Genomic DNA, 72089 nt, shown 5'->3' on the forward strand with positions numbered 1-72089 from the left:
GATTTGGGGAACCATGTCACGTGCTGGTATTGGTCCACTGTGCTTCATTAAGCCCAGGGTCAACACGGCCATCTACCAGGAGATTTTCGAGCACTTCATGCTCCCTTCCGCAGATGAACTTTAGGGGATGCCGACTTCATTTCCCAGCAGGACTTGGTACCTGCCCACACTGCCAAACCTGGTTCAATGACCGTGGGATTACTGTGCTTGATTGGCCAGCAAACTTGCCTGACCTGAACTGCATAGAGAATCTATGGGGCATTGCCAAGAGAAAGATGACAGACATGAGACCAAACAATGCAGAAGAGCTGAAGGCCGCTATTGAAGCATCCTGGTCTTCCATAACACCTCAGCAGTGCCACAGGCTGATAGCTTCCATGTCACGCCGCATTGAGGCAGTAATTGCTGCAAAAGGGGCCCAAACCAAGTATATATACATATGCATGCTTATACTTTTCAGAGGTCCAATATTGTTCTATGTACAATCCTTGTTTTATTGACTGCATGTAGTATTCTAATTTTCTGAGATTGTGGATTTGGGGTTTTCATGAGCTGTAAACCACAATCATCTCGATTATGACAAATCATGGATTGAACTATCTTGCTTTGAATGTAAGTCTATCTTATATATTAGTTTCACCTTTTAAGTTGCATTACTGAAATAAATGAACTTTTGCACGATATTCTAATGTTTTGAGTTTCACCTGTACATGGCATTAAATTACTATTTAATTAATTTTCATTAATTACTATTTAGAATTAATACCATTTAAGAGTTCCAAAATATATACAGCCAACTATGGCCCTCACTTTTGTTAACATTTTCTTGTATTTTTTAAATTTGTAAAACATGTTTTCTCATATGTTTTATTATTTAATATTTTTATGTTTACCAATAGGAGTATTTCAAAGCTACACTGTTGTCAGTTTGTAAGAACAAGTGAATGAAGGATCGCACAAATATGTATTGGGAACAAATGTATCATATTTTATATTTTTATTATAAAATTTCTAATAAACCAGGAACAAAAAGAAAATACAATTTTAGTTATGCAACCAATAAGACAATATTGACAATACAAATACTTTCAAGCTTTACATAACTAACCTTCCTTGCTCAGTGTGGGCTCTGAGGCTAGGGTTAGGGTACTCCTCTTAATTCAAATGAGATTTCGGATTTTTTTGGGGGAAAAAAATACTTGTTTACTCTCTTGGTTCAATGTTTCTTAACTGTGACAAATTCCAAATCATAATATGTAAAAGTTAGAATGGATCTTGGACATCAGCTACTTGTTCTCAATCTTGGCAATCTCCAGAGGTGTACATTTCAAATTCTGGATTTCTCCATAATAGCCATCTGGCTAGGGAATTCTGGGAGTTGAAGTTTACACATCTGAAAGCTGCCATGATTGATAAACAATGCTCTGGTCTAGACTCCACCTATATGCCTGATCTGTTCTTCACTTGAAGACCATTTGTTAGAGTGCAGTCATATATGTAGCTGTTAATGTCCTGTCAAGTGGCTTTCTTCCATATATAGAATATTCCTTTTTATGTGTTATGATTCTTATACTTTCCAACTTTCAAAATTCTTTCTCTCATTTAAAAAATACTCTGAGTTAAGTTTCCCTGCCTTTTTTCTCAATCCAAGGCAACAATACTGTACAAATCAACATACTGAGATTAAAGACAGCAATAATGTTGCTTTGCATCTATCTCTGTGATAATGATCAGACTATACACCTTGCCTTTCTTTTATTCAGATTTGCTTAGGAACATACAAAGCCAGATAAGTCAGCAAAGTATCATAATTACATGTATTCAAAACATCAGATTTACCAAGAATACAGAAAGAGAATGCATTGATTAATTTGAACTCTGCAAAAACAACTAGCATGTAGCTATTTGTTTACAAATAGCTACCTTGAAGTTTAAAATTCTGTTATCCAAACAAAGAACCATTGATTGCATATCATTTTTCCAATAATGTTCTTCTTCTAAGCATAAAGGAAGATTTGACTGTAAAATGCATGTTTGCACTAGTCTCCATTTATCTAAACAGAGGCAACATATTGCTGGTAGAGTGGAAAAGTTGTGGATGGCATTTTATACACAAAAAGTATTTTTTCTACTATGAAATATGTGCTAGCATGACGTTAACTCCATGGGAGTTGTTATGCTCACTAATATACCCAGCAGCCTAAGATATACAGGAAAAGCTACAGCCCATTTATCCCAATCTTACCTTATTATCCAGTACAGTTTTTAACATATAATTAAGAAAAAGTGACATTTTCTCCAAGACATTCATTGTACAGTGTGAAAATGACTGAATCTTTCCCTGTTTCATATTAAACCCTTGCTGTGCTCTAGACATGAATACTGAGTTAAGAGACTTCCACCACTTGCCACAGCTCTTCAAACAACGGAGCCAGCTCTTTTTCCAGACTTACAATCAGACCTACGTAAAGATAGGCAAATAAGATGAGATATAACAATTAACTGTTGTCCCTCAGGTAGGAATGAAAAAAAAGTAAAGGAAGATTTAAATTCCACCTTAACCTATTGTTTTAGAAGGGCAATCTCACAACTTACACTATGCTGGCTCAGGAATTCTGGGAGTTGAAGTCCACAGGTTGTAAAGGTTGCCCTTTCCATAGTTGCCAACCCCTGCCCAAGATTTTTTATAGAGGCACTACTGAATCCATAACTGGCACAAGTAGGAGTTACTTCATTTTCATAGTATTAGGAAGAACTTATTACTTGGTTGAGGACCAGTATCACTGCTACCACTACATAGATTTCCCTTTCTTTGGAGGAAAACTGAAATGTTTGGTTCTGCCACTGTTGTTGACCAAGGATAATCTGTGAAAACTTTGGTATAAGGCTTTCCTTGGGTCTAGCTTTTAGTCCTTATGACAGGAATGACTAATTTCAAATTATTTGCAAAAATTGAACATAGCTTAAAAATGTGCACAGACCATATCCTTTAAGTATTGAAATGCTAAAAACACAGAGGACTTTTCAATTTTGAAAATGTACCTGTATTGGCGTTGCTGCTGGCAATAAAACTCACTACCAAAGGAAGTTTATTGAACTGAACCACCTACCAGAAAAGAAATACAAGTTCAACATTCAGTGTCAGTGTTTTGTTATGGTCAGTTTACCTGTTTGGGTTGTATATACTGCTAGCTGGCAGATTAGCAATTAGCAATTCTCTATTCCTACCCTTAAAGTGCTAATAGTATCTTTTGCATATATTTTTAGGTACATACACACAGGTCACACTGAAATCTAAAAACAGGTAGTCCTCGACTTACAACAGTTCACTTAGTGACCATTTGAAGTTACAACGGTACTGGAAAAAAATAGCTTATGACAATTTTTCATACTTATGGCCGTTGCAGCAGTCCCATGGTTACATGTACATTCAGATGCTTGATAACCAACGTTTATAACAGCTGCAATGTCCTGGGGTCATGTGATCACCTTTTGCAACCTTTTGACAAGTGAAGTCAATGGGAAACCAGATTCACTTAACAACCGTGTTATTAATTTGATAACTGCAGTGATTCACTTAACAAATGTGGCAAGAAAAGTAAAATGGGGCAAAACTCAGTTAACAAATTTCTCACTTAGTAACATAAATTTTGGGCTCAATTGTGGTTGTTAAGTTGAGGACTACCTGTATATGAAACATCACAATACCCTATTTCAAAAGAACATTGGTTTCTCTTTACATTGCATAAATCTTTTATACTGGCTGGGTTAATACATTGTGATAAGCTGCATACCTGAACATACAGTACTTTGTTAAAGAAACCATTGAATCCAGATTCACCTAGCAAACCAAACTACAAATCGATGTTGATTTAATTCCTTAGTGACCTAGGTTTATGCATCACGCCAATTAAACTCCAAACTGTTTAAATTATAGGTGCTGATAGATTTTGAACAGACTTTTCTATGACTTTTCTGAACTGATCCATAATTTTTACACTTATTTACCTGCTGGTATTCTCACTAATAAACAACCTTTGTTGGTTAATTTCTTACCTGGTAAGTGTTGTAGTAACAGATTATGCTTTTGTTTTTGGAAAGCCCAAGTTTGCTGCCCTGATCCGTCGCAAGTGCAAATGTTGACAAGAAACCTGGTCGAAGAGCATGCTCAGGGGCATTATCATTGGCAACTGGAAAAATAAGTCATTTTGTAATTGTTCACAGAATAAGCAGGAATGCAAAGTATCATCGTCTTGGACAGCATTATAAACTCCTGAGTCCTCAACATCCAGACAAGATCGAACGAGTCTTAAAAGCAGTACTGGCAGTCAGAAAGCAGAGACCAATTTTCTCTAACTTGGGCACCATACAGGTGTGCAGATTCAGCATGACCTTTGAAAATTGATCCATTCATTTGGAGAGCACCCAAGTTTGAGAAACAGGATCAGCTCTTCCATGAATATGGTACACCTGTGACCATAGCAAGGAAGAACAAGGAATACTATGGCTCTTGCTTCAGTATGTTTCAAAAACCAACCTACTGCAGTCCTCTGTGAAATGCTATTAATTAAAACCCTAAATATGCAGTCGACCAGTACATTTTAAACTTAAAAGCAAAAGTAACTTTGAGATCTGACAAACTTCTTCCTCTTTTTAGAAGAGGTTTAGTAGATAAGTTTGATGTACAGCTTAGCTTTAAGTACAAGTTGCTTTCACTCATCCTCTCATAGAACATGAGATAAGCCCACATTGTCACTCAAACTCAAAGCACCCACAAAAAAAGTTGGCATGTGACTGTTTTTGACAGTTTCCATAAGTCGCATTAAGGAAGTGCATCATGGCTGATGAACTGGCATTACGCTTCCTGCTGACCAACAACTATGCTAAAGGCCAACAAAATGGAGTAACCAAATTATGATTAATGCAGAGGCATGCTTGCTAGCTTATAAAGTACTGAAAAATCCAGTTTGGAATCAGGTTGAATCTGCATACTAAAACTTAGATATGTTGAGATATAAGATGAAACAGCTTCCTTTTGTCATCTGTTTGGGTTGGAATGTTGTTCTTCAACAGACAGTTCAATACCAAGCATGCAATCGATTTGCAAAGGGATAATTCAGCAATTTATCCCTCTTTGATTATTCCTTACCCTTAATTACTGGTACACCATCTCGGTCTGATACCACAATAGCATGAAGTCCTTCAACACTAAAAATATAAAATAAAAGGAGATTGCTTAGTCAGGTGTCTGGAAAGACAGTAAACCATTTGAGTTTGCTGTCTCTTGCTTTTATTTTTAATTAGTTAATAAACATAGCAATTTAAAACTTGTTAATATGCTTATAAAATAATTTGATTATCCTCCCCTCCATAATTCCCCATTTTATCATCACAAAAATTAACCTGGAGGTAGATTAGACTGAGTGTGTGTGACCGGCAAATCTCATCAAATTAGATTTTTGTGTATATGAAAACTTGAATCTTATTTTCCTGGTCGCAGTACATTATCTGAATCTCTTGAGATGAGCTCACATCAAATACCTTCTGACAATCACAGTTTTCTCAACAGTAACAATTATTTTTTAAACGTTATTTGAGGATTTTTATTCCTAAAAAATGGTTCAAAGGTGCTTGTTTATTATAGGTGTAACTCTGAAGATAAACAGATTTTAGGTCTTTGAGATAGGCTGGGAAAGCCACAAATTCTAACCAGAATGCAAGGGAAGAAAATATGATTGAAATACACTTATCTTCATTCTGTTTACATTATCCACACTTCTGAGGCCATGTAACATTTGCAAGTTATGTTTACTAAACAGTTGCTGGCAACCAAAGAATTCCATACAGGAAGTTCTTGACTTGCAACCACAATTGGGAGCAGAATTTCCATTGCTAAGCAATGTGGTTATTAAGTGGGTCGCATCTATTTTACAATCTTTTTTTTTTTTGCACCAGTTGTTAAGTGAATTTGGCTCCCCCCACTGAATTTGCTTTTTGGAAACTGGCTGGGAAGGTTGCAAATGGTGACCCATTAAGCCTGGGATGCTGCAACCTTCATAAATACAGGCCAGTTGCCAAGTGCCCAAACTTTGATCATGTGACTCTGGAGACATTGTACATGTGAGGAACAGTCGTAAATCATTTTTGTTCAACACTGTGGTCACTTTGAAAGGTCACTAAATGAATGGCTGTATGTCAAGGACTAGCTATTCTGTGTTTTGTGACCACAGAAAGTTGTCCTTATACTGCAGTGCATTGGTTGACCTTGCCATTCACTGTCAAGGCTGACTTCCAGTTTCAGCTTAGAGGTTTTTCTAGCCCTACATAGAAAAACAAGAATGGAATCTGACAATGTTTACAAGCAGAGCATGTGTTCTTTCACAAATTACAGCTCTTAACAAGCAGGAAAAAGAAAGCTCCACTAGGAAATGGATGATCTATAATTCTGCTTTTATCCACCTTCTAATCTATACTATGAATTCTGGTACTACATCAGCCAGGGCTGTAATAGAAAAGGATGGGTTGGAAAAAAACCCCACACCCTCCTTCCTATATATTGAGCCCATCAGATTGCAGTTTGTAATTTGGGGCTGTCAAAAAAGAAATCTTAGCTTTAAAAGTAACCATTACGATTCTTCCCTCTGCAGCACAAACACCCATAATTTGCCATTCAACAAGTAATTCAAAATCCTCTGACAGATGGATACTTCTTATGCTATTTATTTCAGCTGGGGGTAACCCAAGTCTCTGGTTTTATAATCAGGGATTGCACAGAAGCAGTTACATATTTGACCAAAGGATTAGAAGAAACAGCCAGATGGACCTGCATCTGCATACTTCATATAGTAACTTGAGGACTCTTTGGTAAAACTAATGTCATCCTGCAATAACATTCAAGTGAACCAACTAGTGGCATCAGAAAAGAATGGGAAGAATTGCAAGATCATTTCAAGAGGTTTTTGAAATTACTCAGAGCATTTTTACACTGATAAGTTTACATGCCTAGATGGTATAAAAATAAGTATTTTACCTTGGTAGTTTTTTATACAGGAACCTTTTCAAATCCTAGAGTGAAACAAAGCAAGCAGTTTTTTTAGTCATTTATATTACTTATAAGAGATCATACTCCTAAATGTTTGAATTAAACTAGATTTTGGAGAAACAATGCTTTGTCATTAGAAAGGATATTTGTTTAGGAATTGGCAGTAATTCCTAAATACTGCCAGGATCATAAGCTTAATAATCATAGGCAAACAAGTAAACCTTCATGACCTTCTCATCCCAAGCTTCTTGGCAACATTTTTGAGTGCATTTGAACTCTTAAGCTGCCATTGTTCCTCCTATTGAACCAATTACTCATGAATTACTAATTCAATATAGGTTATAGACTACTAGAATAAGCAAAATAAATATACCATAAACATCAGTAGAAATTGTTCAGTATGTAACTTGTTACAAAAAAGTTTCCAATCATTAAAAGGATATTTGTACTTACATCTGCCATGATACTCAAAAAATTATGACTTGCCAGCTCACTGAAAAGCCAAAATGATATACGTTTAGAAAAGATAATATGTTCATCTTTAAAGTGATATCAGACTCTTTGCTGTTTGTATTGCAAACAAAACATAGCTGCACTGGGGCTGCACAATGATCTGGATTCAAAGGTTAAAAAATGATTTGGGTTTGGGAGATTAGATGGCCCATTGAGATGCTTTTTTTATTGTTTTGCCTGTTGATCCTTGTCAGCCTTGTAAACAATTATCCTGTTATTTTTTTCATTCTTTAAAATATGCTATTAGTCATGTTAACTTATAAAAATGTGTGGGTATGCATGTTATAATTGTTAACACTACCTTAATTCAAACACATCTTTTTCTGGGAGCCATTGTCCAAGCTCATGTGGAGGGATAATAAAATTAAATACACATACCCATATATTTAAATATGATTCTTTATGAAGCTAATAGACAGGACTGTATTTGTATACTTAGTGCCTATACTTGACCCCAGGCTAGAGACAGTTAAAATAAACCAGACCATTGTCTTTCTAGGCTGGAGAAACTGAATGATGTAAAGGAGACTACAACATAAACAACATTGTTTATTGTACATGTCAATATCAGGAAAGATATTACAAGTGTGCAATTTAATAGGGGAGTCAATTTAATGGCTCATTAATCTATTCCAGAAGAAAGATTGCAGTGTAATTGTATTTGTTCTGTTATCTTTCTGTTTCAAATATATTTGATAAATGTATAATTTATAAATGTAGAAGTGTTGCCCGTGGGACCCTCTCTCCCTCTGTCTGCACAATCTATTTCCAAATTCCAGTTCCATCCTATCTCCCTGTAAGCACATTTTATTTTCAAATGCTTTGGTTTCTAATCTGAATGGGTGATCATTTTCACAACATTGAGGAAAATATGAATTGCCAACAGATGCAAAGTACAAGCGCTCACACAGTCCAATTTATTCCTCCCCCCCAACATTGAATTTGGAGTTCTATACAGCCCTGACATCTGTCCCTCTAGTCTAGAAAATGCTGAGGAAAGCTGCACTGAGTCAATCTGTGCTTTTCAAGTTTGGTATCAATTATCTTAACCAGGGTCACTGGTACCTTTTACCTCTTAGGTGGAAAGCTTTGCTTTCTTAGGCTTCAAAATAAGATAAACGAAAGGAATGCTAGAAAAGAAATAATCCCTACAGATAATGGCAAACATCAACCCCATTATGAAGCACAGAGAAACTTCAGTGACCATGTCCACAGGGATCACTTCCATGATCATGCAAAAGGAATAACTTTTTGAATTCTGGATTTGGAAAAGTCAAACATTTTGTGAATTCAAATACTGAATTCAATTAATATTGAAATAAATAAAGAATGACCGCATGGGTGGTTTTCCCTTGGCCAATTTTCTCTGGGCTCTCCATTGGATTGTTGGAAGGAATTTCCTGGTTCGATTCCCAGCTGGGAAACCATTGACAAGAAAAGAATTTTGTGATGAAGCAAGGTGCGGGAGAGCAGGAATTTGGGGGTGGGGGTGGATCTGGTTTCTTGATTCTGTGAGATTTTGCTTTATGGAAAACTTGCCCTTAATGTCCTGGCACTGTTCTTCTTGAGGTATATAGAATATAATAGGAATAGGATAGAATTCTTTTATTGGCCAAGTGTGATTGGACACACAAGGTGCAAATACTCTCAGTGTACATAAAAGAAAAGATACATTCATCAAGAGTCAAGAATCATAAGGTACAACACTTAAGAGTCATAGGGTACAATAAGCAATCAAATCAAATCAAACAAATAAATTGTAAGGATACAAGAGGCAAAGTTACAGTCATACAGTCACAAATGGGAGGGGATGGGTGATAAGGAGTGATGAGAAAATTAATAGTAATAGTAGCACAGACTTTGTAAATAGTTGGACAGTGTTGTGGGAATTATTTGTTTAGCAGAGTGATGGCGTTTGGGGAAAAAAATGTCCTTGTGTCTAGTTGTTTTGGTGTGCAGTGGTCATTTTGAGGGTAGGATTTAAACAGTTTAAAAACATTATTTTCACAGCCGTCTTTTTACCTTGTGCAGTATACAAGTCCCCAATGGAAGGCAGGTTGGTTGTAACTGTTTTCAAAATTCGTTTTTCAAACAATTCAAAAATTGTTTTGTGTGTGTGTGTGTGTGTGTATAGGGAAGTAAAAAAGCAACCCAAATAAGGCGGATGTACAGAATGAGAAATATCTTAGGGAGGAGCAACGAGATTTTCGGGGCGATGAAGCGGCCGGGCATTTCCCGAGTCCCATCGGACTATTCTTGTCCTCCCAGGAAAGTGGGCATAAGGAGGTTCTCATCGCCCTAAATATTCAGAGGGTAAGGAGTCCTAATAAGGAAATTAAACCACGTGGGGACGACACGACACGCCGCCTCCCTCGGGGCATTCGGAATACGGCAACCGCTCTTCCCCCATACGAACCTCCACTACCTTCCAGCATTGAACGGTCTTCTCCCCCGACCTTATACTGCGCCCGCGTCGTTTTCCGGGTTTCCCGTCGTCATGTGACTCTCGACGACGCCCATCCCTCACGTGACTCGTCACATCCGGTCAGGCGCCCCCCTTAGCCCGGAGATGACTAGAGATACTTAAAAAAGGGGTGGGGTCTTTCCATCTCTCACGTGACTTGGACGTTGGGGTCACGTGACTTGGACCAGGATTCTTCAACCGTGGCAACTTTAAGACTGGTGGACTTCAACTCCCAGAATTCCTCAGCCAGCTTGGCGTAGGCGACGTTGCTAGAGAGACTAAAAAGGGCGGGAGCGTTAGAGGAGTGCCGAGAGGAGTTGTGGAGATGAGGGAAATAACCGAAAAAGATGAACGCGTAGTCAACGTAGCTGGGTAGCGTACAGCAGTTTCGCTTAACCTGCCTCATGTTAAGATGTGTGGACTTCCACTCCCGGCACAAAGGATAATACTGTCTAACAAGTCCCAAAGGTGGTTTTTCAGAAGGCAACTGGACTTTGTGTTTTTCTTCGAAGATGTTTCACTTGTCATCCAAGAACCTTAATCATCTCTGACTGGCTGGTGGGGAATGGGAAGGATTTATATTCCTGGCAGATAGCTGGTCATTTGCATCATTTTAGAGGGTTGTTGAAGCGCCTGGAGGTTTATCTGTGTCCTCACTGTCACCTGAGTAGTGCTCCTGGATCCTGTAATCTGCATTTTTTCCCCTAGAAATTCATTCCTACTCCCACACCAATTGCAGACTACAGGAAGCAAGACCACCACTCAGGTGACCCTGAGGACACAGGTAAACCTCTAAGTGCTTCAGCTACCCACTAAAAGGATGCAAATGACCAGCTGTCTGCAAGGAATATAAATCCTTCCATTCCCCATTTTCCTCTCAGCTGAAGAAGCTTCTTGGATGACAAGTGAAACATCTTCAAAAGAAAAAAAAAAGTCCAGTTACCTCCTGAAAAAAGCACCTTCGATACAACCGTGACCCGAATGATCGAGAAAATAATCAACAGACTTTTAGTGTCTTAACAAGGGGAATTTTAGACAAAATGATCAAACCTTTTCAGTGGGTGATCGATCTTCCTGGCTCCCAACTTAGTTTTCATTCCATTCTAAGTAGCTCCAGTACAGGTAGTCCTCGACTTACAAGAGTTTGTTTAGTGACCATTCAAAGTGACAACAGCACTGAAAAAGTGACTTAGGACCAGTTTTCATACTTATGACCATTGCAGACCCCTGGGGGGGCCACATGATCCCCTTTTGTGACCTGTCAAGCAAAGTAAATGGGAAAGCCATATTCATTTAACCAACCCTCTCAGTAATTTAACAATTGCAGTGATTCACTTAACAAATGCAGCAAGAAAAGTCGTAAAATGGGGCAAAACTCATAGCAAATTTCTCACTTCGCAACATAAATTCTGGGCTCAATTGTCCTAAACCTTCCATTTTAAGGCAGAATGGTGGGCAGAAATGCTACTGGTGGCTCAAAGTTTGGAGGAATATTTTTCCTGATCGGTTTCTTTTTCCTCCACACTTGGACCTAAGTAATTTTTTTAACTTGGAACCCTGTTTTGTTGTGAGAAACAGGGCTTTCTCCACTATAACGAATTGCGTAGGTATTCAATAAAGATTTCAAAAGTAAAAATTTGCAAAAGCCATCTGAAATTGAGGGCGGGGGGGGAGGGAAGCCAGTGTTCTGTAGTTTGAGATGCATCGGAAAAGACTAGGATGCCAAAGGCCCCTAAATAGGACAGGCTGCTTAAAAGCATTTTGCTGTGAAAATAATCCTATCTCCACATAATTATACTGAATATAAATGAAAACTGGAACATAAAGAATTACATGTATATCGTCTGATTTTTCACTCATTGTGCATTTGTACAATAGGTTCCAGGTTCAGTTCCACATTTTTTATTTGCATAGTAACAGGAATGATCCTACTGCAGGTGAGGATTTGGATATGCTACTTCTTATTGGCTCAAGGTTCTATTTTCTATTGGCTCTTTTTATTCACTCCTTACTAGGCCTAGAAAAAGCCAAAGCCAATATTTGTTTTTTTTTTTAAATTGCCATTAAGACTATAGGCAACTGAATGGGTTCCTTCCTGAAAACCTTTTCAACCTGTAAACTATCTGTTCAATCTGGTTTGTTCAACACACTCTAGAACCTTTTTTGGCCCACTTTAATGTTAATGTTGTATGGGATTTTTTATAAAATTTAATGAATTCCATAGACCAGAATGAACCTGAGACCTTAGTCCATTATTTCTTCATGCCTCTTCTTTAAGAGCTTACTTGTTGGTATACCTTTACTACCTCCTATTAGCGACCAAGCTTTCAATGAAGAAGTGGTTTGTTATCTTCGTTCAGGCTAGAAACCTGCTATGAATAGAGTTACCAAGTTCTTAACAGCAACTATTGCTATGAGAAGTAATCCTGTCATGCAAAAAGTCATTTTATTTTTTTATCCAAATTTTGTTATATTTTATTCTTTGTCCTCTGTGCAGATAAGTAAGGCTGCAGAAACGTATTCACACTGAACATGTAATCATTTTTCTCTTCTTCCTTTTAAATTTCTTAAGGTTGGGAGAATCTTTGGAATATAGCATGGAAATCAAGACTAATGGCTACACAGGAGAAAAGCACAATAGATATTCTGTTGATCAAATTTTCTTCTGTAAATGTAATAAATTGTTTTTATAGCATAGCAGGACTAACTCAAAGATAAACTGAGAATACTTTTAAAATATCTGATTTTTTTAATCCCATTGAATAAAAGGAATCTGATTAGCATAAGACTTGTTTGCCCAACAGATTAAACTGTATTTGACAAACACGCTTATATTGACATAGTATGCCAAAACAAACCACATTAACTTGATGGCTTAATTTGACTTACAGTTTTTGTTTAAACATTACGAATTGTAAATTCTGATTTAGGATTTAAGAGAATTTTACAGTCTCTGTGCTGTTGCTTCCATGTACTGTGCTAGTATCTGAATGTGTTTGGGCAAATAATTAGATACAGTCTATTCACACTGAAAATAGTTTTATTTTGATATAAGTCTGATATTAGGTACATTACAAATTAAAATTTTATTTTTTTATTCCTAACCATAAATGTACAGATAAATAAAATAAGATTTCTTTTGTAAGATGCCATTCTAAATTTTAAAGGATTTTTGTTACTGGGCATCTTTGACAGATTTTTAAAGCTTGATTTGAAAACATTATCAGGTCTTCCAAGAATTAACACTGAAGTCCATTTATATTTTTAAAGCAGACAAAACAGATCAAACAAATTCTAAATGTATTTACTTGAAAATAAATTTATTTATACCCAGGGAGCACCCCTTTTAACTAAAACCTGCATATTTAATCAAGTTTTATAAAACCTCATGAACAAACTACAGATTGTCAGATTGTTATGTGAAAGGTTAGCAAATAGTTAAGAAATGTCTGTTGGTAAGACATCTCTATTATTTCACTTTATTCAAATGGAAAAATAAGTATAGCTTTAGCAAAAAAGCAAATCTACACACGTTTAATTAACACTAGATTCTGTAAGAACTACTAGAGCAGGGGTGTCAAACTCACAGCCCAAGGGCTGGATGAGTCACGTGCTGGCCCTACCCCCCACCCGGTTTAGCGAAGGGGGAAAAAAGTCCTGATATGTCACATGACAATGTGAGTTTGACACCGCTGTTCTAGATGGTGAAATCTGAAGTTTCATGAGCAAATGTTTGCCCATATGACCAAACTGTTTTCTTCCTGTGTTACATGAGTATCTCCTTCAGAAAATTTGTTTAGAGTTTGAGAGAAATTTAGAAGGAAAAGAGAATTGACTTGCTCTTCGTTCTGATTGTTCCTCATCCAGAATGTTCTCCCATATACAAACATACAGACATTTGAACATATCTGAAAAACCTGAACTAGCACTAAAATTGGCTAATGACTTGATATGAAATCACAAATTGAGGTTCTTATTGCAAACTATCATTATGAGCATAGGTAATATTTACTGAAGAATTTGCACACAACCTTTACACTGAGCAATCCACCATTAAGATTCTGTTTTTCTACTTTCTCTTTGCAAGTGATGTATCCTTCCAGCGGGCAAGATTATCAAGAAAAGGAATGACAATTTCCAGGAAATGTTTCTTGTCATGACATCCAAATCCCTACTACTTGTCCTATCCTCTGCACATGTTTAGTCATACAATATTATACAATAACAAGTTGGAGGTATGATACTAGGAAATACATACAGCAATACGCAGATGCATACATATATACCTAGTCATTTATAAGAGCAGCAGTTCCCAAAACAAAAGACTTTGGTGCAGTGAAAAGAAATAAAGAAAATATATAACCTAACAAAATAAATAAATAAATATAAATATGCAACCTTAACATAATCCTTAATGTAAGGCATATTGTTTTTAAATTAAAATTCTAACAAAGCTGGCATATGATCTAGAGATGTGCTGTTATTCAGCAAATCAGAAAAGCTGTTGTAAATCAGAAAAGCTGTTGTAATCTAAATCTTTGAGGCCCTAATTTATTAGGCACTTTTGTAGAGTGGCCTGTATTATTTCCATGGGGCTGATTTGGAAATGCCCATCCAGAAACCTAAGCAGGTGATTTGTGTTCACAAAAAGCAATCATCCATGTTTTAGCACATGCTTAAACGTTCATGTAAGGTTGCTATTAATAGAATTTTTATGCCTGTAAAAGATTCTTGTACTGCAAGATCTGCCTATCATATCAAATGATTGTCCCTCAATTGCTCCATTTATTTTGATGGATTGTTTCTTGATGTATTAGAAGAGAGCTTTTGATATTTGTTTTAAATTATTTTGAAATAAGAATATTTTGTATTTTTTAGTAGCAGAAGTCCAGTTTGGTTTTGCTAAGGATTATAGCTCATTAAATCATAGCCACGTTGTCTGGTGTAGTTATCCCTAATGCTTTGAAAACTGGAAACAGTATTGTATACTGCAGCATTTAAAGCAGTGAAGCAGTAAGCAGAGATTGTAACTGACATTCTAAAGAAAGAAAAAACAGCTTGAAACTGTTCTTTTTTAATATATCAAAGCAACTTAAAAGCAGTCAATAACCCTTCCATTCATGAAACATTTAGGTCAAAGGAATACAAAATGCCCTAACTCTAAACTAAAGTAACCTGTAGAATGGAAAATAGAACTGGACAAATTTGCAAGAGAACTATAAACATATCTTCCAACTTTTTATTCATTCAAAAGAAGTTCAGCTTTGGCTGGAATAGCTGTGATGGTGAAAGACTTTTTAAAATTATTTTTCCTTTGTTCTTTAACTAATATAAACCCCTTTATTTTTTCCAAAACTAAAAAAAAATGATTTGGTAATAAAATGAGTAAATTGAGATTAGGGTGTTCATGGAAATGATTTAACACTTCTGTACCTGGAAAAGTTCCGTCATCAAATTTATAGTCATTGTGACTATTTTCAAGTAAAAATAAAAAGTGTAAGGCAATCAGGTCACAGCCCAATTAAATCAGCACGTTAAAGAATTTTTTTTTTAAAAAAAATGAAGATAAAACTTAGTTATGTCATCATAAATCCTGATTAAAATTATAGTTGAAAGCTATGTTTAAAGTGAAATACTGTCCATGTTTTCAATTATTACTAATGCTATTTAATATGCTTTCCACTTATTAATCCTTCCACTTATTAATCTTATTTACCTCTAGCAAAATAAATGTTCTTGAAAATTGAAGCTTAATTATGTATCCATTTCATATATAGCAAATATTATCCCAATTCTAGAAACATAAAGGAAGGTATGATGCAAATAACCAACATAATTTATTACATCCTTAACCCTGACCAGAGGGATAAATTAATACAATTTGTAAGTATAAGCATTCTAGTATATATCTGCACATAAATAGGGCTAATTAGTCTGTTATAAACTAGTAGTTCACCCTTGGAGATCCAAATCTCATATATTATTTGAGAACAAGTTCCATTAATTTCACCGTTTTATTACAGCACTGTGGGCTTGGATTTTAGAGGCGCAATTTGAACAAGCAGGCTTTCTACTACACTTACTAGCAATTTTCTAAGCACCTGCTTTTAAGAGATTAAGATAAAGTATTATTGTATATTGTGAGCTGCAGCAGGTGAGAAAAATCAATATAAAGAGAGTCACTTTCAAATACAACTTCCTAATGAAAATGCATCTTTAGATCCAAGCCCATAGATTATGGAAATCTTGAAAATCAGCTAACAAATGAAAGTTACTAAGTATTTTTGATGACCACAGAAGTGTCTTATATACATTCAGCTTATTTACTGGCTAAACTGCAGGTTTTCAAAGCTTTCTCTATCAACGCAGAATCTGTTAAATTCCAGTACCATGAATGCATTTAACTTCAGATTACTTGGAAAATTTGTCCAAGTTTGCTTAATGATTTTTGAACATGTTATTGCAAAAATTTATCACACAACATTTAGTTAGGCTCCAATATGCAATTCAAATAAAAATAATCATGTGTGGAAGTTATGAAACTATTTACACTTGCAATCATGAATTTATAGAAAATATTGAATTCACTGTAACTTCTTTACTTGGAATTAAGTGAAGGAGCATTTATGAGACATTAGGTGATCTAAATTGATTTTTGAACCAATTTACAAAATTTTGAACATTCACATTTAAAAAAATTGATTTACCATGTTTTCTATTTCTGTCCTTACCATTTCTTTCTATGAGGAACAGATAGAGACCAGGGTTGGTGTATTCATATGGAACTTAAGGTTATTAGCACAAAATTAAAAACAATTTTTTTGCAACTCTAAAGCCTGAGTGATCTTCGAAATAAGCTGAATTCATTAATGAAATAGATAACTAAAATTACAGGGAATCTGTATTGTTTATTCCTCTATAAAACTGAAGACATAACTAAAATAATTTGACAGAATCTTACATATACTATTTATCCAACAATTTGACTGCAGATGAAGGAAAATAAGATTACAGTAGGCTTGCTTTTTTCAGTGAAGTTCATAACTGAATTTCATTTTTAAACTAATTCAGAACAACAAAGAAACTTGCTATCTAACAAATGTTCTAATGGGAATGTTCCCAGAATGCTTTTTTTTACCCAAAACTCATTTCACATTTCTCTCTTTTTACAAAAATGTTGAAATACTATTAAAATAGCAGTTCTGAAACAATGTGGCTATATATCTGTTTAAAAGAAAAGCCCCTCACATATTGGTTAGGCTTTTGTTCCCTAGCAGTAATGAAACTGTTCATGTGACCTTATGAGTCAGTACTAAGAAATTTAAGCGCCACCTATGAACAATTACAGGTTTTCAAAACTAAATTTTATAGGTAGCAGACCACAATGCAAGTTATTTCACTGAAATAAGTCTGAAGTACTATCTTTTAGTTAAAAATGGCATCCTTATTTTACAGTGATGTGCCAATTCATGTGAAAGCTACTTTCTAGTCTATCCCACATTGGCTGTAAAAAATAAATATTTTTCTGTATTAGTTATATGGTAGCTTATAAACATATAAATTCAGTTCTGAAATTCCATGTCTTATCTTCAGTTCTTTCAAAATCACATTAAATTTAAACTGGCAAAAGTGGTTATATAAGCAGTATGTCATAAATGATCTTTAGAAGATCACTTTTATCATTAGTGTTACCCTTCATATACATATGGCCTGAACTTGCTACATTATGACTTTAACGTCCTTGATGCCTTCTATTAATATTGATGCAACAATTCAGAAATAAGATGAACCAACTAACCACAAAATAAAGGCACAAGGCTGAACTTTAAGAACAACTGTCTTAACTGATTTTTGATAGCAAAATAGAAATTGGAGCTGATTAAAAACACTCCAAAATTATTGGATGATTATTATTTAAATAAAAATGAAATAAAAATCAAACTAAGGAAGAGCCTGAAAAACAGCTTTTGCTTAATTGATTTCTTTTGGAATACCAAAATATTCTGCTATTAGGAACTCAAGTACATTCAATATGCAACATTTCTCTCTTCCAGCACCGATCTTAATTTTGTTAATGAGGAGAAAATAAATGAAAAAAGAAACCTAAAACCTCAATTTTCTTTAGTTCCACCTACCTGACATCTGAATAATAATGTAGTCATATTATTTATTCCACCTATTAAGATTGAAACTTTTAATATTCTAAATGCCTTCAGATGTCCATAACATTTTTATATACATATAAGTAATTGTCTCACATATATTTACATGGCAAGTATTTGAATAAGAGAACCACTACATCTACATTTCTAGTGGAAGTGCTTGTCCAAAATGCTTTCTTTCTTGTGGAAAAGTTCAGAAGTTTTGGGAGTAAAATATTAAGGACAATTCAATGATGTAAACAATCGTTGTCCTATGTTTCAGACTACACAAAGAGGCTATTAAATGATATTGAAACTTCAGGGTAAGGTTTTGGAAATAGCTACAGAGTGAATTTTTTACATCTCTCCTTTTCAGTTGTCATGATGAAATAGTATTTTTCTTAGAAAGCATGTACTTCAAGCAGTATAGGTCAAAAATTTAGCTCATCCTCCTCGATAGATACTGGTTAATCGTTCTAGCTCTTTGCAGTTGTCCATGGAAATAGCTTCTGCTTTCTTTCGTAGGCGATCATCCCGATAAACTTTTGCTGCATAGAGTAAATCGGTTTCTTTAAAAATAAACGAAAAAATATGTCAGAAAATCAAATTTAAACAGCTTCTCCCCCAGTCTAGGTTCTTCCACATATTGCCAAGTAACAAAATGGTCTCTTCTATTTCATAATCTATAATCTATTTACTTTTTAATGTGAAATATTTTTATATCTGTTTTCATTAAAAATAGAAATGGATAAAGGAAATATTATCATTCCATTAAATATAGCTTGTACAGATTTTGACAGAGAAAAAGATGCCCATCCAAATTATGAATAATGGAAATGTTGCTTTGATTTTAATCTTCTACCTGTTGCTTTAAATATGTTTTACTTATTTTTTACTATGATGTAAATTTACAGATAGATTTCTGTATATATATTGTAATCTGTTATTCAACTGAATACAGAAACCACCCATTTGCTTGGACTGAACTTCAGTTTATATCTCCATCAACTCAAGCAGATTAACCATAAAAAGAATTAGGGTTAGGTGCTATATGAAACCTCTGGTTGACCTTACTCAATAATGTTATATAATTACTAAAATATGCATTTTAATATGTAAGATAGAATTCTGCAAACAAAATATAAATAAATGCAGGAAAATTAGTAGAAATTCAACTCTACTTTCTGAAAGAAGCTTAGCAGCTGAACCAATGATTAATATAAAATATAGCTTCAACTGTACAGCATCAGAATATTAACAAAATTATAGCCTCTCAATTTCTTGCCTTGCAAATAACAACTCACATAGCAATTAAACCTATAACTGAAAGGTACCCAGAAAACCAACTTTATTCAACCACGCTTGAAAGTGGCTTATAAACCACTTGGTTAGGAAGTGCATATATACTATCAGTTATTGCTATTATTATTATTACTATTGGAATTGAGTTCAAATGTTTCATTAGGAATTGCTACAGAATCATCTCTCCTAAGCAGCATGTAATTATGCTTTTCTTCATTAGAAACATATGCCTTGTGCATAGTTCATGTCTTTAGCTGGTAAGTATGCAGAGAGAAAATAAGGCTTCACCAAGCATCTTGACTACAATTTCCAGTACAGAAGAAAAATGTCATTCATCAAACTTCTACCAAATGGGATTCTGTACAACTCCTTTTCTTCATCAGCAATCATTATCTTGTTCAAACGGTAACAAATGATAGTAAAAAATAGCATTGAACTTGTACAATGACCAAAATGTTAAAAGCTATGCTGTTTGGAAGAAGTTAATAGATACTGCAAGGATGCAATAGTAGTGAAGAACAATGCTTCTTGGCCACCAATGCTGCTATGTTACAATGCTTCCGAGGTACTTATAGTTTACATGACCTTCTCAAAAGTTTTTACTCCATTACTCCATACTCTAGTGCTTTCAAAGAACTAAATTAATAGAAGGCAGTTCTACACAAATTAGTTTAACAATATACAGAAAAGTTATCAATAGTAGCCATGGTTAAAATGTGGTACTGCAGACTACTTCTGCTGCCTGTTGGCTGCCTGCCATATGGTGGTTTGAATCTCACCAGGCCTTCTATCCTTCTGAGGTTGGTAAAATGAGGATCCAGATTGTTGGGGGCAATAGGCTGACTCTGGAAACCGCTTAGGGAGGGCTGTAAAGCACTGTGAAGTGGTATATAAGTTTAAACACTATTGCTATTTTTATCCTCATATTTGAAAAAAAAAGGGGGAGGAGGCAAAATGAAGAGAATCACGAAGTGATCATGACTGAGGTAAAACAGAACTGGAAATTTTGTAAATGATACATGGAACTTGCGTAACCTCTAGTTTTATATAAAATGCCAAAAAGGTAGTGCTAGAAGAATTCAACTGGTATAATCTCTGTGAATTATGGACAATTTGGAGGGATTTTTTTCTCCAACAATCCAGCCAAGATTGCTCAGGAAATTCCCCACTACCTCTTTATAGTTATATTTGAGAAAATGTTCAATGTCAGCTGTTAAAACTTACTTTGTTGTCTTTCCTTCCAACAGTTATTTCGAATATTTGAGACATAGTCTTCTTCTACACTCTTTTCCACCTTTTGCAAATTTGGACCTTTATATTCATTTTTAAAGTCCTTGTTGACATAATAAACAACACCCAGATTTTCTGTCTGCATCTGGATAGTCTGCCCTGAACTCCTGTAAAGAGATTCGATATCAACTGTCAGCATGGGTGCATACTTCAAAATCCGCACTTAGTAAAGAAAACCAAGAAGACTTTCAAATCTATAATGTACATTATTCATTTACTATTTAATTTCCAAGCAAATAATTACTGCTGCAAATCTAGAAATCCACTAATATTGCATTAGTTATTCACTGCCTCAATAATTATGAGGCCAGAGGCACTATCCTAGCGTGCAATTGGAATTTAGCTTTTAATACAGCAATATTTGCCAATTACTGTTATATACAATTACATTAATCCACATTAGTAACACTATCAGAAATAGCTACAAAAATGTATTGTTTAAAACAATTCAAACTAGCAAGTTGGTTATTTCTCACAAATGCAAACTTTCCTTCATTTCCATCACCCAGAATTCCAGTTCCAAAAATCGAACATTTGATTTTAACACAAGAGTGGCATGCAACCTCGGAGGTGACTGGTGTCTTGAAGTGCTCCTTTACTTTTTAAACTCTGTTTTAATTGTTTTTTTAAATCATGTTTTTTCATATTGTTTTATAGCTTTTACCTATAAACTGCCCAGAGTCATTCAGATAGTAAATTTGATAAACAATAAAACCATAGAATGTCTTTCATATCTTTTCCATTTCTAACTTAAATCCATGCATAGTCACAACATTTAATTAGACAACGTCATCTACCTCCATCATGCTATCGAGGAGACCTGGATTTTTAATTAGTTATATCAGGTTTTTAGATCAATATCTACAGTACAAAAATGTACAAAAGGAAAAGATTGCATTCCTCCTTGTTACAAAATAGGATTGTTACTGATTTGATGCATACAACAGAGAAAAAAATGTTGCTATAAACAAGACCTAAACAATGTAGAACCAACAGAATGAATTTAAAATAGCAATTTTATAGACAAGTTACTCTTTTGTAAAAGGATAAAGAGTCTTATGTACTTTTTAAGTATTTATGAATATATTTTGTGGACTACAATCCATTTCAGGTTCATCAAATATAGTACCAAAAAATAAATATCCTGTATATACCCAGTTGTTATTTTGGGGATAGGACCCAAGAGGGAATGGAAGGAAAGAATGGTAAAAGAAGATGCAAGAAATAAATGAGAATTATTTATAGTTGGTGACTTAACAAAGTAGGAGCGATAAAGATAATTATAAAGTATTGTTACTTACGATCTTGCATATAAGGAATAAGGAGGATTAGATACCATCAACTGGCTAAGTAAAGAAACAAAGATCAGCACAATAATTGGCATCAACTGAATGAACATGGAGAACCCTCCCTGGAAAACAAGACAACAATCAATGAAAAGAATTGCAGGATATTTTATTTTTTAAAAAACTGAAAGGAACCTATCCGGCCCATAAAAGCTAAACAGAAAATGTGTATCTATAGCAGATTCCTATAAATTCATTTCTTAAAACCATCTGAAATCTGTGCATCTTAATAAATCTTTTGATATTAATGATCTATTTTTAAGTTTAATATTGTTTAATTGTAACTTACCAATGTTTAAAATCCATTACCTTGGGTTAAAATAGGCTTCTTCAAAATGTGTTCTAATCTCAACAATCTATGGTTTGCCAAATAGATGTAAAATGTTCTGAGTTCAAACAATTCCAAATTCAAAACACTATTAGATGATTTTGCTGGTCTTCTGAACCTGAAATATTATGTTTCCTTGACATAATTGAATTTTGAAATCAGAACATTCACTATGCCCATAATTAATTTGATCCAGACTGAGAAAACAGTACAGAATAACAATCTACAAAATCAAGTCTTGAAACTGATCCAATATCATGTTCCCATATCACTAAATAGCCACAATCCAGAATTATACAGCTTTTATCAGGCTGCAATATATTAAGGTGATTACATAAAATCTTTTAAGAATTGTTTAAAGGAAGGAGTGTACATTTCAACAGAAATGTCCTTTTCAAATCCCTGTATTAAATGGAACTCCTCCCTCCCTCTCAATGGCCTCTGGTGCTTCGGGGCAACCCACGTAACCTTTATTCCTCAGAAACCACACATATGAATCCATCATGTAGATTAGACTATATTAGGACTATTAGCATTTCAATTTGTATTGTTTACTTGCACACTTATTTAATATGCAGAAAGGCACCCCAGATTAGACTGAGGAAACCGTTATTCAGAAGAAACTTACGTCACCCCTTTCATCTTCTCTTTCGTGTCCACTATGACGATGCTGATTATCGTGACTAAACCCAGACCGTCCATTAGAAAAAGAATGTACGCTTCCTATAAACAAAACCAGAGGGAACTGATGAGAACCTAAATATAAAAATAATGTTTTAGAAACCTTTTATTTGAATCTAGGAATGGTAACCTGCAGAACCTTCTCCAAGCACATCTGTCAAACCAGTTGATGCTATTTAGATGTAGAAGACATAGAAACTTATAGCATAAACCTTAAAATAGATTTAGTGTAGCATAAAGAGAAACAAAAAATCCTTAAGCTATCTTCTGTTCTTTAATTGCAAAAAAACCCCTGCATACACTGCCATCAAACTGTATGACATTTCCTCATCCTGCATGCAATCATGCTCACTGCAATACTCAATCTTGTGAGAAATGTTAATTATCCATTTCTATGGTTGATCAAAAAGTTGCCCATCCTTGCATGAGGCAATTCAAAAGAGTTCTATTTTTGTCCTATAGCAGTTTTATAATTTATAATCTGTCAGCACACATAGTATTTAATTACTTTGCTACAATGCTACAAATGAAAGCTATTTTAGGAAAGAGTTTAAGTCAATTTTACAGATAACAAGAACAACAAAAAGTTTGTTATTTTTGTCAGCTAAACAGACCTGTTGGAAAGGCTCCTCCAAAGAACATGTTGAAGAGGTCCTCTGGGGTGATATCTGCTTCACATCCCCTGTGGAAGTTAAATCTACCATTGCCTGGCTGATTGCAGGGATCTTCGCTGCCTGTGATATCGTACTGTTTGCGTTTTTCTGGATTACTTAACACAGCATATGCATTTCCAATCTCTGAAGGTAGAATGTAAAAGGAAAAAAGAAAAAAATCTGAAATAATACAGATATGACTACTGCTGTCCAGCAAGTCAAAATCAAAATGTTTGGATCAGAAAGCAAAAATTCAATATACACCCAGATAGCATGATTTGCAATATCTTTTTTCACACAACACAACAGCCATGAAAATGCAATGTGTGATTTTGCATACTGTATTTTCCCCTTTTGGGAATTGAGGAAAAAAACCAAAATAAAATTTTGCTGCAATGTGCATCATTCCTGTCATCTGTTTTAAAAATTTGCGCAGCCTGAATTGCTTAGTTTTGTAATGTGTGCAAAAAATCTTGAGATGACGGAAATTCTATTTTGTACCAATTTTGTTTAAACTTATACTTAACTTTTTATTTAAATTGCTTTTATGTTTGTTTTCTGCACACTATCCTGGAAAATGTAGCAAGTTTCATAATATGCTACAAGTAAACAACAGAAAGGAAGGTCAAAAGGTATCACCTTCCAAATAAGGTGTTAGCTTTTCCTGAAATGTGACAAACTAATTTTTGAAAAGCTTTTTTTTCCTTTTTGGAAGAAAGATGATGGATAGATTTTCCTGCCATATTTGATCACATTTTGCTATTTAATTTAAATATTCTATAAATCTAGAATTCCTAAGATATTTTTGCCTTCAAAAAGCATTCTTCCTGAGATGTGGAAAGTTATATTAGATCTTGGTAACCAAAAACAATTAGAAAGGCTGATATAGGTGTAGCTAAATATGGCTTAAAAACCCAAAGTAATGTTTTGAAAGATTTAGTGTTATTTGGTTCCAAAACATGGTTCCTTTTACTTCCCTTCCCTTCAGAGGGAACTCTGGATTTAGTAGGTGATCAGTGAGAAATGCAAAGCTGATTTTCTCTACCTTGTTCATCTTTCTTCTGTTACCATTTGAGCTCTCTCTTCTTTGAATCTAGCAGAATCCATTAAAGAATCTCTCAAACCCTAGACAGCATCCATCATCTTGAAAACAGATTCCTTCCAAATATATTCTAAACGACAAAGTCCATTTTTGTTATGCTACAGCTGCAGTTTTTTTTAAAAGAAGGCTAAAATAGATTTGCTATCAAAACTGACTGTAAATAATGACTTTGTTATTTAGCGCCTGTTCTTTTTCTGTTCTTTTTCTTTTACTATGGCTTTAATTCTTAAACCCGTTTTCAAATGATTTTGTCTTACAACACACCTATTCTTCTGTTTACAACCTAGAGAGGATGTAACTGTAGCTCTTTTTTAGCATTTTCAAAAGAAATAACAACCAATGTAAAAAAAACACAAAACAGAGTGAGCAGCTGCAAAGAATGACGATTTAAAAAACTGCAGTGAATTTCTTTTTAGAGCAGAAGGCTTGAAACCCAAAGCTGTAGCTGAATTGTTATATAGTACATTATTACAGCTTTTTCTGCAACAAAGCTGTAATATTGCCCCATATTTGCATTATGTAATTCAGTACCTATTGATAGAACTGATTTGATATACAGATAGTCCTCAACCTACAACAATTCATTTAGTGACCGTTCAAAGTTACATCACTGAAAAAGTGACATATGACTATTTTTCACACTTACAACCGCTGCAGCATTCCCATGTTCAAGCGATCAAAATTCAGATGCTTGGCAACTGGTTCGTATTTAGGATGGCTGCAGTGTCTCTGAGTCATGTGATCAGCTTTTATGATCTGACAAGCAAAGTCAATGGGAAACCAGATTCACTTAACAACGTTATTAACTTAACAACTGCAATGATTCACTTAACAACTGTTACAAGGAAAGTCATAAAATGGGGCAAAATTCATTTAACAAATGTTTCATTTAACAACAAAAAATTGGACTTGGTTATTGTCGTAAAGTGAGGACTACATGTATTTCATTCATGTATTCAGAACTTACAATGTAATAGCATACAGCTTATAATTAATTTTCTTTCGTCAACTCAAGCTGACTAACTTATTTGCAAAGGTTCAGTATGCTTGATGGAATCAAGTATCCAACAGTAGAATGAAAACCAACAGGTATTTGGCCAATACATCTGTAAGTATGCTGATTGAATTTTCCTCACAGTAGAATGGACAGGTCATTTTGGGCAAACAGAAGACTGAAGTTGGACTGAACGTCTATCCTCACACATATTTTTTTTTAATTGCCATTAGAATAAATTTCTGGATACATCCTGCTTTAAAAAGATGTAATAAGTAACCTAATCAGTAGGTCAGCAGTGATAGCTAGTTCTGGCTTGGAGCATTTTCTTATAAAAGAATAATGAAATATTACTTTTAAAAGCTTCTGTTGCTCCCGGTGCATGATTTTTGTCAGGGTGAAACTTCAGAGCAAGCTTTCTATAAGCTTTCTTCAAGTCTTCTTCACCTGCATCTTTTGACACTCCAAGGACCTCATAGTAATTCTTACATATTTTTATGCTGCAGAATAACAAGAAGTAATTCTTCAGAGACCAAACTTTAATGCACATTAAATCTCAAAACACAACATGAGCAGGTTACTATTTAATTTTCAAGCTTACATAACTTTCCTACTGTTTCTAGAGCTGATATTTTTACCTTAGACTTCACACTTATTTTACCAGGTATGCTGTAGCAGATGTCTACAGCACTAGGATTTCAACCAAATCTTTATAACTGAGATGCAAGTGGCTGTGGTTAACAACAACGAACACTTTTCAGAGGTTAAAGTTTATTTATATAAGACTGATTGGGAAACAATTGCCATTTTTTCCCAAAGTCTTGCAAATATTTAAACCCATACATAAAAGTATGTTTTAATATATTTATTTTCTTGATAGATTAAAGCATCTAGAAAATAGGTGCATCCAGATTCAGTCACCTGACAAAGTTACATGAGTTGTATTTTTAATGTTATTCAATATTAGCAATACTATTAGTATTATCTTCATTATTAAAGTATTATCAGGTCAGTGATGCAACAACTAAGAAAGATGTTTCAAACACTAGAAACTATAAAATAAAGAACACCCAAGGGATAGATAGCACGACTACTATTCCAGAATGGACCAGAGTAAGTCAGTTCAGAAGGAAAGGTTTCATGTCTTCTCTCTCAGAGAAACAGCACTTTATTTTATTGTAATGTAACAAAACTTTGTTTTATTCATAAAAATAATGGATTAGGGAGTTAGTTGAAGTCAAGTGAGCAAAACATTACTAGTTAGTTGTGAAGATGCCTTTTTCTTTATTAGAAAACCAAGTTCATTTTTAGCAGTCTGAAATGAAACTTAGCTCCTATGACATTATCAGATTTCTTTTGCAACAACCAAAAGAGCACCCCTTTGTTCTCTTCTTATTCTTCACGCATAACTGCTTAATACTTATGCAATCAGTAAAGAACTATTGCATCTTTCCCAGCTCCCGCTTGAGTCAAACTGTCACTGAGCAACACTCAGTTGAAGAGCTACAACAATCTGAAAGGGAGCACTGTCTCTTGTGTATAGGACACAGAAGACAGAGAAGAAAACAAGCCTACGTTGGGTGCTTATATTTTGTGCCTACCAATACATTATTAGAAGGGAGAAGAGCAAAATAGGCTAAACTCAGGCACATGGAATTGATTAGCTGTCCTATTTTCTCTTACATTTCTTATTACTACCACTTAGAGACTGAGCAACGTGTTCCACGTATTGTTGAAATACTTCTAAAAATATTTTCTGCTTGAAAACAAGACAAACCAATCTTGGTGTGGCAATAAAGAGTATTAGATTGCAAATGATAAATGTAAGGCAAAATTCTTACTCAGTTACGAAACTCACTGGATCATTCATTCTGTTTACTACCATGTTACTCAGGGTTGCTCTGACATTAAAATCATCATTGTAAAAAACATTATAATTTCCCTAAAATTGTTGAAAAAAGATCAGAACAAACTTGTAGCTAGTGTACAATGAAACAGTTTGAAGCACATTTTTGTGCTAAATCGGGTATTTTTTAATTTACCTATAGACATTTTTTTTAAATTTAATTTTTCCATTAATGAAGTGTTATAGAGCAATCAATACCTTTGTACTCCTTCAATTTGCTCCTTGGTGTAAGTCTTGCCAATTTCACCTGCAGCAGATGCACTGCTGTCCTTCATGCTGTTAGTTTTACTTTTATCATTCTTACTTGCTGGTTTTCGACAGTGAGTACCACTTCCAGCAGCACTCCCATTTTTCATAATTGCCTCTAATAACACTAAAGAGAAAAAAAAAGTGAAAATGAAACATTCAAATATTTCCATCACTTATGCCAGTTCTAAGAGAAGATACAAAAGTCAAGTGTTTGTGTAGAAATGCACATACATACACAGAGTGCAGTGCACTGTACATTATTTATAAATAAATTGAGAAGGGTTTCATGCTCCAATCTTTAATAACGTAGGGATATACATTTTTTAAAAAAAATCTGACTTTTATCTAGTTATAGTACTTGCTTTTGCTAGCACAAGTCTATATTTGTTTACTTAAAAGTAATTATCACTGGGTACAATGACTCTATCCCCTGAGTAAGCATGCATAGATTTGTAGGCTTACTCTTTCTGAAAAGAAACAACAAAGAATATCAGCCTCTTCTCTTACAATAAATGTAGGCACTGCCAATCTTCTAGGACACATTTGTAACATTTAATACCCAAGTGGCTGCACAGTCATTTCATATAATCTAAATCACTGTAAGAGGTATATGATAATTTATTAATGAATTTTTTTAAAAAAATGACATAGTAAATATAAACAATTTATGTAAAAGCAGCCCATATTCATCAAGCTAGAAATTCTGAGGGCATGTTGGAGAAATTTTTCACATATAAGTAAGTGTATAGTTAAACCATTTAAAGTAATTGTCATGTAGCTACAAGTTAAAATTAGGATAGTAATAAAAGAAAACCAAGGCTAACTATAAAAATCTGTGTAACAATTGAGTTTAATTATAATGTATTAATTTAACATTAACAGACCTGTGTAAAAGTATGATTACATGAACAATGCACATATGAATGAAATTTGAGATAACGAAGTTATTTAATTTAATCACATATCTGTGGAGTAGCCAATACAGTTATAGAATTTTTAAATTTAATGAACTAAATGAAACATTCTCATTTCATTGCTTGCTATCAAGGTGTTAACATGATGTAACTTTGAAAATGAATTACTATCTATATAAGGATCTGAGCTAATGAAATATTTGGCAATTGTAGTGTGAGTTTTAAGATTCCTAATTTAAAATGTTAACTGTAAATTGTCATGTTGTAGTAAAAAGATTAAGATACAATCTACTGCTGTACCCTGAATGTCATACAATTAACAGCTTATCAAATACATTTAGCACCATGGTGAATTTCTCTTTTTGTTAACCTAAGGCATCCCATATATTTTTACTCATGCCTTCACCCAGTATGCAATTATTAGTTTGCTTATTTGATTCAGATACATCATGCAGCTTATGCCACAGCTCAAGATGGCAATCAGTATTCTACTTTTCTTCACATAGGTAGTCCTCACTTGGGTCTCGTGCTTAAGGTATCAGGCTAAAAATCAAGAGACCACAAGCTCTAATCCTACCTTAGGCATGAAAGCTGGCTGGGTGACTTTGGGCCAGTCAGTCTTTCTCAGCCCACAATGTCAAGCTTGGGCAACAAGATGATTGGTCAATTTCCCACACAACCAGTGGATCAACACTTAGTTGATTAAAAAAAAAGCAAGAAAAACACTACAAACAGAAAAGCTATTCCTCACTTACTGAACCTCAATTGGGACTAGCAACTCCAATGCTAAGTGATGTAGTTGTTAATTGAAACTTCACATGACCACGACTTACAACTGCGGTGGCTCTTAAGCAAATCACTGTGGTTGTTCATTGCAAGGTCATGTGACCATGACTTGCAACTTACTGCTGGATTCTGCACTGACTTTACTTGTGGGAAGCCAGCAGGGAATGTTGCAAATAATGATGGGATGTTACAACTATTGTAAAAGTTGCTAGTTGCCAAGTGCTCCAATCATGTCTATGAGAACATGGGGATGTTGTGACAGCCTCAAATTCAAAGGGCTGGTCATAAACCCTACTTTTTCAACACCACTGTAGCTTCAAACAGTCTCTGAAGAAACAGTTGGAAAACAATGACTAGCTCTGAGGTGTACTGAGCTAAGAGAGAATGACTTCCCGAAAGACACCCAGTGAGCTTCTATGGTAGATGGTAGACTAGAGCTTGGTCTTCTGCTCCTTCCTAGCTCAGCACCTTCACCCCTAGAGCACACTAGACTGAATAAACTTTAGCATACACTATATATGATGATTTAAACTAAATTTTGCTTTAGCTAATCTATGTTTTAAACTTACAGGGCTTTGAATGACGTAAGGATAGAGGCAGAAAACTCCATCTATAATCCATTTATAATAAGTGGAAGAAAACCTAACTGTTTTAAATAACTGCTTCAAGTAACATCTTGAGATAAAAATATTAGCTGGTTTTAATGCTGATCCTTACCTGCTAATTTCTATCAATATAACTACTACTATAAATAGTAGCAGCTTACAAGCTTTAAAGGAAGAAGCATTATTGATATCTCCAACAATGCTATTGTAGTATGTTCATCAACTCAGAAAGTACAAGTCATATTAATAGGATTGAAATCATTAATTTAAACTCAAATATTTTTGAGAGCTCAAAATAATTTGAGAATTAAAAAAAACAGCACCTCGAATATACCCAATAAATTTTTCTTAATATATCTCATTCACTTTTCTCCCTTTCCCTTTCCCAAGTGAAAACCATAAACTATAATCAAAGAATAACACATTTTCAAGCAATATATTCAAAACTAGAATGAAAATGTTAATAAACCTTTTTATTCTTATGATGCCTTTGATGTGTTTCACAATTATATGCCTCTGTAACTGTCAGCTGGTGAATTTGCTTGACTGTGAAATTGCAAATTTAGACATTTGTTTGGATGTTGTATTATAAAACTATTTTGGAGTTTGACTGAAGTTATAACGTTTTCTTAAAAAGTCTATATTAACCTATATTTCAAGTTGGCCCTCAAGACAAAATGGAGTACAAGTAAGACTAGATAACTCATCCTTCCACAGCAAGAACATCAAAAAAGGGGAGAAATGTGAATCAAATGAGAGTATCACTGATAGGAGAGTGGAAAATACAAAACGTTGCAAGAACACTAAAGTACTTTACACATAAACATAGTTCACTGAAACTGATGAGTTTGCACATTTCATTACATCAGTGGTTATGTTCACATGAAATAGCTATCCACAGTTAATTTAATCCATTAAATTGTTTGCTGTAGTGGTTAAAATGCTAGATTAGAAGCTGGGAAATGTGAATTCTAGTCCATTCTTAGGACAACTGGGTGACTTTGGGCCAGATAACAGGAGGTGGGAACAATTGTGTAGACCACCTTGAGTTGTATAAGTGCAATATAAATCTAATAATAAAAACTATGGTTTAGTAGGTTATCCAAATTTTGTGAGCTCATAAACACACAATATCACTAATTAACTAATAAACAGTCTTTGTTAGGTTACCAGCATTGATTATGTCCTTGTTAATGTAGCATTCCTTGCTAATATCAAGATAATATTGATATTATCACTATCAACTATCCAAGATAGTTTTGGCACATTTTGGCCAATATGCCACAATTGCAACCAAAGACAAGTTTAACCCCAAAGTATGTTCACACTACTTTAAGTAAACTATGATCTCTAAACTGAATATTATTTTATAAGCCAATAAGCTTTGGGTCTGCATTCTACTAATTATAAAGAAAACACAAAATAATACAAATACATTTAGGATATAAATTTATGAAAGAACAGTAAATGGGTAGACAAGACGACTTTAAAAGGGAGTGTTGAAATGGTATCTGGCCACAGTACAAGGAAAATGGTTTGCATTGAAAGAAAAGGTATGGAAAGGTATACTGAAGGGTAATAATATAAACTAGATTTAGTTATATCTCCCTTTATTTTTCTCATGGCTTATTTGTTAGAATAAATAATAAATAATAACTTTATTAGAGAGCCTCAGTGGCAAATTGGTTAGAGTGCAGTACTCCAAGCTACTTCTGCTGTTGAATCTCACCATGGTCTGATTTTTGGCTTACAGTATCGCAAAGGACAAGCCAAAATGTTGCTTTTAGGAATCTATGGTTTACTTTACAGCTTTAGGGGGTTGAACGTGGGTTATTCAACGAAGGATAGCTTATCTAAGGACCTTGTTTAAGAGCCTCGATGCTGATGAAGCTTCGGCCTGTTCCTCGCTCTCCCACCTCATCTGGGGTAAAGGCCCCAACCCCAACCCCGGCCCCGGCCCCCCAGGAAGGAAGAGCAGGAGCGCGCGAGGCCATCGTCCCTTAACCGAGACTGACGTATCGCAAGCGGCGGGGATGCTCCGCAAGGAAAGGACTCCGGGCGGGCTCCTACCGGCTCCCCGTCGGCCTTAGGGCGACCCGTGCTTACCCTTGGCGGTCTCTGTCGGATAGAGCTTCTGAGCCTTATTGAGGAAACGCAGCGCCCGTTCTCGGTTGCCGGTTTCCAGGGCCTCTCGCGCGATCCCGATGCATTTTTCCGCCTCGTCCCGGTTCCCTTCCATGGGCTTTTCCTTCCGCCGCCTCCGCCCGCCGCAGCGCAGAGAAAAGGGGCCTGACGGGGCCAGAGCGGCGGGGCCAGCCGGACGGGCGCCGAGGAAACCGGGCGCCGGGGCTGACTCGGCGGCGACGCCTTCGCTCGCACGGCCTTAAGGCTCACTTTAGGCCGCTGCCGCCGGCGCTCCTCTGGTACATCGTCCTCCCTTCCCCAGGACCCGGTGCCCACAAACGTCGCGGCGGCCTGAGACAAACAGCTGAGCCGCTACTGCTCCTCTCGCTTCCGGGAAGCGCTGCAGCCGGTAGCGGAGCTGCCTTTGCGCACGCGCCGCCGGGACTGTCTGGATTAAAACGCAGGTTCTGCTCGCTACTCGGTCGGTTTCCCACACAGAGCCCGTGGTCGTTACAGCTCGCCAGTCAGGCCTGCTCCGTTTGCTTGTAAAGTGCTGAGTTTTAATCCAACTCCGCTTTTTAAACGGTTCAATTTCTCGTCAGTCTTTGCTTATTCTTAGTGGACTAACACTGTCATTTTTACAATTGATTTTGCTCTTGAGATATTTGCAAGCTGCCTTAAATTTGGTTTTACTAGCAGTATTAAGAGGGTGCTACTACCCAAAATTTATTTTTGACCTTCGCCTAAGTATCTCCAAAACTTTTCCAGGTGCTCGAAACAAGATAGCAGATACCAGGGAACAGCTTTGGTAGTTAAAAAAAAAAAAAAAGCAAACTAACACCTGTTTAACATTATTTCTTCATGTTTCAGGAATCCTAGTCCATTTACTAATTAAATTATTAACCATTAAGGGCCATTATGATCAACTCCCATCACCCAGAGACACAAGATGGCTGATACATCCTTTATTTTTTGACAAGGCTGTTGGCATTAGCAAGCCATGTCTGGAACTACAAGACCTATGAGTCACTGCATGCAACTCAGTACTTTCCCACATGACAGTACTGTTATGCTGAAATCAAAGCTCTTTGCTTCTTTGTGAAGTAAGCATCACAATTGAAAATATTTTTCAGTAACTTTATTTGTACATTATAGATGATGCCCACTAGAACAGGTAAAGTAATACCTGTTTCATTTTTCCAACTCATTAATTTGGGGTCAATACAACCATCATGGTTAAAAATCTTTTAGCAACAACTTAATCTAAACTAACTGATGCTGTATAGAAATATTTAAGATTTATGATTTGGTTTTAATTTAATAAACTTAGAATGTACATTTTTCTGTAAAGAAATTAATGATCTATTATATGACATACAGCATTGACAAGGCAGAAATACAGTAAATTCAAGTAATATAGTCTCTCTTCCCAGGAAACTCAGGACACAAATGTAACAAAACGTCAGTTTTTTGAAATTATACATTCTAAGGCATGTATTTTTAGGTGAGTGAAGAAAGGGACAGAACAGCCTTTTACTGAACATACGAAGTTCAATTGGAAATTTCAATTTTAATATACAGTAAACTGGATGGAATTATCTGAACAATGCTTATTTCAAATGGTAGCTGAAGCAACACAGCTGCAAGTACTGAAGATTAGTTTAAAACATTAGAAGGCACAGCATGAACAATACCCCATGTCAGATGTGGCATACAAGCCACAATGCTTAGCTTTACACATTAACCAAAACCATACAAGTCATATGGCTTAATGTGATTCCTTTGGCAGTGATTGGTCGTGAAACAGTTTTTGCAAGGGTTTTAATCTATACGTGTGCTAGCACAGTGCATGCACATTAGCACTCAGTAAGATCAGCAGCTTCCATGAAATGGGGACCAAATAATTAAACGATATACATAGCTTACTGTAAAGTACTTTTCAAGAACTTGACCTAACTAATCATACACATTGTCAGCATCTTAAAAATGGTTCAAACATACTGCCTTAAAGCAATCCATTCATTTAACTCCTTCAGATTCTGTACAAGACATAAACACTGTTGTTTCTTTTGGAACTTTTTGTTCTTAACTACAAGAGATTAACATCAAAGCTTTATAATTCAAGTTTTTATAATTTCATTTAATTAGCAATGCTGATGTCCAAATCTGTTTTAAATGTCATAGTATAATTCAATAAATGTACTCAATGCATTAAAAATTACATATTAGCAACAATGTCAAGAATCCCATTAAAATCCAACATATCTAAAACAGTCAAAAACCACTACAGACAATAGCTTCTCTGAAGCCATGTAACACTTAAATAAGATTAAGACTTCAATGCAGAATTTTGGTTAGAAAGCTTGATGGGTTCCATCTTCAAGATTAAAGAAAGGCAAAATTGTATTTCACAGATTAAGTCCATTGGAAATCCACTAACAATGGACAACATAGCTTTTTGAAAGTTCTAATAAGTAATCCTTTAAACTGTTTTTTGTTGACCTTTTTTCCCAATGAGAGATTTATGAATATGTGGAATTACACCTGAAAGAAAAAAAGGAAAAGATTCAGTTAAGTGACAGAAGCACAGAATCATTAGGTTAAAGCATCAACTAGATGCCACAAAATAGTAAAATTAACACATACCTCCACCAGCAATTGTTGCTTTGATTAATGAATCCAGTTCTTCATCACCTCTTATTGCAAGCTGTAAATGACGAGGAGTAATTCGCTTTACCTTCAAATCTTTAGATGCGTTCCCTGCCAGCTCAAGAACCTATAGAGATGACACCAAGACAAATTGTTAATTGCAAAGCATCCCATTTAAAACCATGCCTTCATTGTAGAGACCTATGGAAAAGTTAAGGAAGCTGGTATCCACAACAAATGATGTCTTGACAGTCGATGGTCCTGGAACGTATCAGAAATGCTGGAAAGGAACTTGGAGAGTGATACATTTCCCCTGAGCTATGGTAATGCAATAAGGCAATCATCAGTATAGCATATGAATGTGCAGAACATCCTATGGAACAGTGATTTTCAGTAGTGCATGCCACATTGAAAAATATGTTTTGGGTATTTTGTTGTATATGCACACAAACCAACCAACCATGGCTGTTTTGCTTTGAACAGTGATTTCGGGTAGTAAAGAATGGAAAAAAAACTGATATTAGTGTTTGCAGAAGGAAACAGAAGTTTAGGAATAGATAAGTCAGAGAATATACTGCAGTGGGAGCTATTGAGGACAGACACTAGGGCTGCCATCTTATATTTTTTAATCTAAAGCTTTAAATAACCAAAACATTTAAAGATTTGGTTCTGCAAACTAACAATTTGGCAGAAATCCAAAATTTGAAGTCCAAAAGTGACAATTAGCCAAAGTTATCTTACATTGATGAGTGCTTGTAAATTGGTAGACAACTACACCTGGATTTTAATAACCAATATCAACAATATATTCAGTTACTCTATATTTTGGGAGTCCATATACCATAGTGTTTTTCAATCCCCTTTTGTATTTCAATTTGGGTTTTTTTCTCCACTGAATTTCTCCCTTTATTATCTCAAGTTATATCAGTTATGCCAAGAGAAAAATGCTTAGAGACCTTTGAAACAATATTTGCTTTTATTTGCATTGATTTATATTGCTTGTATGCTGCTCTAGGATAACTATAGCTTGTCTTTCGGACCAGAAAAATTCAGTAAATAATGTAACAAATACAGCTATTCTACTTGAAATAAAAGGTAAAATACAACAACATCCTATAGGTCCTACAATTGTAAGATGCTTTTACCCAAACCAAGCTCTCACCTCAGCTGTGAGGTACTCTAAGATAGCAGCACTATACACGGCAGCTGTAGCCCCCACACGCCCATGACTTGTTGTCCTCGATTTCAGGTGCCGGTGAATACGACCAACAGGAAACTGTACACTCAGAAGAAGAAAAAAGCTCAATACTTAAACACAACATTTACCACTGTTCATCTTTTAATTGTACCTAATTACAACAATTAACAATTGTACTTGTTTCAAATCTATGTAGCTTAAAAAAAAACCCACCAGCAACTAGTTCAACTCTAAAACAGGAGTCTCCAAACTTGGCAACTTTAAGATTTGTGGACTTCAACTCCCAGAATTGCCCAGCCAGCATGACTAGCTGAGGGATTCTGGGAGGTGAAGTCCACAAATCTTAAAAGTTGCCAAGTTTGGAGGTCCCTGCTCTAAAAGGATTAATATTTTAGCTTCCTCCCTTTTGCCAGAAAACGCAAAAACGCTCGACTCTGCGAAAAACAAATACCCTAAACTCTTAGCGTGCCCTACCCACCTGTAAACCGGCTCTCTGTGACCGGGATACCGTCTTGGTTTTCGTCTTCCCGGAGTCCTTTCCAGCTTTTCCTCCAGCCTGGGGAGGAAGAAAGGAAATCCCTTACACGAGAAACGTCCCTCACTAACACCATGTATTCTTTCCTCCCGCCGCCGAGAAAAGGAGCCCCTTTTTCCTTGCAAAGGCACAAGATACGAATGACGCGGCTGTTCCTCGGCATTTAAATCTAGAGCAGGGGGGCTCCAACCGTGGCCACTTTAAGACTTGTGGACTACAACTCCCAGAGTTCCTCAGCCAATAAAGCCTCGGAAGCGCGGAGACGAGACATGCGCATTGAGCGGAGCCACGCCGGCCGTCCCCCACCCGCCGCTGAAATAGCCGCCGCGCACGCGCCCGCCGCTCTTTAGCACGGCTGTGAGCGCATGCGCCTCAAGAACTATAAAACGCTCGACCACCGCAGTAGGGTGTACCGCGTGCGTGACCGCGCCCCTCTTTGCTTCCCCCCCACTCCCCAATTCGTTCAAGCCTGAATTCTGTTGGGAGTACTCCCCCCACAAGGCTGTCTCGCTTCTGAAAGGAGCCCTTGAGGGAGAAGAATCCGCCCGCTCAGCCGGGCGCCCCCAGCTTCCTAAATTGTCCCTTTTAGCCGTTATCTTACCATTTTCCAACGAGGTCTGTCCACCCACGGGAGGAGAATCGTTTTTAGACCAATCGAAGACGACTACTTTCCGGTCTTTTGATTGCCGCCGCTGCTCTTTGACGACGACTCCAGTTCAAAACTGCACCCTCTCCCGCCTTCGACGAGCCCTTTATACCCGTTGTAACGTCTCAACATCCGGGAACCCTGCTCTCAAGCCCAGCCAATCGCCCCGAAGGGGCGGTTCTCCCTGCGCTCTCCGTCGACCAATAGGAAGTGAGACGGGAAAAAAAAAAAGAACCCACGGACTGTTAAGTGTTCGGAGAAACTCGTGCGGACTCGCCGCTTGAAAGCTCCGCCTCTTTTCCAGTCCTTCGCTGCTTCATCCCTCATTAGAGAACATAAGCAGCGTGGCGAGGCGGGTTGGTTTGACCCAGACCTCGAACAGCAGAATAACAGGGACCGGTTTTTTTTTTTTTTTTGGGTGGGGGTGAGTGTTGCCTTTGATCCAACCGCCTGTTCAAGCAGAAGATGCTGTACTATTCCAGGCAAATGTTGTCCCATCTTTTCTTTGAAAACCTCCAATGATGGGGGCAGCCACCGTTTCTGGAGGCAATTGTTCTCACTGTCAGGAAATTTCTCCTCAGTTCTAGTTGGATCTCTCCTGCATAAGTTTAGATCTGGTACTTCTTGTCCTCTGACTTTTAAGGTTCACTGCAGCATGGGAAGCATTCCTCTTTTGTTTTTAGTCAACAAAACGTACATGGGATACTTCTTTTGACTCCTTTTCATTTCTCTTCCTCCTTCACCATCAAGTAAGAAGACACAATTTTAACTATTTCTGGTGGGGATGTAAAAACAAGTTTGTGAGCATCAAATCGCATTTGTAAAAAAGCAGAACTTGAGGAAATCACTCTTTAAAAAAGCAAAATTGAAAAAAGCAAATGATACTGAAGATACACCCAGTTCTTTAGAGATATGTTTATCAACTTTCAGTTTGTAAACATAAGACTCCTGTAGGAAGGCCTCCTTAAAATATTCTTAATATTAAAAAGAGACAGAATATTTCCCCAAAGGAGAAATAGAGAATTTTTTTTAACAAAAGCAGAAAGCAGCCCCAGTCTTTCTGCCATAGGAAAACAGTTTCAAAGTAAGAAGCTTGAAGAGGCTGATCTTTAGGAATGCAAGTTTTGCATCCATTCAGAAAGACTGGGCCAATCTATTCATAAACAAAACACCTTCAGCCACAGTTACAGCCCTCAGTGGGAGTGGATGGGATTAAGATTTACATCCCCGCCACCCAAATTCTAAGGATAGGACATGACTTTTAGGGCATATTAGGATTAACTCACCACCACTGAAATAGTAAAAGACACAAGGCCCACTATTTTGCACAACCCCCTGGAACATCTCAAAAAAACAAAAAACAAACCCAGAACCCTATAAAGATCCATCCATCACTCAGCCATTTTGTCAGCCACCCCAGAAACATGCTCCTTTCACTGAAGTTTCTGGAAACCAAATAAACAGATCTTGTTTTCTTACAGCCAGCCTTCATTGATTTTTTTATTTTAAATTCTAGCTTGGCACTGGATTGGATTTTTCTTCCAATACTCCCTTGAAGTTTGTATGGCGTACAAATTAAAATAGGGTTGGGTCCAGAGTGGTATTCAGCAGATTCTGACCAGTTCCGGAGAACTGGTAGTGGGAATTTTGAGTAGTTCAGAGAACTGGCAAATACCACCTCGGACTGAAGATTTTACAGTATCCTTCCCCTGCCTCGCCCACCAATCCACACCCAAAGAACTGGTAGTAAAAATTTTTTGAATCCCACCACTGTTTGGGTCATGTATGAATCAGCATGTCCTGGGAAACCCATCCTATATGCTTACTGGATAGTGGTGAACAACGGGGAGAGGTATGTGTATGCTAGTCCAGGTTTCAGCTTTTTTCCACAGAAGATAAAATATATCTGGAGCTGAACTTGGATGAAATACATTAGCCAGTAACCATTTTGTATGTTTGCACAAATCCAATCTTTGTACATTAATTAGTTGCTCTACATTCAATATAGTGCAATAAAAATAGATTGAAGGTGATTAGTTTAGAGCCTTTCTTAAAAATATATTGGACATTCAAGTAAGTAGTTATAGTCATTAACTTTAGTTTTCTCTCTCTTGAAAAGAAAACTTTATTATGCTTGTTGTTTGTTAGTACCATCCTTTAGGAATTCATAATATATATTGTTTCCATTTTTTTGCCACAAGAACAAAACTGTGTCTTTAGCAGAAAGAGTGTGACTGGGCCAAAGTCATCCAGTGTGTTTCCCTGACAAATGATAGACATGAATATGGTGGTCTCCCTACACTTACACTAGTGCCTTAATCACTATAAAATTTTTAGCTCTACTTTGTGTCAGGAACCTTATACCTTAATTGTAGATTGATACACTTTGTGTTTAGAAAGATTTGTGTACAGCACCTGACATTTTCAGATAGAATCCAAAATGTCTCCTGGATAGCTGTGACCAGTCGAAGCTTATCTATTTAACAGTCCAGCCAGTTACACTCTCAGTATAGCTTGAAGGCACTTGATTGAGAAGATTGGTCTTTGCATATGGCAATTTCCCACCATCTCTCTAAACCTCTGATAAAAGCAAATAAATTTTAAATAATAAGTACAGATAAATTTATAAGAAAATATATCATTGTCTCAGCAGGTGCAGCATCTGGTTAATTTTGCCTGGGCCTGGAATCTAAGCAGATTCAGACATGGCAGGAGACCACTAGAAAATACCAGGGCTGTAAGATATCCCAAATGAGAACAATTACAAGCCATCTTTTATTTGGCACCAAGAAAAGTACAAGTATGGTCAATTGTAAGCCAGTACATTGGAAGGAAGGTGCTAGTGTGAGAAAAAGAAACCAACTAGCCCATGAGTCAGGGTGGTTAAGATTAATTAACCGAGGTTGTAAGGTTAATAAAATGAAGCAAAGGAAGAGACCAATTTGTCCAACCATCATAGTGGGAAAGACAGGTAGTAAATAAAGAAGTGACACTCTTGTTTGAAGAGGAAAGGACAAAGAGAGACAGGAAATAATAGTACTTAAAGTGGATCTGTAGGCTATATAGACTACCATTTTGTTGTATTCAGAGATAAGAGACAGCTGTTAAACATTCCTGTCTTAAAATCTCCAATAATGAAATCTCACAAGCAACAAGAAACTCATCATTTACACCAACAGCACTATCACAGGCCCCAATAACTTCACATCCAAGGTTCAAGATGCCTTCACATATTCTTTCTCTAGTGTAATATATACCATTGTTTAACAGCAATACCCTCCTCTGAATTCTAGTAGGACTAACAGGATGGATGTTCTCAAAAGAATTAATGGACACAAATTTGACATCAAGATTTTAAAAAAAGGACAAAGTAATATCAAAGCCTTATGACTTCCAAGAAGATTGATTTCAAATGAGCAAATAATAAAGAAATTTTACCAGCACAATCAAAGGAGAGGTTGCCTAATTTAAATACATCAAAAGGTTTATGACACTTGTTTAAACAATGAGTGTTTTATACATTCAAGTTGTTAAATTTCATTCCAGTTCACACAAGTGTATGCTTTTCAATAAGATGTATTGGTCTGAAGTTTGCTAGGCTGATTTTTGGCCACGCACTAGGTAATTGATTCAGTTGTGGAATCGTTCCTATCAAGAAGTTCTATTGTTCAACTGGAAGTGAAGTATAGTGCAAGAATATGTAAGAACAATATTTTAAAATTTCAAGTTTGGTCTTGCATATAGAAGATTTGAAGACATTTTAATTTTTTCATGCTAGGTTGTAGAATAGTGTATTAACTAAAAAAATAAATACTTGGCTGCCAAATACTTAAAATACTTATTGGTGCTTGTATTGATTTTATTTTATTTTATAATTGTTCACTGCTCAGAGTCACTTGTCTGACATGGCTGGCTATGAAAATTGAGCATATAAGTAAAAAATAAAAAGTAGATAACTATGGTTTTAAATATCCTCTCGTGCTCCCCCAAAATGCCCAAGACTCTGAAAGTTTATGGCAATAACTAATACATAGATTTCACTTTTAATTTAATGCAGCAATGCAGTTAGAGCTATTGTGTATGACTGTGCACATACACGCTTATTAGAACATTAATAGAATGGCTATTATTTTAATTCAAGCCAAAGGAAAGCTTGCTTTTATCTTGATGTAAAACTGTATGTTTCACATCTTTTTTTAATGGATATCTAATTAGTTACCATTTAATTGATTGCCTGGTATTTATTAAGAAATCAGAGTAAAGCTGAAAAATGTCTTACAGAACAAAATGTAAACCCCAAAATGTCTAGAAGCTTGCTGAAAACAAGATTATTTCCCTTGTTGGACAGGACAGTTTGATTATGCCCATCATTTTGCATTTATCTCACGCAAGTATCCCTGAGGCTTAAATCCAGAAAGCCCTCTCTAGCACTTGCTCAACAGCTGTCTATCAACTTTGACATCAACACACAGTGGAAAGACAAATGGGCTGCTGAAAGCCCAGATACAGGCAGTTCTGTAGCTGACCCTACACAAAAGGTGCCGGGTTCTGACCTTCCTCGCCAGCGTTAGTCAACTCTGAACAGGATCCGTACCCAACATGGTGTCTGCCAGGACTCATTGTTTAAGTGGGGTGTTGTCTCTACCCCTCAGTGTGACTGTGGTGCTCTTCGACAAAATATGTATCACATTGTGTCCAAATGTCCATCAAGAGCTTGCAGCGGCCCGATGTCTGATTTTTTTCAACATAGACCACCCTGTCCTTGAATGGCTGGGTGGACTGGACATTAACATTTGAACCACTATAAATCCATGTATTTGTCATACGCTAAATAAATAAATCCCCTGATGAATTTCCCAGAATCCAGGAAGCTTTATTTCCCAGGTGGGAAAAAAATGGTATAGGAATCTTGCTTGCTGGAAAGAGAGAAGTGATGAATCTGGTGTTTCATTTGTGTGCACCTTGATGAACCCTATATTTTATTTTTCTTGCTGGCTATAAATCAGAGCAAGAAGCGTGGCTAAGAAAAGAGCAGGGATTGGGTATGAAGCATGAATGGGAGCGACAGGAGGAGGATGAGACAGGCAATGCTTCCCTGGAGTAAAAAGCTGGCTAATAATAAGCATGCAAGAGCAGGGAGGAACATGAAATCAGTAACGGTACAGCGGAAGCAGACAACGGGCAGCCAGGCAGGCGCTCGAGGAAATAATGAAGTTAATCTTCCCCAGAGGGTTAAGAAACCTTCACCTTCTAAGTGGAGCAAATGGGAGGTGAGTGACCATTGTTGGGATTTGGGATGGTGGTGGATATTATAGGGGAATCTCTCTGTCCAAAGGCACCTGTAACTTTATGTTTTTAGTATTTTAGTATCAACTGGATTCTAATGGTGACAAAAGAGCCTACTAGTCTGAGCTTAAGTTTAAAGAATGTGTCAGATTAAAGCGTTTGTTTTTAAGAATACTGAAGTTTTGGCATATAATTTGGGACACTGTGTTTAAAGTGTTGTCATTTTTATTGTGATTTGGGGCTCAGATTTAATAAAAACCCAGGCCCCTACTGATTTCTGAGATGGCCACATTTGACACTGAAGTGCATGAAATGTTCAAGATAGAATCAGTGAACCTGATGAAGCTGTAACTTCATTTGGCTTTTTTTTTTTTTTGGTATCCCTTACCAAATCTTCAATTTTCAAGCCATTTCCCCCGATAGTCAGCATTTATAGCATAATAAGGACTTTAATTATACGCAATTAATATTTGTAATTTTGACTGGTATTTTCATTCATAATTGTAGATTATAGTCTTATCTACCTTGTCTATCTGTCCATTTGTCTGCCTGGTAAATAGACTGACAGACTTTCCATTAGAAAAGGACACATTTATATCTGTTGATGCTGTAAATATTGGATCAGATTGCCAATTATTAGCTAGCATCCCTAATAGTCCTTGTCAGACACATTTCTAAAACCTGTCACTACATGAGTTTGGATTAAAGTTCTTATCATCCCAGCCAACAACCTGGTATTTGCGTTGGCTGAGGAAGACAGAAATCAGAGTCCAGCACACCCAGAGAATACAAAATAGAGAGAGAGCTAGATAGCTAAACCAGACCGAACTCCTAGTAACTACTGCTCATAAGTATAAGACATTGCTTTATACCAAATCAGTCCATTGATTTGTTTAACCCATCTGTAAAACCAAGCTCTCCATGAGTTTCTCAGATTAAGTTCAAATAATTATAAATTAAAAACAGCATTCACAAAAATTACAAAAATCTTACCAGCTCTTTGCCTTTTTCATGAGGTTTCAAAGGATTTCAAGAACAAAGATTGAAAATCTTGCGATTTGGGAATCTTACAAGATTTTGGATATAGTTTTAGGGTGGGGGTAAGGCTAGGCTATTGCAGAAGATTAATTGATGGCACCCAGGTCAGAAAAGAAGCCAACTTCTGATCTCCATATTGACTAGAATTAATATACTAGGATTTTCCAACAAGAAGCTTTCTCAGTTTTCTTTAGAGGTGTCAGAACTTTGATGCAGAATGACAGATGCTCAACTGTAGAGCATGAGTTTTGCATGAAAACAACCATAGGTCCATGGAACTCTGCCCCTTACTTTTCAATTGATTGCCTTCGGACCATCTTATCTAGATATTCTGGCAATGCTGTACCCATAATGCTCCTAAACCCAAGGAAAGCTGAAAATGAAATATAGATCACACATGAGCTGCCGAGAAGAAGCATTTATTTTACAAATGCACCATAGATATCTCTTTTCATGTAAGATGAGGGAGGGTTTTAAAGTCTTGGCTGTTCTCTCAGGCTTAGGGCTTGGTAGCCGAAGCTCTTTGTAGGATATATGCAAGAGTAGGATTCTACTGGTTTGGACCGGTTTGGGGGAACCCCTTGCTCCGAAGATCAGCTGGAAGCAAACCGGCTTTCTGCGATGAGCATGTGGGCCCGCCCGCTGCTGCTTTTTCCTGTGCTTTATTTCTTTTTTTTTAGAGCACAGCTGATTCGTGTGGTAAAGCGGTTTGCTGTGCCTCACCTGTTTTATTCACAGGGACTGCTGTAGAAGGTAAGTATTAGAGCCCTTTTAAACACGGAGCGCGCATGCGGAGTGTGCATTTGGGGCGTGCATGCACAAAGTGTGCGATCAGCGAACCGGTTGTTATACCAGTGGAATCCTACTCCTGAGTATATGAATATTATCAGCTAGATTTACCAACTTGTACATTGATTTTTATTTAGATTATATACAGCTGTTTATTTTTAATTTGTAAAAAGTCCAGATTCAATTGGAATCAGGCAGTGTCCATGTCAAGCAAGCAAGCAAACAAACAAACAGAATATATTTCAAGCTATCCCTAGATTGAATGTATGTAAATATCTCAAACAACTTTCTGGAGGGATCCAAAAGTTGCAGAAGAAACATTACAACCAATTTTAAAGCATAAAAAAACTCTATTCAATGTGACATCTGTTCCCTAGGACAGTGTTTTCTGTTACAAGAGCTCATTGCTGATAACCAGGCACACGGTGATTAAAAACACAACTTGTCAGGCTTAAAAAGACAGTTGACTTTTATTTGGCCAGAGGCTATCAAGTGGGTATTTAAACCATTGTAGAAGGTGGAGATTTTCTAGCTGTGATACTGTTTGGCTTCCAATAAATTGTCAGCCGCTGCCTGCGAATATGTGATAAACTAACCCATCAACAATCTGTACAAAAGCAGTGTGAATGGCCCATTTTTTTTATTACATGGAGAAAACAGATCACAGTTACTCTGCCTAAAACAAAACTATCCATCTATTCTTCCATTTGTCTTCTCATGTAGGGATACTTAAAACAAAAACAAACCCTGTTTCACGAAAGAAGAAATAAAACCAAACAAATCTACAATAGTATCCAAAATGCTGCTCTGCATTTGAGAAATTGACTTCTTCAGAGATCTTCCAGTCAGGATCCTTTCCACTCCTATACAATTCACTTTAAACAGATCTTTATCTGGCATGGCCACGATAAGGGGCAATTTCCTGGGGGGGTCCAATGAGAGACAGAAAAAAAATCATTTAATTTTGGACACCAAGTACAATATTACTACTTGTATGGGAAAAGCTGCAACCATACTGATATACAGAAATAGGTAACATCTCACAGTTACAAATATACTGTAGAAAGTTGGCCCTCACCCCTCTCCTAGAAGAATGAAATATTCTAGGAAATATTAAAAAGGCAGAATATTATATTTCTCTGGATGAGAAAAGGAGAAACATGTTTTTAAAGACAAAGAGCAGCTCCCTGCTCCCAGCAGATGTTGGGGCCCATATAGAAAGACGGAGCCATCCTATCTACAAGACAATTAGACCTTCAGCTCCAGGATGATGGGATTAAGACACGACCCTCCAGGACATAATAGGATTATCTATCAGCAGAGCTCATCATATGTCCTAACCAAGCCCCTTCATTGCATCACCCAGCAAGGTTCAACCAAACTTATCTCAGACAACCTCAGCTATGACCCCTGCATATTCCCCTGGGAGTCTGATAAGCAGAATACATTTCTTGCAAAGGAACAGGAAGCTCAAGGAAAAGGCCCAAGAGAGGATATAAATACCTTTTTCTGTCCACTCCATGTGTTCAGCTGCACCAGGACTTCAAACCCATGTGGTTCTATTCATCAATAAACTCTCTTTACAAACAGCCTCCATGTTTCCATTGTCTTTCTCCCCACTTGGAACTGAACCAGATGGATATTTCTTCCAACAATACCTTTAAAGGACCCTACGATATTAAGCTCAGTGCATCTCTTTTTAACTTGTAAAAAAAGAGGTTCCTCAGATTATATTGTATATTACAGGCTGGACAGTCTCATTAAAAGTGCAATTGCATTTTTAAAATATGGTACGTATTTATATTCTTTTCCCTCCCTTGCAAAATGCCCATAGCAATTCCTTTCACTACAAAAGTCTGAGCAATTTTAGGCTATTCCTGCTGTTTGGTTATCCTCATCTAAATCCTTCAATTTTCCTTCTCTTCAAGTCTCTGGCCTCCACCAGCCAATTAGTGGGTGATTTCCTCCTAAAAAAAACCTTGCCTGCCCTTCTCTCTTCCCACACTGACCAACAAATGTCAATTTATATTTCTGAGTTTTTTGAAGACTTTAATGTGCCCTCTCCCCTTATTAGCTGCAGGAAATGGGATTTTAGTTGCTTTCCTCCTTTCTGTGTCTTGCTTTAAAGCTTTGTTTCTTGCTCCTTTTGTATTCTTATGCTCCCTCTTTTTAGGCTGTTTCCTTGAATTTTTGCTGGCCACTGTTCTTCAGGCTAAATTTACTGTAGCTGTTACTGTACCTGTTTCACTGATATTTCATCTGTATTCTGTGGGACCAGTTCTGTTTTAATGCTGTTTAACAATATGTTTCTTAATCCTCTGTTTAATTTAAGCCCCTATTTACTTTATTTATTTTGATTTCTTCCAGTTAGAAACTTCTGCAACACCCTTGCCAATTTGCACCAGAGATCAGTTCCTTTGTCTATTTTTCAATTGTTCAGTAACCATATTAACTGCATTAAGATCTCAAACCTGTATGGGAAGCCTATAATGCATGAGTTTGGGTCTTTTCAGTCCCAGCTACTGAGATAATAAATAAAAGATAAAAAAAAAATCAGAGGTAATAAAACTGAAATTTATTATGATGAAGGCATTTATCCCTGATTCAAAGGAATCACTGCTGTTGCTTTCTTGCAAAGTAAAATCAGAAAGCCTAATTTTGCTCTGTTCATACACAAGGAAATAGTAGTTCCGGATAAATAATTTCATTTTGTATCAAAAGATACATTCTGTTGGTACACTGGAGCCTTGGATAAATATTATAAACCAGTTTTACATTGGGCCTAGAGATATAGTTGCTCAGGACCGCATTCTCAGTTCCTCAGGAGCCGTGGAGAGGAACTTTATTGTGGCAATACTTGAAGGTGGTAATTTATGCTTTAGTTGAGTTCTAACCCTGTTTTAGCTACAAAGCCTTCTGTGTGACTTTGGGCTAGTTACTCTGAAGAAGATAATGGCAAACCACTTCCAGAAACCTTCCGTCTGCAGGAATCAGTTCTGTTTCAAAAGTATATATACACACACACACATACCACACAAACACAGATTTTTCATGACTTTTGAATATCTGTGGGCACATATTTAGAAATGTTGTTTTTTCTCTGGAAATGCAACACATCTCACTTTAGTTTAGATGCAGCCTGTGACAAATGATCTGGGTACAACTTTAAGTCCTTAAAATGGATTATTCTCTCCAGAAAAATAGTCCATTGGCCTATCCCCATGCTTTTGTGATATAAGGAAGAGAAGTGAGAATATATCATAGAAATGAGAACAAAAAAAATCTATAGAAAACTTCAGGCTACTTCAATTTATTTTATTTTATTTTATTTTTATAGCTGATGGCTATTGTTGGGTCCATTTTCCTGCTCCTTTATATCTTGCTGTGTTATGAAAACTTCCATTTCCATGTGGCTCACATGTATGCTCATCTTGGATATCCCAATGCCCAGCATATTGTGGGACAGAGATACTTGAAAGGTAAATCTGACTTGAGAAGTGACCAATCCTTAACCCATGTTTTCAGCCTTTGGAATTGTGAAAATGATACACATGAGAGATCTTTGTTTCTTTTTATGGACCTTGGCATGACTGAAATATAAATTATTTTCACATTTAAATACATTCTGGAAAATTGGAATTTTATTTATTCATTACCTTAATTTGTGATTCCTGGTTTTCATGTATGTTTATGATTGAAGTAGATTGGCTGTTTTCACATATTATGCTGAAACATAAATATTGAAAAGGAGACATAATTGTGAGGTTCACAGATCAGTAGTTGCATATCTGAATTTCTCCTATCTGTATTTTATATATATAGAAAGAAAATTGTGAATAGCATTCTAGCACATCGGTCATTAATATTATTGGCTGTCTTAAAGATTTAATAGAATCATGGTTCCTGAAACTTATGGCAAGTGTTCAATTAGACAGGATTTATAAATTTTCCCAACACAGCATTATTGGGGAGATGAATATATACTTTCTATCATTTATGGGGAAATTTCAGACAAAGACCAAATGCAACTCATTAGATTCATTTGGCTTACAGGACTTCAGTCAAAATTGTCATAGCCTTCTTTTCCTTCCCTTGAGGTAAGAGCCACTGCTTCAAGTCTGGTTACAATTCTTCTCTAAATTGAGGTATCAGAAAAATATGCAATACTTTGCATACAAAAACTAAACTATGGTATGGCCTTTAGAACAATTGTGCATGTCGTTTTGTGAACCACAAGATTTTAACATACTTCAAAGGTATAAGAGATGTTGCAGTTCTGCTATCTAAATTATATATAAAGATCATGAGAGAAAGCTGGAATGGAGTCTACAGCATAAGGTTACCAAAATAATTTGCTCTAAATCACTGGCAAGCTGAGTGCTGTATTATCATTGACAACTACTGTGGTCCATGGGACAAACTATCATTTTTCTTGCAGAAATGGATATCAACATTTGACATCTTAAATTTTAGCAATCACTTTATCAAAGAACCTGGCTCCTATCATAGGCAGTAAACCCTGCATAGTTTCCAAGAACATCTAGCCTGCAAGCCTGTATTTCATATAGACCAGGAGTGTCAAACTCAAGGCCCTTGCAGCCCACCCAATTTCCATTTTTGCTGCCAAAGGGTTGTAGGAGGCCGTCGCAGCTGAAAACGAAGCTTGGGAGCCCATTTTCACTGGTAGAGCGCTTGGGCCACCACAGGTGCCCCCAACATGGGTGATAAGTTGGCCACACCGATCCCCCCCCCAGGTCAAACACAACCCTAATGCAGCCCTCAATGAAATTGAGTTTAACACCCCTGATCTAGACAAACTCTGACTCCTATATTTAGCACACATGTTGTATTAGTTGAAGGCTGCTAGTTCATAAAACAGGAGCAAGAAACAACAACAAATTATTCTATTGTTTCTGACTTTCATTGCTAGGAATTGGTGTAGAAAAGAATGAAGAGAAGGCCATGCAGTGGTTCAGGTAAGTGAATTAGGGTAAATTTGATTTGTAATCTAATATCGAATTTTTGCCCTCAATGTTTACACCTAACTCTCCTGTATGTTTATTAGAACAGATCTTGAAGAATAGACACATGATTCCAAAGTGCTTTGCATCCACAATTCTTTTTCAATTTTGGCAGCACTTAGGAATAGACACCTTGAAAGAGAATGGGAGGGTCTCCAATTTAACATTTATTCCATTACCATTTGAAAGCCGTTTAGAACTATTTAAACTGTACCATTGAATAGCTCCAATAAGAAGATGAGTTGCAAAGAAAGACATAACACCTTTCCTTTCACAGTCTTGTATAGGCAATATAATTTTAGTGTAGCAATAACTCTGGGGCAGATGTGTTCCTTCTTTTGTCTTGAAAAGTGTGAGGGTCTGTGATGTAGAAGTTGGATCGACATTGTCATTTTATTGGAAGAACAACTTTAACATTCTTCATGTATCAGTTTCCTTTGAGCTGGAGCAGCAAAATTCTTTTTGCACTGACGATCACATTTTTCCCTTTGAAAATGGGGGGAATCTACTGCAAAAAGTGGAGATGGGACCAGGAACAAAGTAAAATATGATTGGGTTTAATATAAATGTACATTAATTAAATTTAAATTGATGGAATTAAATGCAGCTAAGATTACTGCTCCATATGTATTTAATAATGTTTCCCCCTTAAATATTACAATGGATTTGTTGGATTGTTTTAAGAATGTATGCTAGGCTTTTGGAAAGGAGATGCAAATAGCCCTGGACTATAGATTGTGCAACTCTGCATTATGGGTTAAAAACTGCATGTGGGGCTGTAGGATTACAATATTGGCTCTGTTACTGTCCTCAATTATTCTTGACTATCCAGAGATGACAAGTCAGTAAATAGGAGCATGATGAGAAGTACAAAGCCATCCTATTTCTTAGAAATAGGGGTTTCGATTGCCTGTCTGCCTCCTCTTTTTCAGACAAGCAGCTGAGAAAGGCCACCCCCATTCCTCTTTTAATTTGGCTGTTGGCAAACTGAAGAATATGACAACTGGGCTTAAAGACAGGTATGTCTACTGCTTCCTGCTCTGGTGGGAGTTCTGTTCTCAGAATTCTCAGAAACTAATAGCCAAATTGATATAGCATCAAAAACAAGAATGGGGAACCTGTTTTCCTCCCACTGGAGGAGGGAATTCCTAGGCTGAAATCTGTGCCAAGAGTACACAAGGCCGAAGCAAATGCAAAATACAGCTAGTCCTCAACTTATGACCACAATTGAGCCCCAAATTTAAGTTGCTAAGTGAGAGAAATTCGTTCAGTGAGTCTTGCCCCATTTTATGACTTTTCTTGCCCCATTTGTTAAGTGAATTGTGGCAGTTGTTAAATTAGTAACCCGGTTGTTGAGTGAATCTGGTTTCCCCATAGACTTGGCTTGTCACAACCGTCATAAATGTAAGTCAGTTGTCAAGAATCCAAATGTATATCACATGACCATGGGGATGTTACAACGGTCGTAAGTATGAAAAACAGTCATAAGTCAAAAATAGTCTTTTTTCAGTGCCGCTGTAACTTCAAATGGTCATTAAATGAGCTGTTGTAAGTCTAGGGCTACCTGTATACAAAGGAAGGGAAGCCATTTTGTTTTTAGGTTCCTCCTTCTCTTCTTGCTGACATTTTTTCTCTCTCCTTCAAATAGCAAGTGACAAGCAAGTGACCAGGAAAGGCACAGATCAAGCACTATCTCATTGGGGCATGTGAATGGTCCTTAGTAGACAGCAAGCATTGTATTATTTTCACTGCTTTGTGGAAATCATGCTTGCTGGGAGACAGAGAAATGCCATATGCTCAGTCTTTTCAAATGCAAAAAAAGGGGATCTGGAGGCAAGCTGCTGCAAGTGCATTCCTGTGAATGCTGAGTTTATGAAGGACCAGAAGTTTTTGCCTTCTTCCATCATAACTAGTCACAACGATATTCACTGGTTTTTGACAGAAATCTACTAGTTCCTTGCAAAGAGCATTAAAACAGATCATGGGCCAAAGTTTGCCCCTTTCTCTTGTAGAGAGGCAAGGTTGGGACTTCTATTCAGCATAGCGTGCATGGAAAACTCAGAATCAGAGGTGGTATTCAGCTGGTTTGGACTGGTTGTGGTGTACCGGTAGCGGAAATGACCAAATACCACCTCTGGCTGGCCCCACTCACCCACCCCGCCCCTTACCTCTCAGCTCAGCTGATTTGCGCCTCAGTTGAGCTAAAAAACAGCACAGCTCACCAGCGTTAATACAGAGGGCAATCTTTGAGCCCTGCGCACACATGCGCAAAGCGCTCTCTCCAAACCAATAGGAAAAAATTTGGAAACCCACTACTGCTCAGAATGATTTGATACTTCTAAAGTAGCAAACCTCGGTTTGACATGTGTTTATACAACATTCAGTGTATAAACACATCTCATGTAAAAGAGAGATATTGAAAAAAAATTATATATATATATATATATATATATATATATATATATATATATATATATCTCGAGATGACTCAAACTACCACCGTACTGCATTTTCTCTGAATGTCAAGTGATACTTCTCAAAATATAGTAATTCAGTAGATAATGGAGACACAGGAAAGAGACAGTGCAATAAGAAAATAGAGATGGATTCTAGTATTAGAAATAATAAAGAAGCTACGTCAGGACAGAATTGCTCATTCTCTGCCATTCTCTATACAACTAATTTAATCTCTTCCAGGGATGTAGAAAAACTCCTAAATGTCGCAGCTGGTCATGGCGTCCAAGAAGCTCAAAATCTTCTGGACAACATCAGGAATAGAGAGCTACCTTGAAGACAAGAATTATTTAGGGACATAGTTTCAAGTGTATTTGCTTCTTCTTGTTCCCCCATTGTATTACTTGCTTGTGGAAATTTCTATTTGATATGACTTGCCATAGTTTACTGTATAGTACAAGAAGAAACAAAATTATTAAATATCCAGCTGTATATCCATTTAAGTTATTTAATGTACCAAACATTGGTATTAAAATAAAACCAATGAAGTAGTTTAGAACTCAAGACTAATGTTTAAATGATGCAGTTTATTAAGCATTTCAATAATTGAATGTGCCAGAAGTAAACATGATATATTGTTACCGTGCAATCCATCCATAATAGGCATTGCCTGTATTTAGCATCCGCCTTTGGTTAACCATCACACTATCACAATGCACATCACAGGAGACACTAATTACATTGAGCAGAAGCTGCCTCTATGTTTGTCATAGAGTACCTTCGTTTTTATGTTCCCAAGGGAGTAATGATGTTATACAACAGGCATAACTCCTGGCCTTAAATGTGTGTTATGTTTTGTGGGTAATATTAAATGCTTGTTTCATGCAACATTTTGGACTGTGCTGTGCACTGCATTTGTTATGATTGTTTGATAAACCTATTTGTTGTGAACATGAGTCATTTTACAAGTCAACCTAAGTTAGTTATTGCTACAGTCAGATTTGAAATCTAAAGGAGGATTTAGTGTGATGGAGAAATGGAAGCGACACCTCTTCTTCCTTTATGTGACCAGGATCAAGCCCAGCTTCACTTATTGCTAATCCTATCATACCCAAATTGATGCTCCCGGCTCCCAAACAAGGCCCACTGCAACCCCATTACATCAGATAATAGAAGTTTCCTCCCCAGCTCCTATTAAGCCCAAAGGCAGCCCTAAATGGGATAAATACCCAACTATAGGGCCATTTTAGAAGCCATAAAAAATATTCAAGTGAGAAGGAGTTTTACTTATATGTTGGAAAACTTAAGCAATTTGGTGTATGACTGTTGGCCTTGAGGAACAAGCCAGATAGAAAACACAACCAGATGTGTTAATTCTACTTAATTGTAAAGCTATGTTGATAAAATTTTTCAAGTTTGAAAAAAACATTCACCCTGTGCCTCTTTTACATCTGAAAGACTAGGGAGGGCCCCTTCTGAGCCTCTTGGCCTATCCACTATCCCCAGCTGTGGGTCATGCTCTCTCTTTGCTGATCATTCCCTTGGTGGCGTCTCTTGGTCTGGTCTCCCAAGGTCACTCCAACATACCATTACAGACTATCACAAAATCCCTGTAGTTTATTTAACTGTGACAGTAAGTGAAGTAGAATGGAAGCTCCTGAAATAATTTGTTCAGGTTCATATAAGATGCAGGTAGTCCTTGCTGAAAGACCTTTCATTTAGAGACCATTTGAAGCTATGATGATCCTGAACAAAGAGTAGTTATGATTGGTCCTTGAAGTTACTGCAGTTGCAGCACCTCCACAGTCACATGAACAAAATTTGAAAGCTTGACAATCCATCCACAATAATATGACTGCAGTTCTGCTCTTAGTTCTCCCCACCTGCCTGTATCTCCCACCCCCCATGCCCCAGGAGCCATGGTGATGCAGTGGTTAGCATGCAACATTGCAGGCTAACTCTGCCAACTGCCAGTAGTTCAATTTTCACCGGCTCAAAACTGACTCAGCCTTCCATCCTTCCGAGGTCAGCAAAATGAGGACCCAGATTGTTGGAGGCAGTATGCTGACTCTGCTTGCAGTATATAAATGCTATTGCTATCTCTGCCCCTTTGGCCACCCTATGCACCTGCCACTCCCAGTTGACAGCTGAGGCAGCTGCTGACCATTTGCAAAGCTTCCGTGAGATGTTGCAAAAGTGTTGTGAGGACTCACAAAGGGCCAGCAGTGGCCTCAGCTGGATGTGCCTCTTCAGCAGCAAAAGGAAGAAGATGATGAATATTAGCTGGGGATGGTAGCATCAGAGTCCAAGGTGTACAAAAGGACAGATGTGGGAGCAGAGAGGTGGATGGGGGGAATTGAACCGGAGGCAAGTGCAGCAGAGAAGAAGAAATCTGAGTCTTTGCCTAACAATGGCGTGATCTTCACCTAATGACCACAGTTGGGGTTGTCAGTACTACTGTCACTAAGCAATGTGGTCACATGATGCTTTGCTTAATGATTTCACTTAATGACAAAAATTCTGGTCCCAGTTAGGGTTGTTCAGCAAAGATTACCTGTACAGCCTTCTTGGCTCTGGCAGAAAAGCAGATGATATTTTATTCTTTAACAATCTGAATTGGTCTCTCCACACGTCATTTTAGTGAAGCATGCAAACCAGCGTCTGCATTTCCTGCATCGGGTGAGAAGACCACATCTTTCTCTTGTCCTGGCCACTCTACAGAGGCACAATTGAGAGCGTCTTAACAAACTGAACCACTCTTTGGTTTGGTGGCTGCGGTGCCTCAGATAGAAAATCCCTACAGAGAGTGATGAGAACAGCTGAGAAGATTATAGGAAGCTCGCTTCTCATTATTCAGGATACTGCTTATAAGTGTGATGTGCTTAGAGCTCAAAACATTGTTAGAGACCCCACATGTCCACTTCACAGTCTGTTTCTGTTTCTCCCTTCCGGAAGGAGGTTTTGAAGTATTTCTAGCAGGACTACCATATTCTGTAACAGCTTTGTTCCCTATGTCACCCGTCTGGTCAACTCACAAGATTCATTTCTCTCACCATGTACATGTATACACCTGAACTAGACTGTGTTGTTTCTCCATGTCATATATGTGGGTATATGCATAATTTTGTATTTATTCATTTTGTTATGTTTATGTAGTGTATATTAGAAGTGGAGGCCCCTTGAGAGCTGTATGTAACAAAATTTCATTTTAATGTGTGCCGCTTAGTGTAAATTTAAAGTGACAATAAAATTATTCTAAGTCTAAGGTTTTTAATATGTCTATAGATGGATATCAGAGTCCTGCTGGATTAGACCAAAGGCCAACATACTCTGTATTCCTGGTGACCAGAATTTGAGGGAAGGGAGGAAAAGGATTGTTTTGCTCTTGAGAAAATATGAACTGCTTTTATGGCAAAAACTGTCAGAAGCGAACGAGCTAACAAAGAAAATTAACATAAATGAAAAACTAAAAAGTAATTCTATGCCACTATGCTATTCCGTTAGAAAACACACTGTTTATTTAAAAGAAAGAAATAAGGAACTCTAAATTCTTGCTTTCAACCTGGTGATCTGTTGGCGATTATGAGCCTAAGAAAAATATTCACTATTACTGATTAAGGCCATGACATTTCATTTAATAGACACTAGGGGTCTCCAGCACACTGTCTGAATAATTTGTAGAAACGAATTCTTGTTTTGGACAGAACTGGATCTACACAGGCAATGCAATACAGCCTTTACATTTTGGTTCTACTGAAAGTAAAGATACAATGAACATAAATTAATGCTCATCCAATGCTTCAGATGTAGACTGCTCTCCCAGAAAAAAAAAATTTTTTGTAGAATTTTTTTTCTAAGCTGATATGTCTTATCACGATTATTTTGACATAGGTGGATATTTTAATTTTCCAAAATTCAGCAGACCATTATTATATTAGAGTCATTAGATTTTGATGAATATGGTTGACACTTGCCTACTTGTACCCTGTTGCAGTGGTAAGCTTGACTATTTAGCAATAATCACATGTTTAGAATATCTCAAAAACATAGAATAGAATAGAATAGAATAGAATAGAATAGAATAGAATAGAATAGAATAGAATTCTTTTATTGGCCAAGTGTGGTTGGACACCCAAGGAATTTGTCTTGGTGCAAATGCTCTCAGTGTACATAAAAGAAAAGATACATTTGTCAAGAGTCAAATAATTGCTTTCACTGTATTTCCGTAGAGTTTATTTTCTTTTAATGAACTCATTTTTCTTACATGCTGGTTGGGGAATTCTGGGAGTTGCAGTCCAGGAATGTTAAAATTGTCAAGGCTGAGAAATCACTTCCCAAAACATAGGGATTTAAGCCCTTTCCCACTGTATATTAAAGATCTATCTACCAGCTGGCCCAAGAAACGTGGGTATAACGTTTTCTGTCTCCGGTGTCTGCTCTGCTCTTATTATTTCTTTTCCGAGTTCCTGTGAAAAATGATGTTCTGATTTGTGAGTGTACCACTCATTACAGGTAAAGTGACTGATGTTCTCCTTGCGATTTATTGCCCTTTCAGCTTTAACCAGCAGGAAAAAAAAAACAACAACTACCAAGCTGGGCACTGTAGCAAGAATAAGTTTGACTTCAGCAGTCTGTGTGCCCATCTTTCCCACACATTAAAACAAAACAAAAGGTGAAATAATTATATGAAAAGACATCAAGGCAAAAATAGTCCCAAAGAAGAAAAGGACTGCCACGATTGCAGAACTAATTAGGTCCAAAGAGGGAAGAAGTAAAACTGAGTTGTTTGTTGGGTAGCTCCAACTGACAAATACAGAAAAGCTATTTAAAAAGCATAAATGCATCCTTACTTTGTCTCCAGGTGAAATAGTGGTGGTTTTATTTATTCTCAACTTGAAGAGAAATTAGGCTATAAAAGAATAACAGAGTTGAAAGGGACCTGGGAGTTCTTCTAGTCCAGCTGTCATGCCCCTGGTGGAGACTGACTCTGAGGGAGAGGAGGAACAGCCAACAGGCAGTGGAAGTGTGGCTCCAGAGGTTGGGGAGGAGGCTGGGGAAGGGCAGAGGCCGGCTGAGCAGTTAGAGGAAGACCCAGGCCCATCCCCTTTGCATCCTAGGGCACGCAGGGAGGAGAGGATAAGGGAGAGATGCGGTCTCCTCGGGAGGAAAGACCGTGATCCTCTTCATGGACTGCAGGTGTGACAACTGAATAAGAGTTTGGATCTGTATACTGGCAAACGCTGGAAATAAATCGCATAAATATCTCTAGTTTATAGTTCCTCTCTGAGTTTGGCATCCTTCCCAGTGTGTGTTATCTGTGGACATCTTCCAGCCCTTATCTTGCCTGGTTTGTGCTGCTTTTTTCCTTCTTCGTGTAACTGTGCAGGAGTTTTTATGTCTTCCGTCAAAGGTATTCGGACCTTGAAAGCAAACTGAAGGAATAAAAGGGGATTCACCTGTATTCTGTATTCACCTGTTTGTTTTGTATCCTACCCTGGGTCATCACACCAGTGGTCCCCATCCTTGGTACATGGATTGGGACTGCTCCGTGGCATGCCAGAAACCGGACCGCAGAAGCAAGCAAAGCTCCATCCATGGGATTCAAGCAGTATGTGAAACCATGCCCCCTCAAGTTCATGGAAAAACCTCTCTCCACGGAACTGGTCCCTGGTACCCAAAATGTTTGGGCCCGCTGTTCTAGTCAAACCTTCTGCTCAGGCAGAAGCCCTACACCAGTGGAGGCGAACCTTTTCGTTATGGTGTGCCAAAAGCGTGCATGCCTGTGATAGTGTGCGCGCATGCCAACACCACAAAGCAATGCAATCTGCCCCCACTGCACATGCACGCACAACATCCCCGCCCCACCCCCTTACCTGCACCATGCATGCACTTGCGTCCCAACTGATTTTCAGCCTGTTTAAGACTGTTTTCACCCTCCTGGAGGCTCAAGGGAAGCCTCTGCAACCTTGGGTGGCTAAAAATGGGCCCGTTTTGGCATTTCCAGTATTTCCGGAAGGCCCGTTTTTCGACCTCCCAAGGCTGCAAAGGTTTTTCTCGAGCCTCCCAGAGGGCAAAAACTGTCTCAAACTGGGCCAAAAATCAGCTGGGAGGCATGCGCATGAGCAGTGCAGGAAAGTTTGGCTGGGGCTCGTGTGCCTGCACAAATGGGGTGCCATCACAACCCTATACCATTCCAGACAAATGGTTACCCAACATCTTTTAAAAAACTTCCAGTGTTGGAGCATTCACAACTTCTAGAGACAAGTTGTTCTACTGATTAATTGCTCTAACTGCCAGAAAATTTCTCCTTAGTTCTAGGTTGCTTCTTTCCTTGATTAGTTTCTATCCATTGCCCCTTGTCCTGCTTTGGAAAATAGGTTAAAATACCTTAAGTTGAAAATAGGTAGAAAAGGGAATTGTCAAGAGAAGGACTATCTAAGCAACATAGAATGGCAAATGCTTAGAGAACAACAAATATGGTGGTCTTGCTAGGAACTGGAAAGGAGAGTGTGTGATAGTACTTTCTAACATTCCTAAAACACACCTCTAAAAAGCAGCAGTTTCCTTCCATGTGATTTTCCAATGCAATTTGCAACATCTAATTTAACAACAACTAATAATTCACACTGGCAATGTGACTTGAAGTATGGCTCCTGTTGCTTTGGTCTAATCTGCTCTTGTTTGCTACTCACTGGACCTGGACAGAACTGGTAGTAAAAAAAATTGAATCATACCACTGCTGTGATCCCTTTATGAGCCTTAGGTCAATGCCTCTTAATCAGTCTTCAAACTTGACAGCTTTAATACTTGTGGACCTCAACTCCCAGAATTCCTCCTCCAGTGATGTTAGCTCAGGAATTCTGGGAGTTGAAGTCCACAAGTCTTAAACTTACCAAGTTTGAAGACCCTTGCTCTTAATAGTTTAAATTGGAATACATCGTAATAGACTTCTGTTGAGACAATTAGAGAGTGACTTTTCCTGTTCTCCTACTTCAGGTTCTTGAACCACGTCCCATTCATAGGCCAGGCTTATATGGAAGTCTACTCAGAAATAAACTCTGTTGCATTCACTGGGGCTTTATTCCTAGAAAAGTTGCATTAGGCTTGTAGCCTCCGTCTCATCATCACAGCATCTTGTCTTTCAAAAAAAAATATAATGGTATCAAGTCTAAGTCTGGAGAAATCCTATTTTAATTAGATTAATCTCCTGGGTTTTCTGCTTAGGTCAGTTAAGTTCAATAACTCTGGAGGAACAGATTCATGACTCTTTCAGGATTCTGTGATTGCTTTTCCTGTCTTTGAAGACTAGAACAATTATAAGTGCATTGTACTGGATTTGCCCCAGAGAGTTAAGTAATACAGAAGCCAATTCTTGGTTGAGTTGCTAGTACCAATCAGCAATTGATGCCATTAATTTAAGTAAAAATTGGAAATAAATATAAATCCAAAATACTTCAGAGGAAGGTAGAATCTTCTTCATTTGCATCTAGCTGCACCACAAACAACCACCAGTAATTTCTTTTTTCTGCTCTTTGTAGCATTGCCTTCCTCTGATCCCCAGTCCATGTTTCAGGCAGTCTCAAGCTATCCTTAGATATACTTGTGTTAGAGTAATATTTTATCCCTTCTTTTAACATGCATTAAGTTTTGCCATTGCATGATGCAAAGTATAGTAGGTACACTACACCAAGCACTCTACCTGGCAAAATCTCTTGACTTCTAGCGGGTGGGATCAGCTGCCAATCTCTTGCTTAATGATATAGGCATATTCCTTCTCTATATCTTTTGCTCCCTGTTTTCCAGAGCAATTCTGTTTTGCACAACAGAAATTCTGGTCCTTTCAAATCAGGCTTTAGACTTGCTAGGTCTTTTGAAGTGTCCTTTGACTTGAGCAACTGATGCAGCTGACCAGGGATAGTGGCAGGGAAGCTTGCTAGTGACACAGGAGAGAGAGGTGCTTCCTGGTGCTTGCCTGCTGTTTCTGGGCAGTTTTTTGAATAAGGATTTAAAACTATTCTAAACTCATGTAGAAAAGGAACTGTATATCCAAACTTGCTTTGGGCCAATATTTTGTGTGGTTCTGATGAAAGAGGATTCAATTATTAGCTGGTATCAGCTAATAGTTGGTCTACTTTGGGAAATGGGATGTGTTATCCCAGAATAGCACTATTCCAGAAGGTCTCTGTTTGGGAATGGGAGTATTTCAGGATAGCACTGAAACCAAGTTTAATTTCTTTTGGTATCAGCTGATAGTTGGACTTTTTTGAATACAAACTGTTGGAAGAAATATCCATCTGGGTTCAGTTCCAAGTGGGGAGAAAGACACTGGAAACATTGAGGCTGTTTGGAAAGATGGTTTAATGGTGGACAGGATCACATGCTTTGGAACTCTTGGGTGAAGAAAAAGGAAAGACATGCTGAGAGTCCCTGGATTTTATACCCTCTCTGGCTTTGAACTTCCTGGGGCACAGGAAGAGTATCCTGATTGGTTGCTGTCACAGATCATATCTAGCTTTGTAAGTTGTCTGTGTGCTAAGTTTGGTTGAAACTTGGTGGGTGGTGCAATGAAGGGCAAGTAAATGGCTCTGCCTGAAGAAGGTAGATCTTTGTTATGTAGAATAGACTGGTCTAGGCCTTAATGGTCCATTAATAAAGGTGGGGGGGCCCTGAGTTTCTGCCTCTCTAAGTTTCTACTTCTCTTTTAGGGGAAATATTCTGCCTTTTTAGTATATCCTAAAATATTTCATTTTTGTAAGAGGGAGGTGGGTTTTAATGACTAAATCTGCCATTCCCTCTGTCAAAACTCAGCTTCCCTCCCCCCTATTCCCACTGCATGTTAATCTGATGTTTTCCACTTTGGTGGATGTCTATGGGAGTAGAGGAAGAGAAATAAAGCTGGGGAAAATCCACCAATTATTTTTCTTAATGTGATTTTTACACTGTAAATAAGGAAAACACTATTTGATGCCATTGTATCTGAGATAATATGAGCAAAAGAGAGCAAAAGAGAGAGAATACATTTTATGCAGGAATAGCATTCGGGTGGTTTAAGGATTTCTAGATAGGATTTCAACTTTGCCATGAGAAAGAGCCCATAGGGGTTTTATTTTTAATCACTACAACACTTCCCTTTATATCTTGCAGCTTATATTTTCTAACATTTCTCCCCGGAAATGAGAGAGCAGTTCTTGAAAAGAGAATTTAGCACAGCATCTTAAACACCATCTCAGAAGACAAATGCATAATTGGTAATATATGATTCTAAAGAATCATATATAATGATCCATCACATTCTCCCAAGACTTTAATTCTAACTCGCTTCTACTTAGAAAAATGAATCCCTGCAATTGTTTTGTGAAAAACAGTTTTCTGTTTTAACAAACAACAGCTTTCCACCTCTGTCTTTTGTGGCCTTCTTAATATTATGGAAACTTTTCATAATTCAGTGTTAAGATATATATTAACTGTTCATCCTCTCTGTATATGTTTACAGGAAAAAAAATATTGTCCTTGTCCTTGATCTATTTGTTTTAGCTTTGTAGGGTATACAATGTTCTATGAGCATATGCTTGCCCTTCCAAAAGATATATTTGTTTCATTTGTGTGTTCCAATACAAGGTTGTCTAGGGGGATCTAACCACAAAATACTACAGTGCTGAACTTTCTCTGCACTAAGTTCAGCCTAGAAATGAACTATACTGTATGTTTAAACACTATATGACACGACATAACATTGTACTGCCTTTCTTGACTCCAGACACTTATGACTGAGAATGTCTTTGGAGAGTGTCAATCACCCACATCATGGTGCTTTTCAAAAGGCAAGCGGACTTTCTTGGTTCTTTCCTTAAAAACATGTCACTTCTCATCCAAGAAGCTTCTTCAGTTCAAAAGTGAGATGTTTTCAAGAAAAGAACCAAGAAAATCCAGTTGCCCTTTGTGCTATCCAGACAGTTTATAGTTAATGGGAATTGGTATAGTTAGTTAGTAATTGGGAGCTCTCCCCTTAAGGGAATGCATCATGGTAAATGTAGTTAAGGTATCCTGGGAAATGTAATCCATGTCATGTGGCCACATCAGTAATCCTGATTGGTCACTGAATTGACCCTTGGTGGGTTGGGGGAGGTTTCTTCACTCTTGCCTGAACCCAGCCTTGTGCTAGCATCTCTATCCCTGCTCCTACAATATGGGATGAAAGGGATAAAAGATTACCATCTTTTTACACCATAAACTACAGCTATGCAGAGAATTGGACATTGAGAAGAATCTCATCACAACTGTGAGCTATTTGAGGATGCCTGATGAACCAATAAAAAGACTTTGTATGGATGTTTTGTTGAGTTACTCTGTCTGCCTTATATTAAGAAGCAGAACACCCTTTGAAAAGCATCTTTGGGTCATGACTGGGAAGATGAATGGAGTTGCTTTAAGGTATCCTCAACAGGCTCTAAGCAGGGGTGGGCTTCAAAAATTTTAGCAAAGCGTTCTCTGCTCAGTTGCTGGGTGTGCGTGGCCAAGTCAGCCTCCTGCACCATGGCAGTGGGGGGCATTTTTGACCTCCCTGAGCTCTGGAGGCTTTCCTTTCTGGAAGACTGAAACGGGCCCATTTCTGGCCATCCTAAATTTCTGAGAGGTCCATTTTTCGCCTTCCCCGAGCCTCTGCGTGCATCCTGAACTTACCTGCATCCAAAATGGGCTGTGTGGTGATTCTTGGGATGGGCAGGGTGGGTGGGATGGGTGGGATTTGGAGGTTCTCCAAACTGCACAGAATCTTAGCTAGGGGCTCTCCCAAATGCCCACCCCTGGTTCTACGTGAATGCTCAAGCATGTCCCAACACTCATTTTGATCTTCACACTTCCATCATTTGGAGTGAAGGATAGTTTAAATTGCAATATGTCCCCACAAGTTTTACTTCGCTAGTTGTAACTAACTTTTAGGGATGATGCTCACCTCCATTTCTTAAGCCACAGAGCCAGCATAGTTCGGAGATGTTTCTATGGTCATGTGGCCAGCATGATATCGCAGCATAGCACAGAATATATGGTGAAACACAGAACACTGTTATCTTCCCGCATGTTTATGTGTGATACCTATTCATCTACTTGCATTTGCATGCTTTCTAACTGCTAGGTTGGCAGGAGCTGGGACAAGTGATAGTAGCTTACTCCATCTGACTTCAATTCTACCAGAAAAATATTCCATATGTGCCACTACTGGTTTATGACAAACGGAGACTTTGGTGGCTGGGTTGTGTTGCACACGAAGGCAATGCTGTGTTTTTGGAATTAAATGCAATTAGATTTCCATAGCTCCTGCGTTCAATTCTGATTCCATCTCAGGAACATCACAAAGCTGCAAATATATGGATGGGCAAATGAAGTTGGAGACGTGACATAGAGACATAATGGAAAAGCCCCCATTCTCCTGCTGCCAAAAGCCAACAGCTCTTAAAATAAGTCTTTGGAGGTTGGATGGAAAGCCAAATCAGCAATATAAGTAGACCAGACTTTGCCCCTTTCCTTGATAGGATTTAGTCATCCTGAAGCTTAGGCAACAACTTGAAAACATTCAGTATTTTATACATCGACTATGAAAGCACAAGTGCAAGCTGCATTCCCAATGGGTTCAAGATGTGTTGAAGGCAATGTAATTCATTCATGTTCTTCCCTTCAGATCCAAATCTTACTAAGCCAATGTCCATCTGTGTTTAATAGGGTTCAGAAGAATTCTTTACCATGAGAGAAAAGTCAGACAAGTCAGAGAAAAGAATTCTTTACCATGAGAGAAAAGTCAGACATGACTAAATCCAGAAGAAAGGAAGCCTATGGATCAACAAAGGGTCAGGAAGTTTCATTGCCTGTATAGTTTACTGCTGAATTTTAAGATGGGTGCATAACAAATAATTTTATTAAAGATTATAATTAAAAAGAATAAAAATTACACAAACTACAAAAATCTAAAAGTAGTATAAAAAAGGAAAAAGAACTATCCTACATCCCAACAAGAATACACAATATAAATGAATTTATCAACAACTCTTACTTTACAACATACACTCTCTTCATCCCGTATCTTAGCTAAATATAAGATCTTAAATCCTCATCATTCATTCCTTACCAGGGAAATCCAGTAAGGGTTGTCATATAGAACTAATTATCAATCTTAGCTTTGATCAGATAAACCAATTTTATATTCCTTTCCTATACTTTTAATGCTCTTAATTCTTAATACCTTCAAATCAAGTTTTGTAATTCCCATAAGAGTAATTTGTCCCTCTTTTTTTCCTGATATTTTTCAGAAAATCCTTCAAAATTTTAAGAGATACCTTTTGTATGTCCATCCTGTTTCATTTTAAAGTTCTGTTTCCAGGTCCTTTTCTGCATCTTTCTGATTACTTGCCATATTTATAACTGGAGTACTCATATCAAATGACCTAAGTGCCAGAGCTCAATGTAACAGCATTGCCAAAAAGGCATTAAGAGTTGTAAATCTAATCTTACAGAGCTTCTCCTCTGGTAATATTGAATTGCTAGCTAGGGCATACAAAACCTTTGCTAGATCAGTACTCGAATACAGCTCATTTGTCTGGAATCCACTGTATATTGGACATTAATACTATTGAACAAGTCCAGAAGTATTTCATGAGAAGAGTACTACACTCCTCAGCTCACAACAGAATGCCCTATTTCACCAGGCTTGAAATTTTGGGCTTGGACAACCTTGAACTATGTCGTCTATGGTTGGACTTATGCGTAGTACACAAAATTATCTGCTACAATGTCCTACCGATCAATGAGTACTTCAGCTTCAACCTCAACAATAGAAGAGCACACAACAGATACAAACTCAACGTAAACCCCTCCAAATTTGATTGCGGAAAGTACGACTTCAGCAACAGAGTGGTCTATGCCTGGAATGCACTACCTGACTCTGTTGTTACATCCTCTAACCCCCACTTCTTTAGCCTCAAACTATCCACTATTGACCTCACCCCATTCCTAAGAGGTCTGTAAGAGGCGTGCATAAGTGCACAATTGTGCCTACTTCCCTGTCCTATTGTCCCCATTTCTTCATACCTATTCCCGGTATTCTTACTCATGTTTATACTTATACCTATTACCTTGTAGGTGATTGACAAATCAAATAAATAAATAAAATAAATAAACTTTAAACTTATCCAGATTATCTTTTTCTTCTTCCATTGCATCCTTAACTGACAATCTATACACATCATTTCTGAGAGTTTTAAAGAAGTCTCAAATTTTCATTAAATTTTCATAGTTTTTCATCAAACAGCTGTTAGAATATTTCCTTCCATTCTTTTCTACCTCCATTCTAGTGTCTAGCTTTTAAAGTCCCATTGTCTTGTTTTCACTAAAGAAAAAGGAATTATTTCAAACATTTAAAATTGCAATCCTAAATCCATCTGAATCCTTAATCCATTATTAAGCTTACTAAAATCCAATGTTGAGCACCTTACTGATGTTTAATCCAAAATATGTTTTTCAAATGTTTTAAAAATTATATTTATTTATTTTTCTCCAAGGAGGAGGCAAGTCACTTAGATGAATTCAGTATAACTCGTCATTTTGAAAGGTCCCAATACTTCTAAACAACAGGAAAAAAATGCAAATCCAAATGATTAAGAATTGAGACTTAATGGAGCTGAATGACCTTTAAAAAGGTTGTGTTAACAACTGTGAATGAAGATGGTTTCTCACTCAACTTCTAGCTGCCCAACCCATAAGCAAACTGTGAAATGACAATTTGAGCAGGCTACTGATGAGAAGTAGCTACGTGTGGTCATGTCGAGTACCTCAAGATCTCCCCTGACTCAGATTTTGGGGTCCTTTGTCCTGCATCAGGCTGCCAGCCAGTGGTGAGATTCAAAATTTTACTACCAGTTCTGTGGGCGTGGCTTGATGTGTGTGGCTTGGTGGGCCTGGCAGGGGAAGGATACTGCAAAATCCCCATTCCCTCCCCACTCCTGGGGGAAGGTTACTGCAAAATCCCCTTCCCTCCCCACCCCACTAACCTGCTTTCCAGCTCTGTTCTCCTGTGCAGGGCAACAAAAGAAGACCCAAAAGAAGACCCAGCCAATTAGCTGGGACTCGGGAGGCAGAGAATAGATGGGGGCAGGGCCAGTCAGAGATGGTTCTCCAAACTACTCAAAATTTCCACTACCAGTTCGCTAGAACTGGTCAGAACCTGCTGAATACCACCTCTGCTGCCAATCCTATTGAAATGCTGCCTTATTATATAAAAAGGGACATTTAGCTAACCGTGGTTCTCAAACAGAAGTCGAGCACGTAACATTTCAAAAACCAGTTTTGGAAAGCCCTCTTATTTGTCTGAATTTCACATAAAGCAAGGCTTTCAAATCTGTCTTCCAAGGTTGTTTTTGGGAATCACATTATCCAGGCTGCAGAAGCTTTGCACACAAAAAGTGTTTTGGATGCTTTAATGACTCAAAACAAGCAGCTGCAGTCAAAACATTTCGAGGAATGACTGTTTCCTTGAGACCGTATCTTTAGCGTGTGCTTCTAAATCTTGTAATCCCAGAAACTCTGCTACCAAAGATGGCACTGCAAGAATTAGTATCCCTTGGCTACTGGCAAACCCTTGATTATGACTTCTAATTACAATCTTATATAATTAATTGCAAAATTGTTTAAGGCCACAATTGCAGGATCAAATGCAAATGCAAATACTTATAATTATGAGATAAATCACCACTGTACTTCACATTTAATAAATTTTGCCCATTGTAGAGAGGAAAGCTGTGTTGGCAGATAGAATTTTCTACTAAAGAAGGTGATACATATGTATTTTAAATTTGCCCTTTTCAAAATGTATAGCTAATGATTTGCCATAAGCTTTAACCTTCAAGAAAACCCAGGCTAGTCGGCCAGTATAACAGTACCACAACAACCATATTGCAAGTATTACAAAATCCATATTGTGTGGCCCTCGATACCCAACTGAACCATGGAGTTTCCTTGCCTGCCCTCATGCAATGTCATTGTATTACTGTTGTTCTCTTCATGGTTTGAGGCAGGGGTGGGATTCAAATTCAAATGGGGGGCAGCAACCCCCTATTTTGGGGGCCTTCTGGGCCTCAGGAAAGCCTCCTGGGAAGTGTTTTTACTCCCAGGAAGTTTCCCTCGGGCCCAGGAGGGCAAAAAATGGAGGGGGGGGGGCAGGAGAATCCTGGCACAGCTGATCATAAAAACAGCGGATGGGCGGGAGGGAAGAAAAAGAAATACCTTAGGAGTGACTGGGCAGGGAAGAACCCAGTCAGCGATGTTGGGCATGCGCACAATGTTGCGCATGCGCGATAAGGACTGACTGGGCGGGGAGGGAAGGGGTGGGGGAAAGGGGTGGGACCAGCCAGGGGCACAATTTGCCGGTTCTCTGAATTGCGCAGAATCATAACAACCAGTTCTATAGAACCGGTCCGAACCAGTAGCATCCCACCCCTGGTTTGAGGCTGCTGGGATCTACTGTCCATATCTGTTGTACAATAATATTGGAGGGAACAAAGCAGTGGTGGTATTCAACCAGTTCGGCCCAGTTCTGGAGAACCGGTAGGAGTGATGAGCAGCGGAGGCTGAACAAGTTCTCTCTGCCGCTCTGCTGTTGGGCCCACCTGGGCTCCCATACTCACTTTTATCTGCTGAATTTGAAGCGCAGCTGCTTTGCGTGGCAGAGAATAGTGCCGCGCAGCAGCTGCTGAAGCGACCAGGATCGTGCAGGCTTGCAGGAGGCAAGTTAGAATGCCTCTACACCTGCGCAAATGCCTCTGTGCCTGTGCAAACTCCTCTGTGCCTGCGCAAAGTGCGCATTTGGTGCATACATGCATGCAAAGTGTGTGCACGTGTGCAAAGTGCACCCACCAAGCCATGCCCACTGAACTGGTGGCAACAATATTTGAATCCCACCACTGGAACAAAATGAATCTATTTGTTAGCATAAACATTTCAAACTTTATCTTGCAAGTTTTACAAGATGATTCTACTGAAATGGTAGTTTTGCTTCTGGTAAAAGAAGGGAATGTGTAAGCAACATCTCTGAAAAGTCACAGGTACATTATCACCTGTATGTGGATGACATGTAAGTGTTATAATTAGCCTAGTTCTAAATAGTATTTCAGGATGGCGAAGGCTTGCGTGGTATTTTTGTACTATTTTGTTTTAAAATCTGCTTTGTGTGCTTGGGTAGAGCAGGGAGGACCTTCTCCTATGCATTTCCTATTCCTCCTACTCCTGTTCCTTCTCTCTCGAGGCTATTTTAGCAAAGCAACATCATCAAATTAATATTTGTTATAGCAATAGAGAATGGAAATAATACCCCTCTCCATTTTATACCTTTTTTTCTGAACCACCAGAGTTTGCTCAAGGCACTTTCACACAGTCACATTTTCTCCCTTTATAATCACGTTACTATGCAAGTGCCCTCACGGTTGGCTGCCAAATAACCTCTTTGAGGTGCCAACGATGGTTTAACAATCCTCATTCTTTGTCATTGCTCATTACAGATAGTCCTCAACTTATAACCACAACTGAGCCCAAAATTTCCATTGCTAAACAAGACAGTTAAGTGAGTGTTGTCCCATTTTTACGACTCAGTAATGTAATTGTTAATTGAATCTGGCTTCCCATTGTCTTTGCTTGTCAGAAGGTTGCAAAAGGTTATTGCGTGACCACAGCACAGTGCAACCATCATATGCTAGTTGCCCAGCTTCTGAATACTGCTCACATGAACACAAGGATGCAGCAATGGTTGTGTGAAAAATGATACAAGTCCCCTTTTTTAGTGCTGTTGTAACTTCGGTCACTAAATTAATTATTGTAAGTTGAGGACTACCTGTATACACTGATACCTTGGTATTCAACTGCTTCGAAACTCATTGTTTGGCACTCAATGCATTTTGACATGAAAATTTTGTCCTGGTACTCATTGTTTGTTTGGTACTTGATGCACCAGTTAGAACTTGTTGGTGTTATCTGCCTTGTGACTCACTACATTATTCCTTATGGGAAAAAATAGTTTGGTACTCATTGCGCCTCCTGGAACCAATTAACGATGAGCATTAATCAATATTAATTTTTTTAAGGAGGGGAAGAAAACCCAGCCAGTGTGTCATCACCTTTTGGACTGACTGGAAATAATGTGCCAAATCACTCTGACACCTCAACTTCTGGACGGGAGAGGGAATCCCACACACCAGGAAACAGGAAAAAGCAGGAGTGTTTGCCAGTGGGAAACCAACTAACCCACAGCTGCAAAGGAAATATGTAAAACAATCTTTGCAGCTAAATGAGGAAGTTAACAAAGTCAGCAGAATTGCAGAAACTCTTTCATGTGCCGAAAACAGGCTTGCAGTGCAAGGCTCAAGTTGCCGCAATCCTTTTATGTGGAAAGATACAATTTCCAGGGAATAAACCACACTGGCAGGGGAGTTCTGGGAGTTGAAGTTCACACATCTTAAAATGGCTAATGTTGAGAAACACTGGAATAGAGCTTGGAAGACGAAGCTGATGATTAGAAAGAAACTTCTTTTTTCCTTTGTGCCTTCTCATTCCACACCAAGTTTTGCAGTCATAAAACCTATAATGCCATCCAGATGAAATTGCAATACCTGTAAACATCTCACTGCTTTCCACAGGAGGATCAATTGCAGGCTGGAATCTCTCATTGGTCAGCAAGTTGGAAAAATGCTTAATTTGGAGTAGATTCTGCCCTGGCTAAATAATAGGCTGACCAGATTTGTTTTGTTACTCGCTGACTTCAGCAAAAGAGCAAGACAGGTACAGAAATCCCACAAGCAAGTAAGTAAACAAACAAACAATAAATTGGAAAAAACGAATGAAAAACAACCACTGCCCATATCGTGAGTCTTCTAAGGTTGCCAATTATGCTCACAAAGGCAGCATTCACTAAGAGTCTGCAGTACATGAATTACTGGGAAAGTTCTTTTAATGATCAGCCAGAAAAGGCCACCCAGTAAAACACAAAGAGTTTTGTTCTCAAGCACAACCACATCCTTAGAAGCTTGGAGACCATTCAGCCACCTTAGAACCAATGGCAGAGCAATTAGTGGCAATATTTGTTGGTTGCGGCAGCCTGGATCTGGAATCTGATAGTATCCAAATGAAGGACACACAGGTTTATTTTTTCCCCCCAGTTCAATAGTCTTCATTTGGGGGGGGAAAACCCTTTTGCCTATCCTTCTTTTCCTTTCTGCATTTATTGACAAAAAATGTAATGTTTTCTAACATTCCTTTATTTATTGCTCTGTATTTTTCATTCTTTTAATAGCAGGTGACATGGCAGTAATGATCAAATGTGATAGAATACAATATAATTGACAAAATAACACAGGGGTCTCCAACCTTGGCAACTTTAAGACTTGTGGACTTCAACTCCCAGAGCTCCTCAGCCAGCAAAGCTCACAAGTCCACAAGTCTTAAAATTGCCAAGATTGGAGACCGCTGAAATAACATAAAAGGCAGTAACAGTCAGCATAAACAAGAAGATATGTATCTCTGTAATATGCACACATGCAGACACACAAACACAGAGCACAGTCAAGACCTCTGCTTCAGCTCTTCCAGGTTGCTCTTCCAGGTTTCAATATAAAAAAAGAGGACCAATTGTAATGATTAATCATATACCAGTTGTTGAATCTCACCCTCTCGGCACTGAATGATAGATGGAAATGTTTACTATGTTCCCCTTTGGACTCGAGAGAGATACGGAGTGGATTTTTTTTTTTTTTGCCAGCTTTTTGGAAGGATTTGGCTTAATCCCAAAGTGCATAAAGGGGGAAAAATGCCCAAACTTCCTTTAGGTATTGCTGGCTTTTTACTGCATTCTCATGCCAATTAATTTCTGTTGAAGCAAAGCAAATGCCAAACCAAGATTTATTAAACATCATTTTGGAAGTTCAGGGCATTCGAAAGGAGTGCTGAAAAATTATAAATAGTTCCCCAAAACTTAAAATGTAGTTTTCCCTCCAACAAATTTCTCCACTTCATTCTAATGCTCAAGCAATGAGCGCTGTTAGTTCTGAAGCCAAAGCAAAACCACCTGTTCAAAGAATTCCAAGAAGACAATGTCAAAATGGTTGAGATAATGTTAAGTTTTGAAAATGGGCAAAATGAGAATGTTTAATGGTGTGTGTGTGTGTGTGTGTGTGTGTGTGTGTGTGTGTAGAAAGAGAAACTCAAAGTAGCACTCTAGAGTGCAACTTTTTTTGTAGTTTCCATTTTACAGGTTCCATTATCCTTGCAGTTGAGAAATGATATATGAATGTAGTTCAATTAATTTTACTACATTCAGTTGAAGGGAAGGGCTAAATTCAATGTGTATGATGGGGAAAATTCGTTGTTTCCATCAAAAATTGGGAGTGAGAAACTAGCATAAGTAGCAAAAACCAAGTATTTACTCTTGCTTGCCCACACACCAATACACAAGTGATTTTGGCCAATTATATATTGTCCTCAATCATAAACCACTGTAGTTAGATTCTCACAATTTTCTAAGCTGAAACCAAACAAAATATGAAGACAAACATAAATGTCCCAGGATAACGTTGAACGATCCATTCTTGGTCAGTCACCAGGACTAGAGATTTACTGCTTTATCAGAGTGACCAACCCAGATTTGGATCTTGCAAACAAAAGATGTTTTGGCTTGGAACAAGTCCTGACATAGTTGTCACAAAAATCCACAATAAACTTAATTCGGGATTTTCTCACAACTATATACTGTCTTTCATCTTTCATGATGTTCTTCTCCTGGGAAGTCTGTTTTCTATAAAATAATTGAAGCATTGAAAGTTTGAGTTCATCTGAGTGCAAAGATTTTTAGAAAAACAAATTCTGCAGAAAATTCCCAACTTCTTTTGAGACCTAAAGCAAAACAAGGGAAGGTTCTTATTGCTCCCCAGATAAAATAGTGAATAATAGGAAATACACTAAGAATTCAAATGCTTATTTTAGAAAAAAAACGAAATAGTCTATGTCAG

General features: G+C 37.5%; 4 protein-coding genes across 5 annotated transcripts; 1 reads left to right on the plus strand and 3 right to left on the minus strand.

Annotated features, from left to right (window-relative positions):
• Nucleotides 1–982: 982 nt before the first annotated feature.
• Nucleotides 983–10113, minus strand: LAMTOR3 (late endosomal/lysosomal adaptor, MAPK and MTOR activator 3). Of its 2 annotated transcripts, none has more exons than XM_026698287.2 (7): nucleotides 9972–10113; nucleotides 7496–7535; nucleotides 7031–7065; nucleotides 5150–5208; nucleotides 4057–4190; nucleotides 3043–3106; nucleotides 983–2461 (listed from the first exon to the last, which is right to left on the minus strand). In XM_026698287.2, exons 2-7 carry the CDS (start codon nucleotides 7502–7504, stop codon nucleotides 2388–2390), a joined length of 375 nt encoding a protein of 124 aa, XP_026554072.1. In that variant the 5' UTR covers nucleotides 7505–7535; nucleotides 9972–10113; the 3' UTR covers nucleotides 983–2387. The 2 variants fall into 2 exon arrangements, with proteins under 2 accessions (XP_026554072.1, XP_087792060.1); XM_087935934.1 differs by having other exon boundaries at nucleotides 9981–10054.
• A 2928-nt stretch (nucleotides 10114–13041) lies between these two features.
• On the minus strand, nucleotides 13042–32874 carry DNAJB14 (DnaJ heat shock protein family (Hsp40) member B14). Its single transcript, XM_026698286.2, has 8 exons — nucleotides 32423–32874; nucleotides 27961–28135; nucleotides 26211–26356; nucleotides 23722–23904; nucleotides 23055–23149; nucleotides 22054–22163; nucleotides 20687–20859; nucleotides 13042–18729 (listed from the first exon to the last, which is right to left on the minus strand). The coding sequence occupies exons 1-8, from the start codon at nucleotides 32553–32555 to the stop codon at nucleotides 18605–18607; spliced, it is 1140 nt and encodes a 379-aa protein (XP_026554071.1). The 5' UTR covers nucleotides 32556–32874; the 3' UTR covers nucleotides 13042–18604.
• A 689-nt stretch (nucleotides 32875–33563) lies between these two features.
• H2AZ1 (H2A.Z variant histone 1) lies at nucleotides 33564–37623 on the minus strand. The gene is made up of 5 exons (XM_026698285.2): nucleotides 37424–37623; nucleotides 36766–36843; nucleotides 36252–36365; nucleotides 35087–35216; nucleotides 33564–34984 (listed from the first exon to the last, which is right to left on the minus strand). The coding sequence occupies exons 1-5, from the start codon at nucleotides 37424–37426 to the stop codon at nucleotides 34923–34925; spliced, it is 387 nt and encodes a 128-aa protein (XP_026554070.1). The 5' UTR covers nucleotides 37427–37623; the 3' UTR covers nucleotides 33564–34922.
• Nucleotides 37624–42543: 4920 nt separating this feature from the next.
• Nucleotides 42544–52941, plus strand: LOC113434627 (uncharacterized). The gene is made up of 5 exons (XM_087935935.1): nucleotides 42544–42738; nucleotides 47919–48060; nucleotides 49512–49557; nucleotides 50535–50621; nucleotides 52300–52941. Exons 1-5 carry the CDS (start codon nucleotides 42544–42546, stop codon nucleotides 52391–52393), a joined length of 564 nt encoding a protein of 187 aa, XP_087792061.1. The 3' UTR covers nucleotides 52394–52941.
• The last annotated feature ends 19148 nt before the right edge of the window (nucleotides 52942–72089 follow it).

Source organism: Pseudonaja textilis, chromosome 6 (genome assembly GCF_049901715.1).
Source record: "Pseudonaja textilis isolate UNSWEBS1 chromosome 6, rPseTex1.2, whole genome shotgun sequence".
Taxonomy (NCBI): Eukaryota; Metazoa; Chordata; class Lepidosauria; order Squamata; family Elapidae; genus Pseudonaja; species Pseudonaja textilis.

Excerpts from the sequence above, each read along its gene's own strand:
- LAMTOR3 (XM_026698287.2), bottom strand. Across the intron at positions 3,107-4,056 it reads GTTACTACAACACTTACCAG|GTGGTTCAGTTCAATAAACT; the intron begins GTAAGAAATTAA and ends CTTTTCTGGTAG. Across the intron at positions 2,462-3,042 it reads CAGCAGCAACGCCAATACAG|GTCTGATTGTAAGTCTGGAA; the intron begins GTACATTTTCAA and ends ATCTTTACGTAG.
- DNAJB14 (XM_026698286.2), bottom strand. The coding sequence starts at position 32,555 with ATGGAAGGGAACCGGGACGAGGCGGAAAAATGCATCGGGATCGCGCGA. Across the intron at positions 28,136-32,422 it reads TCCGACAGAGACCGCCAAGG|TGTTATTAGAGGCAATTATG; the intron begins GTAAGCACGGGT and ends TTTTCTCTTTAG. Across the intron at positions 22,164-23,054 it reads GAGAAGATGAAAGGGGTGAC|GGAGGGTTCTCCATGTTCAT; the intron begins GTAAGTTTCTTC and ends CTTGTTTTCCAG.
- H2AZ1 (XM_026698285.2), bottom strand. Across the intron at positions 36,366-36,765 it reads CACAGAGAGCCGGTTTACAG|TTTCCTGTTGGTCGTATTCA; the intron begins GTGGGTAGGGCA and ends CTGAGTGTACAG. Across the intron at positions 35,217-36,251 it reads TAGAGTACCTCACAGCTGAG|GTTCTTGAGCTGGCAGGGAA; the intron begins GTGAGAGCTTGG and ends TCATCTCTATAG.
- LOC113434627 (XM_087935935.1), top strand. The coding sequence starts at position 42,544 with ATGAGACAGGCAATGCTTCCCTGGAGTAAAAAGCTGGCTAATAATAAG. Across the intron at positions 42,739-47,918 it reads CTAAGTGGAGCAAATGGGAG|CTGATGGCTATTGTTGGGTC; the intron begins GTGAGTGACCAT and ends TTATTTTTATAG. Across the intron at positions 50,622-52,299 it reads ACAACTGGGCTTAAAGACAG|GGATGTAGAAAAACTCCTAA; the intron begins GTATGTCTACTG and ends AATCTCTTCCAG.